This window comes from Mustela lutreola, chromosome 7, assembly GCF_030435805.1.
Source record: "Mustela lutreola isolate mMusLut2 chromosome 7, mMusLut2.pri, whole genome shotgun sequence".
Taxonomy (NCBI): domain Eukaryota; kingdom Metazoa; phylum Chordata; class Mammalia; order Carnivora; family Mustelidae; genus Mustela; species Mustela lutreola.
The window spans coordinates 58,802,998-58,875,086 of record NC_081296.1 but is presented as its reverse complement, the minus strand read 5'-3'; the positions used below and the strand labels follow the sequence as shown (position 1 = coordinate 58,875,086).

Below are 72,089 nucleotides of genomic sequence, written 5' to 3'. Positions count from 1 at the left end.
TGCAGGGAATGATCCCAATCTTTTGATACCAGTTTAGACCTGATTTAGGATCCAGGATGTGATCTGTTCTGGAGAATGTTCCATGTGCACTACAGAAGACTGTGTATTCTGTTGCTTTGGGAGGAAATGTTCTGAATATATCTGTGATGTCCATCTGGTCCAGTGTGTCATTTAAGGCCTTTATTTCCTTGTTGATCTTTTGCTTGGATGATCTGTCCATTTCATTGAGTTGAGTGTTATAATCCCCTACTGTTATTGTCAATATGTTTCTTTGATTTTGCTCTTAATTGGTTTATATAGTTGGCTGCTCCTATGTTAGGGGCATAGATATTGAAAATTGTTAGATCTTCTTGTTGGACAGACCATTTGAGTATGATATAGTGTCCTTCCTCATCTCTTATTATAGTCTTTGGCTTAAAATCTAATTGATCTGATATAAGGATTGCCACCCCAGCTTTCTTTTGATGTCCATTAGCATGATAAATTGTTTTCCACCCCCTCACTTTAAATCTGGAGGTGTCTTCGGGTCTAAAATGAGTTTCTTGTAGGCAGCATATTAATGAATTTTGTTTTTTTATCCATTCTGATACCCTGTGTCTTTTGATTGGGGCATTTAGCCCATTTACATTCAGGGTAACTATTGAGAGATACGAATTTAGTGCCATTATACTGCCTGAAAGGTGACTGCTACTGTATATTGTCTCTGTTCCTTTCTGATCTACTACTTTTAGGCTCTCTCTTTGCTTAGAGGACACTTTTCAATATTTCTTGTAGAGTTGGTTTGGCATTTGCAAATTCTTTTAGTTTTTGTTTGTCCTGGAAGCTTTTTCTCTCTCCTTCTATTTTCAATGGTAGCCTAGCTGGATATTGTATTCTTGGCTGTATGTTTTTCTTGTTTAGTTCTCTGAATATATCATGCCAGTTCTTTCTGGCCTGCCAGGTCTCTGTGGATAAGTCTGCTGCCAATCTCATATTTTTACCATTGTATGTTACAGACTTCTTTTCCCAGGCTGCTTTCAGGATTTTCTCTTTGTCGGTAAGACTTGTAAATTTTACTATTAGGTGACGGGGTGTGGACCTGTTCATATTGATTTTGAAGGGGGTTCTCTACACCTCCTTGATTTTTATATTTTTTCCCTTTGCCCTATTAGGGAAATTCTCTCCAATAATTCTCGCCAATATACCTTCTGCTCCCCTCTCTCTTTCTTCTTCTTCTGGAATCCCAATTATTCTAATGTTGTTTCATCTTATGGTGTCACTTATCTCTCGAATTCTCCCCTTGTGGTCCAGTAGCTGTTTGTCCCTCTTTTGCTCAGCTTCTTTATTCTCTGTCATTTGGTCTTCTATATTATTAATTCTTTCTTCTACCTCATTTATTCTAGCAGTAAGAGCCTCCATTTTTTATTGCACCTTATTAATAGCTTTTTTTATTTCAACTTGGTTAGATTATAGTCCTTTTATTTATCCATAAATAGCTTTTATCTCTCCAGAGAGGGTTTCTCTAATATATTTCATGCCTTTTTCGAGCCCAGCTAGAACCTTGAGAATCGTCATTCTGAACTCTAGATCTGACATATTAGCAATGTCTGCATTAATTAGGTCCCTAGCCTTCAGTACTGCCTCTTGAACTTTTTTTTTGTGAAATTTTCTACCTTGTCATTTTGTGCAGATAAGAGTATATGAAGGAGCAAATAAAATACTAAAAGGATGACAAAGACCCCAGGAAAAGACATTTTAACCAAATTAGAATAGACCCCAAATCGTTGGGGAGAGAAAGGGGATAAAAAGAGGTTCAGTGGAAAAAAAAAAAGCAATTAAAGAAAATAAAGAAAAATATAAAAAAGAAAAATATATGTATATTCAATAAACTATTTTTAAAATGTTAAAAAAGAAAAGAATAAAAGTTTAAAAAAAATTTAACCAAAGATGAAAATAAATTAAAAAGAAAATTAAATTAACTGCAAGACTAAAGAATCATGGGGCAAAAGCCATGAGTTCCATGCTTTGTTTTCTCCTCTCTGGAATTCCGCTGCTCTCCTTGGTATTGAACCTGCACTCCTTGGTAGGCAAACTTGGTCCTGGCTGGATTTTTTGTTGATCTTCTGGGGGAGGGGCCTGTTGTAGTGATTCTCAAGTGTCTTTGCCGCAGGCAGAATTGCACTACCCTTACCAGGGTCTGGGCGGAGTAATCTGCTCAGGTTTGCTTTTGGGAGCTTTAGTTCCCTGAATGCTTTCTGTAGATTTCTGGAGGATGGGAATAAAAATGGCGGCCTTCCAGTCTCTGGCCCAAAGGAGTGGAGAGCTCGGAGTCACACTCCTCAGTGCACTCTCATAGAACAGCACCCAATCACTCCCGTCTCCCTTGCCTCTAGCCGCGCTCCGAGCTCACCCAGCCTGTGACTGGTTCAAGATAACCCAGAGCTGAGAGCTCACTCCTCGGCTCTGTCTCTGTAACCAGCTTTTCCTCTCTAATACCTGCAAACTCTACGACACTCAGACACCCCCATCCTTCTGTGACCCTGTGGGACCTGGGGCCATGCTGTCCCTATGTGGGCCTCACCCCACTTTAGCTTCTGGAGAAATGTCCCTCAGCGGAACAGACTTTTAAAAGTCCCGTTTTTGTGCTCCGTTGCTCCGCCACTTCCTGGAAGCCAGCCCTCCCCCTGGTCTATCTTCCCATAGCTTTGGATTCACTTCTCCACCAGTCCTACCTTTCAGAAAGTGGTTGATTTTCTGTTGAATTGCTGTTCTTCTTCTCTTCGATCTCCCCTGGTTTCTGACTTCTTGGTAGTAGCATACAAAGAAAGGTGGCAACAGTGGAGCTATGTTTCCAAATCTATCTTTCAATTATATCATGATTAAAGAAAAATGATGTCAAGTATGCAAGCTTTTGAACAATGTTTTATGTATAGCAAACAACAAAACAGATTTATTGACTGGCATTGAAAAATGTTCTATCTAAAGCAGGTCAAGTGGTAAAATACAATAATTGAAAATAATAATTATCAAAAATGTAACCACACTAAGCTATATATGTTGGTTCTATGAATGTTTATCAGATTTTTTAAACCAATAATAGAGAATACAGTTTTTCAAGTATACATGTAACATAACTGGAAACACTAGTGATTGATTATTTAATGTCTAATTCTTTCACTAAGGAGTATACTTCCTGAAGACAGGTGGGAGTTCTATGCCAGAACTTGACACAGTATCTAGTATATATTGGGTATTTTCAGTAGGTGGTCAGTGAAAGCTAATTGAATAAATGAATTATTAGAGGCCCTTTGTGCCTGATAATGAAGATTGTTTCCAATTGCCCACCGTTGGAAACCAACTGAGATCTTTAAACACTTCTAACATACTGAATTTCAGTTTTTTCTTTTATGTAAACACAAAATCAATGGACAGAGGAAAACAGTTTGTGGTGACCTTTTATAACTTTTGGACCATGCAACAATTCCTATTTTCTTTTCTATTTCTTTAAGCATTTTCATCACCCCAAATAAACCTCATACCAGTTAACAGTCCCAATCCCCTTCTCCTCACATGTCATGGCAGCTATAAATCTTTCTGTCTCTATGGTTTTGACTATTTTGGACATTTCATATAAATGGAAGTGGCTTCTTTCATGTAGCATAATGTTTTTAATGTTTTCTCATTCCTTTTAATGGCTGTAAAATATTCCATTATTTGACTATACCACATTTTGCTTATCTATTTATCTGCTGACAAACATTTGCTTTGTCTCTACTTTTTGGGTATTGTGAATATTGTTTCTATAAACATTTGTGCACAGTTTTTGTTTGTTTGTTTGAACATCTGTTTTTAATTCTCTTGAATAGAACTGCAGGGTCATATAGTAAATTCATGTTTAATATTTTGAGAACCACTAAACTTTTCCACTGTGACTGCACCATTTTACATTCCCACCAGCAGTATGTACGGCCATCCTAATTTCTTCATATCTTCACCAACATTTGTTATTTTATTATTTTTTCATTATGGAAAATGTAATGAGTGTGAAGGAAAATCACATTTTTTAAAGAACTTATTCATTTATTTGAGAGTATCTGAGAGAGAGAACAAGTGGTAGGAGGGGCAGAAGGAGAAGCAGACTCCCTGCAGAGCAAGGAGCCCCATATGGGGCCCCATCCCAGGACCCTGGGTTCATGACCTGGGCTGAAGGCAGATGCTTAACTTATTGAGCCACCCCGGTGCCCCACATTTTGGTTTTGATTTGCCTTCCTTTAGTGACAATAATGTTGAGCATCTTTTCATGTGGTTTCTGGTTGGCCACCTATTCATTCTCTGGAGAGAAATGTCATTTCATATCTTTTGTTCATTTTAAAATTAAGTTGTTTGTGTTTTTATTATCGAGTTTTTAAAACACCTTTTTAAAAAAGATTTATTTATTTATTTTAGAGAGAGAGAGAAAGAGAGAGGGCATGAGTATGAGGAAGGACAGAGGAAAAAAGATCTTAAGCAGACTTCCTGCAGAACTGGTATGGGGTTTATTTTGGGTGATGAAAATGTTTTAAGAAATAAAAAAGATGTGTTGTATCACATTGACTGATTTGCGGATGTTGAACCAACCTTGCAGCCCTGGAATAAATCCCACTTGGTCGTGGTGAATAATCTTTTTAATGTACTGTTGACTCTTAATCTCACAAAACAAACTGAGGGTTGCCGGGGGGAGGGGGTTTGGGAGAAGGGGGTGGGATTATGGACATTGGGGAGGGTATGTGATTTGGTGAGTGCTGTGAAGTGTGTAAACCTGGTGATTCACAGACCTGTACCCCTGGGGATAAAAATATATGTTTATAAAAAATAAAAAATCAAAAAAAAAAAAAGAAATAAAAAAGAAAATAAGAATTGTTGCATTGTCCAAAAGTTATAAAAGGCCAACACAAACTAATTTCCTCTCTTCATTGATTTTGTGTTTACACAGAATTTTGTTGTTTGAAGAATTGCAATTCAATTTGTGAAATTAAGGGCATTGCTTTGTATTTAGAATTAGCATGCATAGAGCCTTCCAAACTTCCAGTTATTTCCCTGCTTTGTTCATTAATATGCAACATAAAGCAGTAATTGTACAAAGCTTACCGGGGGCCATCTTAGTGACCAGCCAACTACCCTACATAAGTAAAATACATGGTACCATCTTTTAAAAAAAACACCTACCCTCTTACATTTTCTCTAAATTAACAAGTACATTCTTAACAACCCTATAAGATATACAGATGAAAAAGAAGTTTGCTTGCCTTTCAGTAACTTATTCACTTTTCACTTTTGTTTTTGTCCAAGGGATTATTCATATTTTAAGAAGCTCTACAGGAGGCAGTAGAACATTTTATTAAAGGACCTCTGAAATTCTTAACTCTAAGGCTGAGATTTTTCACAAAGGTAGTAATGATAACTTTGGGATTAATAAAGTTGAAAAATTAGGGAAAGGGCACAAATGAGTTACTCTCTAAGGAGTTAAAAATACATTAAAAATACATACACATTTTTCATGCTTTTCTAGATTCAATGTTTATCCATTAAGATTTTTTATTTTTTAATTTTTTTAAAGATATTATTTATTTATTTGACAGAGATCACAAGTAGGCAGAGAGGCAGGCAGAGAGAGAGGAAGAAGCAGGCTCCCTGCTGAGCAGAGAACCTGATGTGGGGCTTGATCCCAGGACCCTGAGATCATGACCTGAGCCGAAGGCAGAGGCTTAACCCACTGAGCCACCCAGGTGGCCCTATTTTTTACTTTTTATTTTTTTTCCATTTTATTTTATTTCTTTTCAGTGTTCTAAAATTCATTATTTATGCACCACACCCATTGCTTCATGCACTAAGATTTTTTAAATAACAATTTCCCTAAAACTGTGAAATTCTCAACATTTATGTTTTTATAAGAGAAACTTGGACTCAGAATTTAATGGATTGCCTGAGAGATACATTAGGTAAGGCACATAGGGAGAAAGTCCAAGTTCCTTCTACTAGCTTAAGATACCTTCCTTTTCTCTCAGGTTGTAGTTTTATCTTACTTCTCTAGTAATAGAGTTTTATAGAATTTCTCATTGGATATATAATCCTTTTTACTTCTATTTCTATGTTAGCATATAATACTGTATCCTGTATGAAAAACTTAATTCTCTTAAACGGCAAGATCCTATAATCCTTTTTACTTCTATTTCTATGTTAGCATATAATACTGTATCCTGTATGAAAAACTTAATTCTCTTAAACGGCAAGATCCACTTAAGCCAAGATAGCTGGAAGTTGCTAATATCCAGTATCCATCAAAGAACAGAGATCTTTTTTTTTTTTTTTAAAGATTTTATTTATTCATTTATTTGACAGGCAGAGATCACAAGCAGGAAGAGAGACAGGCAGAGAGAGAGAGAGACAGAGAGGGAAGCAGGCTCCCTGCTGAGCAGAAAACCAGATGTGGGACTCGATCTCAGGACCTCAAAATCATGACCTGAGCTAAAGGCAGCGGCTTAATCCACTGAGCCACCCAGGTGCCCCAGAACAGAGATCTTTTAAAGCAGACCTGAGAACATCTCTGTGGGGCTGCATGATGGTGGTGTCTGTAACCTTTGTTAAAGGGACCATAGCTCCCACAGGAATAGGATGGGAGGAGAAAAACTGTATTAGCCTCTTTAAAGGTCAGAAGTTGAACAAGCCACACTCATGGCATGGGTGGGAATAGGTAATACAGATACATACAGATATTTTAAAAATTAAGGAAGAGAGTAACAGGTCATAGGGAACACGAGATAGCTTACCAAACACAAATTTTTTCTAAGACCAGATTGCTTTTTCCTCTTCTCTTCTGATGTATGCTTGAGATGACATCAACAATTGGATGGAGATAGTTTCTGTAGAAGCACTTTCCCTCAGCCTGACATATATTCACCACTAGAAGAATCCCTTGGGTGAAATTTTCCTATTCTGTATTCTGGGCAGAACAAGAATTATGAAAATAATTTCTATTGAACATCTCTTCGGGAAGTCCTTGTCAAGAATAACCTTTGCATATTGTAGAAATCAGAACAAGGAGATAAGAAAAATCATGAATAAAACAGCTATCCATTAAACATTAGTGAAGTTTTAAATTATTTTTCATTTAACATGTAAATACTAAAAAGATGTCTTCTGTGATCTTAATCTCTAACTAGATTTATGTCATCAAATTCTATTAAGGTGTTAGTTCTAGTTACAAGAGAAGTCATATCTCAACTAATGTGATCTATAACCACCATCATGGGTGGCTGCAAGATGAGTAGATCTCTGTATCTGCCTGCCAAATCTTCAAGTTAGTATAGAGGCAGTAAGTGGGTTCAGCCATGTATACTGTCCAGACAGTCTCAATACCACATCACACTCTCAAGGACAGTACACATGTTGGAAGAATTTTTGGAGAATTGATCTTATTTCTCCTTTTAAAAATTTTGGCAGAATTTACCATGGAAGCCATCATTATCTCAGAGCAGCTTCTGGGAGCAAGGAAGGCAAGTGGAATGCACATTCTGAAGTGAGAGGAGAGAGTGAGGAGTCTCCCATTGTCCAGGTCGACCTCATGGGTCAACTGGTGTTTCTATCTTCTTTATGACCTCCCTTCCAATTTGCTGATTATATTTTGAAAAATTATTTCTCCTTGAAACTCTATTTTTACTTCATATGTATTAAAGTTCTGTTATCTGAAACATAAATAATTAAATGTTACCACTTCCTGATTAATTAATTTCTTTCTCAATATGAAATGACATTTTTTAAAAGATTTATTTAATTTGAGAATGAGAGAGAGTACATGTGAGAGCATGAGTGGGGGGAGGGCAGACAGGGAGAGGGAGAAGTAGACTCCCTGCTGAACAGAGAGTCTGGGGTGGGGGTGGCCTCCATCCCAGGACTCTGAGATCTCAACCTGAGCTGAAGGCAGGCGTTTTACTGACTGAGTTACCCAGGCACTCATGAAATGGCATTCTTATCCCTGGTAATATTCTTTGTTCTGAAGTATACTTTGATATTAAAATGGTCTCTAGGGATTTATTTTGATTTGTATTCATTTGGTATATATTTTTCTATCCTTTCATTTTTTAAATTTTTTAAAAAGTAGCCTTTTTCTTTAGAGTGGTTTTAGACTTATGAAAAAATTGAGTGGAGTGTACAAAGAGTTCCCATGTATCTCCTGAGTCCTTCACATGCACAATCTCCCTCATGGTCAACTTTCAATACCACAGTGATAATCCTTTCAATCAGTGAACCAACACTGACATATGACTATCACTCAAAGTCCATTGTTTACATTAGGGTTCATTTTTCATATTGTTCATAATATATGTTATCATAAATCTATAATGACATATATTCAACATTGTAGTATCATACAGAATAATTTCACTGCCTTGAAATAATCTGTGCTCTGCCTATTTACTTTTCCCTTTTCTTAACTCTTGGAAACTACTAATTTTATAGATTGCATAGTTTTGCCTTTTCCAGAATGGCGTATAGTTGAAATCATACAAAATGTATCCTTTTCACATTGGCTCTTTTCACCTGGTAATATGCATTTCAATTTCTTCCATGTCTTTTTATAGCGAGATAGCTTATTTCCTTTTAGAACTGAATAGTATTTCATTGTCTGGTTGTACCACTGTCTATTAATTGGCCTTTTGATGGAGATCTTGGTTGATTCCACATTTGGGCAACTATAAAAAACATTGCTGTGAACCTCAATATGGAGGTTTTTGTTCCAATGCATTTGGGTGAATATTAAGAGTTGTTGGATTAAATGGTTCAGAGTTTATTTAGTTTTGCAAGCAACTGCCAAATTGTCTTCCAAAGTGGGTGTACCATTTTGCATTCCCATTAAGATTAGAGTTCATGTTGCTCCATATCCTTGCTAGAATTTGATGTCATCAGTGTTTTAGATTTAGTAATTCCTATACATTTATAGTGGTTCTTGTTTTTTCATTGTTAGTTCCTTGATGATACATAATGTTGGCAGATAAGCATATTTTCAAATGCTTATCTGCCATCTGTATATATTCTTTAGTGAGGTTTTTGATCAGATGTTTTGTCAATTATTTTATCATGTTGTTTTCTTATTGTTAAGTTTAAAGAGATCTTTGAACATACTGGAAAACGGTCCTTTATCAAATATGTCTTTTGCAAATATTTTTCCCAGCATGACTTGCCTTCTCATTCTCTTGGCATTGTCATTTGCAGAGAAAATGTTCTAAATTTCTGTGCAGTCCAGCTTGTCAGTTGTTTCTTTCATGGATTGTGCTTTTGGTGTTGTATCTAAAAGGTCATTGCCACACTAAAGATCATCTAGATTTTTTCTTATGTTATCTTTTAAGGAATTAATACTTTGCACTTCACAATAGGTCTGTGATCCATTTGAGTTAAATTTTGTGAAAAGTGTAAGGCTTTGCAGATTCTTTTGTTTGTTTGTTTGTTTTTTGGTCTGCAGATGTCCAGTTGCTCAAGACCATTTGTTGTGAAGACTTATCTTTGCTCCATTGCATTGCCTCTCCTCCTTTCAAAGATAAGTTGCCTAAATTTATGTGGGTCTATTTCTGGACTTTCTATTTTATTCCTTTGATATTTGTCAATTCTGCATTATCTTGATTACTATAGCTTTATAGAAGTCCTGAAGTTGAGTAGTGTCAGTTCTCTGATTTTGTTCTTCTCCTTCATTACATGTTTAACATATCTTTGTCTTTATATTTGAAGTGTGTTTCTGTGCTGTAGTATATAGTTCAGTCTGCATCAATGAGAAATATTCATCTGCAATTATTTTTATTTTGTGCCTTCTTTTCTGGCTTTGATATCAGGGTAAAATTGCCCTTATAGAATGAGTTGTGAACTGTTTCCTTCTTCTCCATTTGCTGGAAGACTTTTTGAAGAACTGGCCTTACATCTTCTTTAGAAATTTGGCAGAATTCACCAGTGAAGCCATCAGAGCATGGAGTTTTCCTTTGGAAAATTTAAAAAAAAATACTAACAATATCTTCATTTTTATGTCTTTTAATTTTTTTTTTTTTTTAAGTTCAGCTCCATGCTGCCCAGGGCATGGAGCTGAACATGGGCTTTGAATTTGTGGCCCTGAGATCAAGAGTCAGAGTTTTAACTAACTGAGCCACTGAGGTGCCTCAGGATTTTCTATTTCTTATTGTATATTTTTAAGCATTTGTCCATTTGATATAAGTTATCAAATTTGTTGACATTTAGTTTTTCATAGTATTCCTTTATTTTTTAAAGATTTTTTTTTATTCATTTGACAGAGAGAGAGATCACAATTAGGCAGAGAGGCAGGCAGAGAGGGGGAAGCAGGCTCCCTGCTGAGCAGAGAGCCTGATGCGGGGCTCGATTCCAGGACCCTGAGATTATGACCTGAGCCGAAGGCAGAGGCTTAACCCACTGAGCCACTCTGGTGCCCCCACAGTATTCTTTTAGAATAGGTTTTACTTTTGTGGGGTCATTAAAGATGTTTCTGCTGTGACCTTTACTGTGTCAAACAATAGGGCCTGGACACAGATTTTTCTTCACTGCTCTCTGAATAAAGTTGCCTCCTCAGGCAGGACTGCCATGCACCTCTTGTCTTAAGTGCTCACCCTGGGCTGATCCCATACCATGGAGAGAGAGCCAACAAGGTAGGTGGGAGCCACCAGTGATCAAGGCTAGCCTTGGTACTTACTAATTGGGATAAAATTTTTTTGTTCCACTACTGGATCTTGGAGGGACAGTGAGAGCTGCCTCTCCTTATGGGATGCAGCACTTGTATAGCAAAGAATTTCACAGCAGAAAGCTGGGAGAAATAGGAGAAGACTCTGGCTTAAATGTCAGATTCCCCCTGCTCTTACCAAGATTCTTGAATAAACATTTCTGAATCTGCTGTATGCATTCTGTTTTTTGTTCTTTGTTGTTGTTGTTTTTCCTAGAGACTTCAAAAAGTTTAAAGATTTTATTTTGTTTTGGGTATTTTTGTCTGAAAACTTTTTCCAGTTTTATTGTTTCCATTGAGTGAATACACAGGATTGTTTTCCTATGCTCTTTGTCTCTGTAACCACATTTGCTGCCACTACTTTGAATATCTTCCTAAATTTCAAGGTTTTCTATAATCATTAAATTTCAGTTTTGTGATTATGTAATATGATACATAAAAAGAGCAAAAACCCTACTAAAATACATATTGATACTCTTTTGTTGTTAGGGATCCACTTTTGAGCACAATTAGATTCCTTAAAAGGATAGAATATAACTTTCTATCGCTGCTGTTTTTTAACTCATATATTAATGTCATATAGAACAGAGAGGACTAAAGAGAAATTGTGAATAAATCTATTCAAGTTCACAGCTAGAGAAATTCCATTGAATTGTACTTTTATCAATGAGAATTACTAGAGATGTGACAATATCCAAACGCCATTACATTAATTCCTTATAAAATAATAACATGCATATTGTGGTTTATTATTAAACATACTTCAAATTCAAATTATTCTTTTTTTAAAAGATTTTATTTATTTATTTGACAGACAGAGATCATAAGTAGGCAGAGAGGCAGGCAGAGAGAGAAGAAGGGAAGCAGGCTCCCCACCAAGCAGAGAGCCCAATGTGGGGCTCGTTCCTAGGACTCTGGGAGTGAAGCTAATGTGACCAAATTGCTGCAAATTCATGATAAAACTTTAACAGATGAAGATTTGTTTCTTGCAGATGAGCAAGGAGTGGTTTCTTGAGATGAAATCTATTCCTGGTAAAGATATGATGAAGACTGTGGAAATGACAACAAAGGGTTTATGATATTACATAAACTTAATTGATATAGCAGCAAAGTTGGGGAGGATTGACTTCAATTTTGAAAGAAGTTTTGCTGTAGTTAAAATGCTATCAAAGAGTATTGCATGCTGCAGAGAAATTGTTTGTGGAAGAAAGAATCAACTAATGTGGTAAACTTCACTGTAATATTTTAAGAAATTGCTACAGCAACTCCAGCCTTCAGCAACCACCACCCTAATCAGTCAGCAGCCATCAATATGAAGGCAAGACCCCCCGCCAGCACCAAGATTATAACTTGCTGAAAGCTCAAATGATAGTTAGCAATGTTTTTAAAAGAGTATTTATTTATTTGACACAGAGAGAGACCACAAGTAGGCAGAGAGAGGGAAACAGGCTCTCTGCTGAGCTGAGAGCCCAGTGCAGGGCTCGATCCGAGGACCTTGAGATCATGACCCGAGCCAAAGGCAGAAGGTTAACCCACTGAGCCAGCCAGGTGTCCCTATCATTAGCAATTTTTAATAATAAAGTGTTTTTTTTTCACCTAAGGCATATACATTTTCTTTACATATAATTCGGTTGCACACTGAACAGACAATAGTATATTGTAAACACAGCTGTCATAGGCATTGGGAAACCAAAATATTCATGTGACTCACTTTATTGCAAGTTTTGCTGTATTGTGGTGGTCTAGAATGATCACCCAATATTTCCAAGGTATACTTCTATGTGTTCTATAGTGTTTTGTTTTTTAAATGTGGCCACTATGGGATGCCTGGGTGGCTCAGTGGGTTAAATGTGGCCACTAACACTTTATTTCTAAATTAATAGTTTCATGAGAAGGAACTAACTCTTGTCAGCTTTCAGGATTCCTCAGTCCCTTTCCTCACTAGGACTTCTCCACTCCCTGTAACTTCTCCCTCTCTGCCTCCGCGCAAACCCACCCAACTACATTATGGTGCGCTATTATTGACTCCCATTCTTTTCTTCACTCCTTAAATAGAGGGTGAGGTCCAATTTCTTTTCCTTACTTTGACCTAACCCATCTTTCCATAGCCCCATTATCTTTTCCTTTGTCTTTTAGCCTCATATACAATGAAGAGGAAACGGGTAATGAATTTTTGCTCTTCCCATTGCGGAGAGGAATTGGACAGGGCTGTTGAGCAGATCCCACAAAAAGAGCCCTAGCTTAGAGAAATAGAGGTAATTATGGGTGAAGTCACTGGAATAAAGCTGATCGCGAGTGACTTGTTTTTGGTGTTTATGCAGGTTCTAAGAATAGTTTAGGGAAGGTCTGTATTTCTTGTCTCGCATATTCTTACATTTTCTAGGCTCTTCTTTATTCTTCCCAGTCTCTCAAAAAATGGTCCAAGATCAGCAATATAGTGATTTCTTTATTGGAACTGGTGGAAATGAAGCAACCACACCTAAAGAAAACCCCACATAAATCTATCTGTTTGGGTGGAAAATGCTTAGGTTTTCTTAAATTAACATGGGTTATTGAGAGTGGGCTATATGTTTTAATAGTTTAATTTAGATGCAGCCTCACTGTCTTTGCAAAGCCTTCTAGAAAGGATGATGTCAAGAAATTTAACTCTGTATCAAGAGGAAATAAATGCATATACATAAATGAATCCTCTTGAATTTCTAACTCTTTCTATTTGTCCTTAATACCTATATCAAATAATAGGTTCTCAGTGGATCTTTTCCTAACAAGCTAAGTCAGAATTAATGTTTCTCTTCTCTGTGCCCCCATGGTACTGCCTTTGCACCTAGTGATTTCATTATTTACATATGTTTCTATCATTCTTCCAAGATTATGGATTTTTAAAATTTATTTATTGTCATCTTAGCACCTGCCATGTTGACTGACATACAATGGAGGCTCATGTTTCTTTCTTAAGTGACAATAAATGCAGCCATTTATTGAGGTTCTGCCTTTTGCTAGATTCTATTTTTAGGAACGTCACATAAATCATCTCACTTAATTTTCTTAACTCTGAGTGAAATTTTCTGTCTGGCTCATTTTCCAGAATGTCTGACATATTTCCCCAAACCTGATACTGTGCCTTTCACTAATTATAACAAGCTCAGCTTGTTATATTTTGTGTGAGCTTAACAGGCAAATGCATTGACTTTATTATGTTTGCAACATCTCTTTTGCTTACAAGTTCAGAAGCAGCCATAGTCAGTGTGTTCAGGTGAGAAAGATGGCCAGGAATCTTTGGAATTCATAAATAAGAAGGAATAGATGACTAAGATGTATAAATTCCAACCTAGGGACTTCTTAATACAGTTTGTGTTAGTATTAGGTAGCACCAATAAGTGCTAGAAATTTCCAGAAATTCTCAAAAGGTAATTTTATTGGGAATTTTTTCTGTTGAGGGAATAATGCTTCACAAAGAAAGTTTTGTAATGATTTCATCTTTTAAAATAAATGATAGTTTTAATAGGCTAGATTAGGTGAGACCTACCAGTGTGATTAGAGAGATTTTTAGTGCTGGTGACTTGTTTTCTTCTGATGTCTTCAGGTGGCTGTGAGACCAGTAATTGTTTTAAATTGAGGGTTTTAAAATAATCCGATTAAGTGGATTTTGTTGTTACTGGTACCAGCAAAATGACCATTTGGAGCCTTATTATTTAAATGACTCATTTTCAAATGAATTTCTCCCACAGATGGAGAATGTAGACCCTCTATCTGCATCTTGGCAGTGAGTATGGTTTGAAAATTTGTCTTAAAAAAAAAAAAATCCTTAATTGGCAAGGCACTGTTACTCTGAATTACCAGAGTGTGAAGATGTTAAAAGCTTTTTAAGAAACCACAAAACGTAAACATCTGTCTCTACATATAAATCACTTGCAATGACCTCAAGTATAAAAGCAGAAATATGTCACCTCCTTACCCCAGCGAAGCTGTGATCATACTAATTCCATATAATTTAAATGTGGTTCAATCCCTCTTTGTCTAAGCATCCTACAAGGGGATGAGAGAAGTGGAAAGTAGTTTTTCAGTGTCTGAACTTTGAATCAATTACAGAATCAAACCTCATCAGCAGAGAATGAGGAATTCATATAAAATGTTGTTATAATTATGAAAACAAAATGACATTCTTTACATGTTGGTAGCCAGCTATTATATGATATAGACTCTTAATTTGAGGTCCAACTCAGTGGTGATACAGATATGAGAAGAAAGTGAATGACCTGAGAAGCTAGAATAAAATTTATGAGACTCTCCTGGTGAAGCAAGTAGTAGTACTGATCTGACATGAATACTTTAGTCCCAGGCAGATAAATCCTTGCTAGTTGTATGACAAGCTTCCAGAAAGCATTTGGATTGTGTTCCTTTTCTACTTTTTTCACATATTTATTAGAACATTTGAGACACACAGCTGTGATGAAGAATTGGGAAGATCTTTATGACTATATATGGCAGTCATATGACCTGATATTTCCAGGATACCGTGTTAAAATGAAAAAACCATAATAATGTCCACAGGAAGCAAGTAAAAAGGAAAATAAGAGGAGGTATCCACATATCTGGGCATTTGTGTAAAATGAAACACAGGAAATGAATTACTGAACAATGAAATTGGTTACCTATAAGCATTGAGTGGCAGAAAATTAAAGAAAGATTGAGGAATTATTGAAGATTTAATTTAAAAAAGAGTCATGATAATGAAATACAACTGTGATTCTGGATTGGTCCTGGACCAGAGACTTTGCTTTCTAAAAGGATATTATTCACAAAATTGGCATATAATTAAATAAGGTCGATGGATTAGATATCTATGTCTTATTGATTTCCAAGTTTAAAAATTACATTGTTTTAGGAAATACACACTGAGGTAGAAGAGCATTATGTCTATAACATAAAGTTCAGAAATAAAATTATATACATATAATTTACATATATAAGATATATGTAATATATACATATATTATGTAATATATAATATATACATATATTACCTATGTATTGTATACATATGAATATGTATGCATATGTAATTATATCTACATACACACATATAATTTAACATATGTACATATCTATATACCTTATATATACACATATTTACACAAGTATATTTATTCTTTTGCATACCTATATTATCTTTATATATACACATAAAGATAATTAAATATTAATATTAAATATTAATATTAATATCAAATACTAATATTATATTAAATATTAAATATTGATATTATAGCAGAAACAAGTTTAACTATGACAACAAAATGAAACAAAGTGATATTTGCAAGTTGAAAATAATGATATTATGGAGAAGATTAAAAACCTGTCTTACAAGATGTGAATTATAATTTGATTAAATGGAAGTACCTATCATGCTCATGAATGAAATGATATAACATAGCAAAGACATCTAAGTTTTCCTAAATGTATATATTTTATTAAAAACTTGGCTGTTTAGGGGCACCTGGGTGGCTCAGTGGGTTAAGCCACTGCCTTCAGCTCAGGTCATGATCTCAGGGTCCTGGGATTGAGCCCCGCATCAGGCTCTCTGCTCAGCTTGGAAGCCTGTTTCCCCTTCTCTCTCTGCCTGCCTCTCTGCCTACTTGTGCTCTCTCTCTGTCAAATAAATAAATAAAATGTTTAAAAAACAAAACAAAAAAACAAAACAAAAAAAAACTTGGCTGTTTTAAAAAAAAACTGACAATAAAACATGCATAAGTAAAGGTGAATATTTTGCTAAGTGAACTTTGAGTAACAAAACAGGTGAACACATCAAGTAGATATTAAGCCATGTATGAAGTCATAGTATGAAAAATAATAAAATAATGGTAAAATAAAAGATGAATAAATGGAACTGAGTAGAAAACTCAGATCATGTATGTGTATACGCATACATTTATGTTCTAATATACACACATGTAAGTATATGTATATATGAGATTATATGTGAGCATGCATATGATATACAAATATAAATTTTTATACATGTATATACACACACACTTATGTGATAATCATCAGAAATGTGGTGAAAGGACAGATTAATTTGTAGCTGCTGCTGAGACTAGTTGTTAACTAAGAGAAGAAGAATAAAGTTGGATCCCTACCTTCCAAATATACAAAGGTGGGCTCCAGAAATATTTAAACACAATGTGAAAAATGTGAAAATATATTGAGGAATATCTGTGCAGCATATGGTTGAAGAAGAATATTTTATAATCTGATATTTTAAAATGAACAAAAAGTCAAATCTTTAATAACTTTCAGAACACAATTTTTGTTCCGTCATGGAAACTAAAGACAGAAGTAATAAAAAATTCAAAAGAAATATTTGTGGGGTGCCTGGGTGGCTCAGTGGGTTAAAAGCCTCTGCCTTCAGCTCAGGTCATGATCCCAGGGTCCTGGGATCGAGCCCTGTGTGTGTATGTGTGTGTTTGGGGGGGGGGGGTCCCTGCTCAGCAGGGAGCCTGATTCCCCCCGCCTCTGCCTGCCTCTCTGCCTACTTATGATTTCTGTCTGTCAAATAAATAAAAATTGAAAAAAAGAAAAGAAATATTTGCAATATATTAAGTTGACAAGGATTAATATCTAGATGACTGCTGCCCACTAGAATTTTCTATGATGATGAAAATGGTTAGATGAAAATGGTTTATAACCATTTTGATGTCTTATATAACCAGAAAACCATGTCTTATCCCATATAGTTTCCACTATATACATACACCTATTAAACACCTGAATCTGAGTGAGTCTTCAATTTTAATTTTATTTATTTAAGTTCATTCAAGTTAGCATTTAAACAGACATGTATGTTATTAGCTACTATACTGAACAGAAGTACAGCATGTAAATCACCAAGAAAAGCACAGAAAACTTAAAGTGGGCCAAATCTTAAAAAGTAGTTCATAGAAAAGCTTGAATAGCTAGTAAGGGTGAGGGATGCCAAATTCACTCATAATCAGAAAAAATGGCAAATTAAAGCAACAAGATATTATTTTATGTTGAAACAAAAGTTTAGAAAGGCAAATTATGTTAAATTTTGTGGTGGAGACATGCACAATAGGGACTCTGTAGTTGGAATTAGAGTCATTCTGGAAAGCTATCATTACTGCATTTAGTGAAATTGCATAGGTAAATGCTTTATTATCTGTTGCGGCCAGCGCAATGAATCGACCAGGGAAACCATGAGGGCTAAGAGGATGGTGAAAAGAAATTAAGAGACAAAGAGATGGGGGCAGGAGGGACACTGAGGATGATGTCCAACAGTGCCAATTTTATTCCACATCTTACCACCATTTATAAGGCAGACCAGAACAGAAGATGCATTACATCAGTACCTAGTCAGATGACTGCAAGTTTCTATAACAAGTTTACACTTACTACAGGCAAACCTCGTGATGCCAGGTAGTTTCAGCTAAAGCCATTAGCAAGACAATCAATCAGGGAGTGGATCATGGGAAGTACAGAACAGCAAGGACTAACTAAGAACTCAGGACTCTGGCCACATTGTTCCCTTCTGTAGGGAGAGTGTGTGGGAAGTCACGTAGGCGAGCCCACGACACATAGCACAGACTCTTTCTCGGTGCACTCAACTTTCCCGTCCTTAACCTTGTCCGGACTTTGAAGAAGACACAAGTCAGAGCCTGGTTTGGTCCTCGACTCCAACTATGCCGTGGCCTCCACAAGGAGTTGGTTTTTTTGTGTGTGTGTGTGTGTGTTTTTTTTCCCCTGGGTGTTTATCTTAGGGAAATTCTTATCCCTGCATAGAGCTGTTGGACAAATAGTAATCATGAAATCATTTATGGTAATAAGAAATTATAAGCAGTTTAGCCATCTGTCTTTTGGTGAGTAGGTTGTAAAGTGAGTTTATTTGTACTATTGAATAATAGCAATGCTTTGAAGTAATGGGCTCACTTTGTATAAAATAATATGAATTTATTCAGAGGAGAAGAATAGAATAGCATTTTTGTAAATTAAAGCACTAAATTTCATAAAATAACAGTTCCTATTTCATAAAGAAATTGGCATATTTAAAGGGAGATAAATACATTTAGAATGAAAGAATTGCAGTCAATAACTAATTTAGGAAGAAGACATGAAAATAAATGAATGACATGAAAATAAATAGACTCTAGTGTTCAATAAACTGAGACATTGTTTTATCTCTATGCTATAAAACGGTTACAAAAAAAAAAAAAGTTAGGAGAAAAATGACTGATATGTTGTCTGGTGTTCTAAATCTTTTCTTGCCTGCATGATATAAAGAAGCAATTAATTAATTAAGTCCTGTCTCAAATTTTTGGCTAATAATTTCTCTTAAAAATTACAGAGAATTAACTTATGTATCAGACAAGGTATGTTAATGATTCCTGCAATCTAATCAGTTGCTTAGTCAAGCAGTGTTATTAAGTAACTACTTCATGGAAGACACCCATTAGGGATATTCCAGTGAATGAGATGGACATGGTCCTTGACTTTATGATTTCTTTATGTCCTATGGGAAATAGAGATAGATGCAAACATTTGATTAAATAGTATATGGTCTGATGACCACTATGAAATAGCAAGCTAGGCTGCTTTGGAATCCTACGACAGAGAGTCCCAGTCAAGTTTGGAGGGTTAGGGAAGCCTTCTCTCAGAAGATGATGTTGAAGCTTTCCCTGAAAAGTGAGCAGGCTTCAGTGTAGAAACGATAGTGATAGGTGGAGGAATTTATACTCAACTTTTAAAAATAAGCTAGGGGTGCCTGGGTGGCTCAATGGGTTAAAGCCTCTGCCTTCATTTCAGGTTATGATCCCAGGGTCCTGGGATGGAGCCCTGCATTGGGCTCTCTGTTCAGCAGGGAACCTGCTTCCTCCTCTCTCTCTGCCTGCTTCTCTGCCTACTTGTGATCTATGCCTGTCAAATAAATAAATAAAATCTTAAAAAAAATAAAAAGATTAGAAATTAATAAAATAAACATCTTTATTTTAAATGATATTATTTTAGATATAAACAGTATAAATTCAGGGGAAAAAATGTTTTCACTTCAGCATTGTACTGGTGGTTTCAGCCAAAAGCAATACAACCTACCAAAAATCACTAAATATTATAAAATAAAATGTAACAAAATAAAAAGATATGCTACACTGATGAATTAGAACAATCAAAATCATAAAGTTTTTTACTTATAAATTAATCTGTAAATTCTGATCTTAATTGCTGTTCAGAATTGTTTTTGAAGAATTTGACGATTTATCCTGAAATCATCTGTAGATTTGATCAACAAGAACTAGGATATAAAGTAGAGCATTTGAGAGTGCAGATTCACCATGACATATAACAACTCTGTTTAAGATAGTGTAGAGTTGTCACTGACAAACAAAATGACCAATTAAAGTATTGACAGAGACAGAAATAGACCCAAGCTTACAATGGATTATTGATATCTGGCAAAAATGACATTTCAATCAGCAGGGAAAAGCTTTTCAGTAGATGGTATTTGGATGTCTGTTTATATCCATATAAAAATAAATTAGGTTACTATTAGATACCAATACAAAATAACTAAATGTGATAAAAGAAAAAGTTTAAAATTATAAAAAAGAGAAGACAGAATATTTGGGGCAATTAGTTGTAAAAATGTATTACATAAGAGACAAAATCAGAAACCCAAAAGGAAAAGTAATTAAATGTAACTATTTTAAATTTGTGTATTTATAAACAGCAAAAAGTGTTAATATAATCTATGAGTGAAGGTATTTTCAGTTCATATAATACATATAGTGAAAAGGCAAGCTATAGAATAAAGAGTGTTTACAAATCATACATCTGATCAACAGTTAATATTGAAAAGTAAATGAATAAAAAAACAAAAAGCAGAATCAGACCTATAAATACAGAAATCAAAGGAACGTTTGCCAGAAGGAGGGGTATTAGAGGGTTGGGCAAAATGGGTGAAGGGGAGTGGGAGGTACAGGCCTTCAGTTATGGAATGAATAAGTCACAAGGATGAAAGGTAGAGCATAGGGAATTTAGTCAATGTATTGTGATAGTGCTGTACGGTAACTGATGCCAGCTATACTTGTGGCCAGCATAGTATAATGTATAGACTTGTTGAATCACTATCTTGTACACCTGAAACTAATGTAACACTGTGTGTCAATTATATTCAAATAGATTATAATAAGAAGAGTTAATATCCAGAATCTTATAAAGAACTACAATTTAACAACAAAAACCAATAGTTTAATGAGCAAAGGACTTGAATGGACATTTATCTTAAAAAAATACACAAATAGCCCACAAGCATATAAAAAAATGCCTAACATCACTCATTGTCAGGGAAAGACAAACCAAAACCACATCTGTTAGGGTGGTCACTTTGAAAACAAAAACAAAAAGAATCCAGAAAATGACAAGTGCTGGTAGGAATATGGAGATGAGGAGGAATTGGAAACTTTGGCACTGTTAGTAGGAATGCAAATAGTGGAGCTGCTCTGGAAAACTCTGGAGGTTCCCCAAAAAAATTAAAAACAGAATTGCCATATGATACAGCAATCTAGCCTCTGGGTATATATCTAAAAGAATTGGGTGAGAAGGGGTGCCTCGTGGCTCAGTTGGTTAAGTGTGTGCCTTTGGCTCAGGTCATGGTCTCAGGGTCCTGGGATCAAGTCCCACATCGGGCTCCCTGCTCCGCCAGGAGCCTGCTTCCCCCTCTCCCTCTGCTTGCTTCTCTGCCTACTTGTGATCTCTCTTTGTGTCAAATAAATAAATAAAATCTTCAAAAAAAATGAAAGAATTGAGAACAGGTTCTTGAAGAGATACACATTTATGTTTGTTGTGGCATTATTCACAACAGCTAACAGGAGCAAGCAATCTAAATGTCCATCAGTGGATGAATGGATAAAGAAAGTGTGGCATATACCTATGATGGACTAGTATTCAGCCTTAAAAAAAAACCCTATTACATGTTATCATATGGTTAAAATTTGAAGGCATTATACTAGGTGAAATAAGCCAGTCACAAAATGACAAATGCTGCACGATTCAGTTATATAAACCTAAAGTAGTCAAACCCTTAAGATGCAGAAGGTAGAATGGTGATTGCCAGGAGCTAACAAGAGGTGGAAGGGGAAGTTTTTTGTGAATGGGGGTAGAGTATTAGTTTTGCAAGATGAAAAATTCTAGAAATCTTTTGCACAAAAATGTGCACATAGTAAACACTACTGTACACTTAAAAATGTTTAAAATGTTACATGGTTTTAACCACAATAAAAAATGAATCAGAGAAGTACAGTTTTATACAGATAAGTCATTAAAACATTAAACTGAGTAAAAAATAAATTTTAGAATAATGACATTTATATAGATTCCATTTATATCAAGTTAAAAACACACAAAATATTTTTATACACACTATATGAAAAATGAGGAAAATAATTTTTTAAAAAAATTATTTATTTGACAGAGAGAGATCACAAGTAGGCAGAGAGTCAGGCAGAGAGAGTGTGGAGGAAGCAGGCTTCCCGCCAAGCAGAAAGCCCAATGCAGGACTCGATTCCAGGACCCTAAGATCATGACCTGAGCCAAAGGCAGATGCTTAACCCACTGAGCCACCCAGGTGCCCGGAAAATAAGTTTTAAAAACATATGAAGGGGGGACACCTGGGTGGCTCTGTGGGTTAAAGCCTCTGCCTTCAGCTCGGGTCATGATCCCAGGGTCGTGGGATCGAGCCCCACATCGGGCTGTCTGCTCGGTGGAGAGCCTGCTTCCTCCTCTCTCTCTCTATGCCTACCTCTCTGCCTACTTGTGATTTCTGTCTGTCAAATAAATAAATAAAATCTTAAAAAAAAAAATATGAAGGGGGACACCTGGGTGGTTCAGTGGGTTAAAGCCTCTCTGCTTTTAGCTCAGGTCACGATCCTAGGGTCCTGGGATCAAGACCCACATCAGGCTCTCTGCTCAGCAGGGAGCCTGCTTCCCCTCCTGTCTCTCTGCCTGCCTCTCTGCCTACTTGTGGTCTCTGTCAAATAAATAAATAAAATCTTTAAAAAAAAAAACATACAAAGGAATGATACTGGAGTAGATGATAGTGATGATCTTTGCTGCAATAAAATAACTAGGTATAGATAGTTGCTTTGGAGTCTTTATTATTGCTAATAATCCATTTTTGTAGTAAAAGAATCTGAAATAAATATGGCAAAATGTTAGACATTTGATAAAGCTACATGTTATATCAATGTCTACAGTTAATTCTATGATTGAATTAATTCATAAGAAATAGATACAAATATATATGCCCATTGATCCTTAGGGACCCAGTTCCTATTCTCTTCAATGTGTTTTTTAAAATTTTTAGTCTAAAATATAGCTTGCACATGTATCTAAGAATACATCTTTAAAGCACCCTTTAGTCTATAATTAGTATATTACACATATCATCTAAGAGGCAATGATGAAAAAGTATTGGATAAAAGCCTATAGAAAGGTTCCTGAGCATTTGGGAGAGAGCAGGACATTTGAATTTGATATCAAAGAGGCCATACAATGTCTTTTTATTTTTATACCCATGAACCATAGATGAAACATTTTAATTTAATGCACTTTATAAAAGGTAGGCAGCTTGACTACTTCCTGCTTTGTTGTGATGTGATTGCCTGGAATATACAGGGGTTTCTTCATTTTCCCTTGTCCATGGGGATTAACACAATAGTAATGCTCTTACTTGATTCTTGAGATACAGGAGAACAAATATGTATACAAACATGAAAGAAGGAACAAGGTAAAATGAGCTGTGTAATATATCTATCAGGTGGAATTTCTGTTTTTTTAAGGAAAAAGTATGTGTTTCTTGTGAGTAAATGACACTTAGATCTATATACTAATAGAAACTAATCTGTTTTACCTTATTAAAAAATAATTCTTATGCATCCTAGGATCCACAAAACTGTGAGTTTATGTGTGTGTGTTTAGGAGTTTATAAGAGTTCATATAATTTTACACACACTTAGTCAACTAGAGAATTTAGTTGAAAGTCCATTAATTCTGAATTAAAAATAGATAAGTAAATTTTTTGATTCTTTTTGATTCTTCTTTATTTAGTGAAATTTAGTCTTGGGTATTTCTTGGTTTCCAACTATAGTTAGTGAGTCAGTTTTTTTTCTATTTAATTCTTTATTACATTAAAAAGTATTAACCCTAACTGAATTGAATTTTGACTAAAATAATCATTCTTCTAATAAAACCAAACATGTTTTAGAAATATAATGAAGGAATATTTGATAATTTCAATGTATATTATGAATATTTTTAAAAGCTACAAACAGAATGAATTAATATCAACTTATTCTGAGATGTACATGGATTTTGCACTGAAATCTTCATCATTGTGCTTATTGCCTAGAAGGTCTGTCTGGATCTGATGTGTTGGGTCCTCAATCTATTCATAGCTGCTTTCATTTCCTGGTTTCTCAGAGTATAAATAATGGGGTTCAGTAAGGGTGTGATAACCGAGTAAAACACAGAAAGAAATTTATCCACTGAAAAGCTACTGAATGGCCAAGCATAAATGAAGATACATGGCCCAAAGAATAGAGTGACCACAGTAATGTGAGCAGACAGTGTGGACAGTGCCTTGGAGAGTCCACCAGAGGATCGACGTCGGACAGTTACCAGAATGACAGTGTAGGAAATGAGCAGGAGTATGAAGCAGATAAAAGACAATAGTCCACTGTCAGCAATTACCAGTAACTCCAGAATATAGGTCTCAGTGCAGGCAAGTTTTAGAACTAGAGGAAGGTCACAAAAAATATTGTCCACTATATTGGGGCCACAGAAGGGCAAGGTGATAGTAAAAACCATTTGGCTCATCGTATGCACAAAACCAACAGCCCATGAGAGCAGCACAGAGCCCATGAGGACCCGGCGATTCATGATGGATGTGTAGTGAAGAGGTTTGCATATTGCAATGTATCGATCAACAGCCATGACTATGAGAAGAGTCATCTCACTGCCACCTAAAAAATGGAGAAAGAACATCTGAGCCATACAGCCCCACAAAGAAATAGTTTTATTCTCCCTGAGGAAATCTGTGACCATCTTAGGGGTTGTGATTGTGGAAATAGACATATCCAGGAAGGAGAGATTTCCAAGGAGGAAGTACATTGGTGTCGAGTACAGAAGTGAGTCAAAGGTTACGGTGATGACGATGAGAAGGTTTCCTGCCACAATCGCTGCATAGGCCAACAAAAATATGAAAAAAAAGAAAATCTCAAGTTCCCAAGTATTGGTGAGTCCTAACAAAACAAACTCAGATATTGAGCTATTCATTGTATCCATCTAGTCTATGTAGGGGTTGTCAGAAAGTCATTAAAATGTAGAGTACTGAAAAAAGTGATAATTTAAACTGTGAGAATTTTGAAGATATAGACATATAGAAAATATTTGATTCCTATAGAAAGAGAAAAGATGAACATTTCTGAAAAATACATTTAATTTATTAATTCAAGCAGCATTCACATGATCAAATTTATTTTCAGCCAGAAAGGAAAAAGATAAATTAATTCTAAAAATTTATAAACAGAGTTTATAGTCATAGAGTGCATCTCCACAGTAATTTGTTGTTTCTGTCATGAGTTTATGAATGTATGAACCATGAGTTCAATAGGCCAATGAGTAAAAGAGCCAAATGATCATTAGTCAAGTGATTCAATCTTTTGCCTCCTTCCCCCTCCCTAATTTAAAATGCTCAGATGCATGGAAGTTGATATACTTTTTGGCAAATTGCTTTCAGGTAATTTCTGCATCAGCTATGCTGTATTATCACCCTTCTCTCTCTTTTGTTTTTAAATATTTTTTTTATTTTTATTAGTCGGCGAGAGAGAGAGAGAGAGCAAGTATAAGCAGGGGCAGTGGCAGGCAGTGAGAGAGAAGGGAGCTCCCCACTCAATAAGGAGCCTCATGCGAGACTTGATCCCAGGACCTTGGGATTATGAGCTGAGCTGAAGGCAGACACTGAAACAACTGAGCCACCCAGGCATCCCTCCCCTCTCTTTTATCTTAAAGAGGTATACCAATGATTTCATTTATTTCTTATTGTCCCCAAATTATAATAAATCAACCTTCCTAGGAAGTTTCTGGACAAGACCACAATGTCTCTCAGCATCCATGTTTCTTTCTTTACTTCTTTCCCTCCCCCTCCCTTCTTTCCTTCCTCACACCTTTCCTTCCTTCTTTTATTCTTTCTTCCTTCTTTATTTCTTTTATTTTTTCTTCTTTCCTCCCCTCATCCCTTTTGTCCTCATCATGTTGCCCTCCTCTTCTTCCTCATTCTTCTGAATAGCGCTGTGTATCTAATACTTTGATTTCTGGACAAAACTTGCGACCTTCACTGTTGAGCCTTTTTACCTGTTTTCCTGAATCTATTGTTGCTGAGTTTTTGACCGGAGTTTTCTTTCTTGTCCCTTTATTTTCTATATGTATATGGTCTCTGAACAACCAACAGTTTGCCAAATAGTTTTTGTTTCCTTGGCTCCTAAATTCTTATCATCTTTGTACCTAGTACAAAGGTACTTTGTACCTCTGACACAGTATCACACTTGTGTGCAGACTGAGGACTCTTACCTTGGCTCATACATTCTTGACACTTGTACTCTGTATGTGTTTCCAAATTGACCTGATACTGTTGGCTCACTATTATCTAATTTTCATTGTGATTTAGATATTTTATTCCCAACTTTCCTCCCCCCCTTTCTTTTATTCCTTTAAAAAAACTATTAGTGATGTATACCAAACACTCAGATCTAGACTTATATAGTCATAAAAGCACATACTTGTACTATGTTCCAGTCCTGGAACACCAAACAGAATGTGGAAAATCTACTCTGAATTTCCTTTTTATTTTTTTGCTTAGATATTTCATGAAATATTCAGATGTTACTGTTTAGCTTAATGAACAGAATTAAAAAAGAAAAAACTGAGTCAAGAATGAAGAGTTAAATTCTAGTCCTGGGCTCAGCATTTACTAGAGAAACATACTCTTAACTTTTGAACAGTGATTTATTTTTCCATAAAAATGAAATGATACCTACACTACTACCTCACAGATTGTTATGAGGCCCCAAGGTAACATATACAGGATATATTTGTATATTTCATTGAATATATATAGGTCCTATGTATATGCATTCAAATAAGTCTATCTTTAGCATTATTTTATTTTTTGATATTGTAAGGATACTCAAATCAGCAAGAACCACAGAAGTATTTTACTATGGAAGACTTGGTAAAGAAAATATTTTTTTAAAGATTTTATTTATTTATTTGATAGAGAAATCACAAGTAGGCAGAGAGAGGGAAGCGGGCTCCCTGCTGAGCAGAGAGCCTGGTACAGGGCTAGAGCCCAGGACCCTGAGATCTTGACCTGAGCCAAAGACAGAGGCTTAACCCACTGAGCCACCCAGACGCCCCAAAGAAGATAATGCTAATGAAAACATTTTTCTCTATGAAATATAAATGATATGATTACCTAGTTGTCTTCATTATAAAGACTTAATATTATCCTTGGTATATATTTCATTCAGTAATTGAGTCTACATACTAGTTATGCGTAGCTTTGAAACTATGCAGTCCTTAATTTCAAAATACTAACAGGAGGAAAATCTTGAGAATTATAAAAATATTTTTTTAGTTCAATTTGTAAAATTGGAAAATTAAAAGCAAAGAATTATATTTATTAATTTAGCCTTTGTTTGAAAATTTATAAGCTCTTTCATAAAATATATCCAGCATATAGATGGATTTAATTCTGTCACAATAGGTGAAATCATTTATTATGACAACTTGACATTTCTTTTATTAAAGTGTAAAATTGCAGTTTGTTATTAATACTGATATTTAAACTTACCAGTTATACCTGAGGAGTGGTCTCTTCAAAGACATGCAGTCACTGTGAGATCCTATATATATATTGTTTATCTTTTTTACCCTCATGATGATATATGGCAATCATTTGCAGGTTAAAAAAAAAAAAAAAGACAAGAGTCATATACATAAGGTGCTGACTGGTGATCAACCCTCAAAGGGAATTATTAAAATAAACATGCTTAGTATTCCCTAGAGTTCAAAACAAGGACTTACTCTCTCATTATTTAAATGGATTGTGAATTCACCAAGTGTATCAGTCATGTGAACTTTCTCTAATAAGTGCTTTGCACTAGCTCGTGTTTTGGTTGGACCAGGATGAGCACATTTATAGAAAATGGATCTATTATAAAATAAAGACTTGAGGAAATTATAATTCTATCAATCTGATTACATCAGTCTGAATATTTATTATTGATTTGGTAATTGAATGCATTTATTCTGTGAAATTAAAATAGTGAACTGAACAAGGCATATAAGGAAATTCATGGTACAAACCAGTTCTTAACAGAGACAAATCTCCTTTTACCATGTAAAGGGAGAGAAAGAGAGGAGAGAGCTTGAGCGAGCAAGCAGGGGATTCTTTCACCATGGTAATCAGTAAATGATTAATGGTAATCAATGCATAATTCCTTAATGAATTTTTACAACCAACCATTCTGGAGACAGAGAATTTTGCTAGCCCTTTTTAATTATATATAACTTCATGATGACTCAAAAGTATAAAGAAAGATCTGTAGCAAACCTTTATAAAACAATGCAATTAAGCAAATAAAATTCTAAAGGCTAACAGCATAACAATATATGATTGCAGATGAGTTCATATGCTACAGAAATTTTTTCTGTATTTATTCTTATATATAACTTTTCCATGTTGCTCCAATTAAAATCCTCTTGAAAAGGTTACAAGAAAGTGAGAGTAGTAAATATACGATACATGTGGTGCCACATTCATTTCCAAAGCCCATAACAGACATTGTTAATAGATTTCTCAAACATTTTAATTGAACCTCAGAATTTTGTTTTTAAGACTTAGTTCCTTATACAGCCACTAACAATTAGAATTGCCATGACAAATAAACGTTTTAAACATATTTATGGATGGGGCACCTGGGTGGCTCGGTGGGTTAAGTCTTTGCCTTCAGCTCAGGTCATGATCTCAGGGTCCTGGGATTGAGCCCCGCATCAGGCTCTCTGCTCAGCTTGGAAGCCTGTTTCCCCTTCTCTCTCTGCCTGCCTCTCTGCCTACTTGTGATCTCTGTCTGTCAAATAAATAAGTAAAATCTTTAAAAAATATATTTATGGATGGGGTGGCTCAGTCAGTTAAGCATAAGTGAAGCAGATAAAGTCAATTATCATATGGTTTCACTTACTTGTGGAATATAAGGAATAACACAGAGGATATTAGGAGAAGGAAAGGAAAAGTGAAGGAGGAGAAATCGGAGGGGGAGACGAACCTTGAGAGACAGTGGACATGGAGAAACAAACAGGGTTTTAGAGGGGAGGTGGGTGGGGAGATGGGTGAGCCTGGTGGAGGGTATTAAGGAGGGCATGTATTACATGGAGCACTGAGTGTTATACGTTAACAGTGAATTTTGGAACACTAAAAGAAAGAAATAAAAAGAAAGAAAGAAAAAAGTTTAAAAAAAAAGTTTGTTTGTTTGTTTTTTTCCTAGCAAATCAAGACTGTGTAAGCCCCAGATAGGGCTTACCACTAAACACAAGATAGAAGTGGGGGGAAGCATCTGTCTTCAACTCAGGTCATGATCCCAGGGTCCTAGGATCAAGCCCCACACTGGGCTCCCCACTCATCAGGGAGTCTGCTTTTCCCTCTCCCACTACTCATTCCCCCCACTCCTGCTCTCTCTGTTAAAAAAAAAATCTTTAAAGAAATATTTATGGTGAGGAAATATATGCCATGGTTTAGTGTGGCATTTGAGGAGATGTTTGCAAGAAGAAGATTCTTTAATATAGAAATCAGAAAGATAATATTAGAGCAATATTGGTGTTCTGACTCAATTACCCAAACCAAGATATGGAAGCAACCAAAGTGTTCATCACTAGATTAATGGATAAGGAAGATATGGTACATATACAGAATGGTATATTACTCAGCCATAAAAGAGAATGAAGTCTTGCCATTTGCAGCAGAATGGATGGACTTTGAGGGTGTTAAGTGAAATGAGTCAGAGAGAGACAAATAACATAAAATTTCACTCATATGTGGCATCCCAAAACAAAACAAATGAATTTTAAAAATAAACAAAAAGCAGAATTAGACATATAAATAAAGAGAACTAATGGTTGCCAATGGGCAAAATAGGTAAAGATAAGTGGGAGATACAGGCTTATAGTGAAGGAAAGAACAAGTCATGGGAATAAGACCCACAGCATAAGGAATATACTCAGTAAAATTATAATAATATATGGTGACAGATGGAGCTACACGTCTGGTGAGCTGAGTATAATGTATAAATTTGTCAAATCACAATGTTGTACACCTGAAACTAATGTAATATGTATTTAAACTATACTCAAATTAAAAATTTCATAATCAAAAAAATATATATATTAAAATATTTTTAAAAAGTGAGACATTTAAAAATTTTTTTAAAAACATAAAAAGAGATGGTTCCCAAGATGTTCAAATAATTTAAGGTTTTCTATTTGCCTTTGGAAATCTTTACAGTTTTCATAAATTCATGTATTATTATTATTTAAATAGTTTTTCATTAAATATTATTATATTATTAAATAAATTCAGGCTTGCTATCTGAAATAGCCCATTAACAATTCCCTCTGCTTTTACTTTTGCTGTATTATATTCTCTACTTAAGAGGACAGAGATATACCAAACTGTAATATATATGGGATCCCATCTTTCCCTTTATCAAAACACATTAATGGGTTTATATTGATAATAAAAATGAATCCACTAGCCTGAAACCCTGGCCTTTTCTTTTCTATAAAATCTCAGCATAGATCTTCTCTCTTTTATTCATCAATCTCCTTCATCAAGGTCTCTCTTTAATACTCACACAAAATCGTTCTCACTTAACTCTGTCTAGGTACACTGGCCATTTGCCTGGAATGCTCTTTCCCCTGCTTAAATATCTAATTCTAGAGCTTTCTTAATGTGTTCATATAAATGTCTCCCCTTAAAATGGTCTTCTGAGTCCACCACACCTAACATAGATGTCTCCCCTTGGTTACTGTCTCTGGAACAGGGATCAGGTCTGTATCTATAACTATGTATCTGTGTTTCTTTGGGCAGCGATTGTTACCTAGTAAATATTTTTTTAATGTTTCATGAATGATGAAATTCAGCTGAAAAAGCATTGAGTGTTCATGTGATCCTGGTAGAGCAAGCTCTACGAAGTTCATGGTTTTAATCTTAAATATTTCAGTTGATATTAATTCTTAGAAAACTATTTGAGTACTCAAAGATATGTAGGAAATAATTGTTTTTAGGCATGTTTTTTATATTTTATTAAAGATAATTAGCATATCAAGGCTATATAGTGAGAAAGTATTCTTATCCTCAATCAAATCACAACCCCTCTGTGAAGACTGATATGGTTGACAAATATTGACAGATATTTGAACACCTATTATGTTACTTAATATAACTTCAGGAAAGAAAATTGATACTAAACACCATATAGTATGTTGTCTTACTAAAGTTATGTATTTTTACATACTGACATTAAAACTTTAAAAAAAAATTTAAAAAGACATATGCTTATGTATTTTAAACATTCATCAGGGTTGTTTCTCTGAATTCTTCTTTTCTTAAGATTTTATTTATTCATTTGAGAGAGAGAGAACACAAGTGGTGGAGAGATGTACGGGAGCAGCAGCAGGAGAGGGAGAAGCAGACTCCCCACTAAGCAGGGAGCCGATTGTGAGGCTCAATCCCAGGACCCTAGGATTATAACATGAGCCAAAGGTAGATGCCCATACATCTGAGCCACCCAGGCACCCCTATTTCTCTGAATTCTAAGGCAAGGAAGTAATGAATGCACACTTATTTTATATTAAATCTGTGCTATGAAATTTTCCACTAGATTTTTAATAAAAGTGAACTTAATAATCGTGTGACTTTTAAGGGAATAAAATAGATGGTATTATACTTTTATTTTAATTATTCCAATAAATATATTTAAGACTCAAAAGCCCCAAATAGCAGAGGACACAAAAAAGAATCAGACTTCACTTAGGAAGTGAGCCAGGAACCAAGATGCTGGCTGCTGAGTCTCTTAATGGCTGCTTTCATTTCCTGATTCCTCAGAGTATAAATAATTGGATTAAGGAGGGGGGTGATTATAGAGTAAAACACAGAAAGAAACTTATCTACAGAGTAACTACTGAATGGGAAAGCATAGATGAAGATAGTGGGACCAAAGAAGAGTGTGACCACAGTGATATGAGCAGATAGTGTGGACACTGCCTTGGAGGATGCCCTGGAGGAGTGCTGCCAGATGGTAACCAGCATGACAATATAGGATATGAGCAAGAAAATGAAGCAGATCAGGGAGAGGAATCCACTGTTTGCAATCACCAAGAGCTCTAGGATATAGGTATCAGTGCAGGCAAGCTTGATGACCAGGGGAAGGTCACAGAAAATGCTGTCCACAACATTGGGACCACAGAAAGGTAAGCCTGCAGTGAAAACCATCTGGCTTGTGGTATGTATGAACCCAATTGCCCACGAGAGCAGTAGAAGTACAATGAGAGCCCTGTGATTCATGATGGTCTTATAGTGCAAGGGTTTACATATGGCAACATACCTATCCATGGCCATAGCTATCAGAAGAGACATCTCTCCACCCCCAAAGAAGTGCATAAAAAACATCTGGGCCATGCAGCCCCACAAGGAGATGGTCTTGCGTTTTCTAAGGAAGTCCGCAATTACTTTGGGAGTTGCAGCAGAAGAAAGACACAAGTCAAAAAATGATAAATTTGCCAGAAAGAAATACATGGAGGAATGAAGATGGTTGTCAACTATTACAGAGATCACAATGAGGAGGTTTCCTACTATGATGGCTACATAGACAAGAAAGAAGATCACAAAAAAGAGTATTTGAATTTCTTGAGAATTGGAAAGTCCCAGCAAGATGAACTCAGAAACACTTGATCTGTTGTTTGGGAGATCCATTTATCCTTTTGCATGTTTGTCAGAGGTTGCCTAGAAGAAGAAAAAAAAAAGGTTGTCACAGGGACTCAGAAGTCAGTAAACCTGATCTTTACTTACATGCTGTCTCATATGTAGGCAAACAACCATTTTGGTAACATGACTGCTTCGCAGGTATTTTGCAGGAGATATTTCATAGGACCGCATGACAGTACAAAGTGCAGAGGGCATGGAGCCAACTAAATGAAATGTGTGTGTTGGTTATCAGGAGCAAGGTTGCTTGGACATTTGAGAAAACCTTTCCCTTCTTGTTCAGCTGCAGATCAGACTGTGGGAAACACTTAACTTATTAGAAAGATAGAAAAGAGTTTTGGAAGGCATCAGCAAAACAGATTTTTATATTTTTCAGAAAGTGCATTTACTGACACATTTTTGTGACAGTCTCAGTATGCAGCAAAATGTTTGCCATATTATAGGCACCTGGGTGGCTCAGTCAGTTAAGTATCCAGCTCTTGGTTTCAGCTCAGGTCATGATAATCATGAATGGTGGGATTGAGCCCCCTGGAGGCTTGCATTGAACCCATGCAAACATCTTCAGATTCTTTCTCCCTTTCCCTCTGCTCATCCTCTCTCAAATAAATAAAATCTTAAAAAGAGGTTTGCCATATTAAATATTGCTAAAGTCACATAATCTGCATTATGCTTCTTAAATAGAACTGATTACAAATCATGAGCATATGGTTGTTAGAAGGTTGAATATGGGTACAGTTATATTATTAACTGAGATTAAAGCCCATTACTAAGGGAAGATTAAGGTTGTTAGAATTGAATGACCAGATTGACTCTCAAAACTACAGATGCTCACTTACGAATTGCCTAACTTTTCATGTGATTAGACATGAAGTATATCCTATCTGTGCATGCATATCCAGTTGTTGCAAAATTGAATTAAATATCCATTTTTATCTGGTTATCTTTTTTTAAGTCATATGTTTTCACATATTTAAGTGAATAATATATTATGTTTTACTTACATACAAGTGAAACATTCTATTACATATGTAATAGAAACATCTAAATCACTATCACTAATACTAGTGAAGTTTACCATTATAGTCTTGTTATTATAGTCTTGTTCCACTTAACTCCCATTACTGAGGGGTAAAGAGTAAGGTGAATCATTGACCTTTGTAAACATGATTTTATAAAATTTCAAATATGTTGGATTGTTTGAAAAGAGTGCCATTTTGGATTACTTAGCTTTCTTGGACCTGTCCTTTCTCACAGTTACTTCCTTAAAGTTCTTTTAGCCTTTAACTTTATCAAGATGGAAAAAGTCATATATTATGTTACTGACTGAGATGGATTCAGCTAAACTAAGTGAACTTTTTAAAAATACACACATATCAGGGGAATAGGTCAGAGCTCAATGTATATAAATTCACTTTTTCGAGACCTTCCTGTTTGCCTGATTGTAGCTCTGTTGTTCAAGTCTTATTCCAGGCTTGTAGTTCCTCTCTAGTCCTTTCCTTGGTTTTATGAAAGCCTAGACCCAGGCCTAATGCAGATCACCAGAAAAGAAAATAGAATACATGGTTTCAGGGTACCTATTAAACTTTTTGGTACATAGTTCAAATTTTTAAAATACAGTATATTTAGATAACATAATAAGCATTTACTCATATTCTCTTTTCTATATATGGTTACTATCACTAACACACACAGTTATTGTAAGTGGCTTATAATCTCCCATTATGTTTGACACCATCTTTCAGAGTAGCATAAAAACTTGCTTCTTTCAGGGGTGGCTGGGTTGTTTAGTCAGTAAGTGTCCGCCTTCGGCACAGGTCATGATCCCAGGGACCTGGGATCGAGCCCCATGTCGGGCTCCCTGATCAGCAGGAATCGTGCTTCTCCCTCTCCCACTCCCCGTGCTTGTGTTCCCTTTCTTCCTGTGTCTCTCTCTGTCAAATAAATAAATAAAATCTTTAAAAACAAAACAAAAAACGTTCCTTATTTCACAAGGCAATAGAACTGAAAATGGAAATCTCTGTTAGTTCTCATTCACAGATGTGAATGTGTATTTGTTCTTTGTGCTTCACACCCCTGCTGTAAGACAATGATCTTACCTAAGCTACAGTTTCTGGACGTTCTGTATTTGTCTGCAGTATGCAATAAGTACATTTGCAGGTGCACATGGGTCTGGCAGAGATAGAGTCCTAGACAAGATGCTGTCTCTAAATTTTTTTCACATTAAAGTGTTTAACTACTTGGCCATTTTCAGAATGTTGCCATAGGAAAGTTGAATTTTCTCATACATTTTCTAATAATTCCTAAGAAGTTAATGAAACCATCAATGTTTTATAAGTGGTGATATTCTATGATTTTCAAAGTCATGAACCAGGTATTTTACCCTTGCATTTCTATCATTTATCTCTCCTTTAAAATAATTGCGTTTCTAAAAACAATGAAGGAACTTTCTCTTTTTGCTATATATAAGTCAAAGAATAAAATCTTTCAACCTGATAAAGATAACCAAACAATTTGAGCATACCTAAATTTCTTTTCCCTAAGAATAACTTACTTTGCTGGACTGTTATCTTAATTCCTGGTAGCCATTTATATAGTCTTTCTGATTTTTGTATTTTTTTTTTCAGTTGTGACAAAATCAGGTATATTCCAGTTTAATTTTACCCTTCCAGCCTTCTCTTCAATTATCTTTTTGGTATGTGAACATATCACTTATGGATACATTTAAGGTTATTAATGAAAATAATGAGATAGATGAAAATAATGAGAGAGATGGTATGTAAGGTAGAGTAATGGCTCAGGATTATGTAACCTACCTGTTTGCACTTGGACTTCAGAAGTAACATTGATATGAAGTGGATGCTTAATCTTCATCATTCAGTGATTTTATTTTCTGCTCTGAATTTCAAAAGACAGCTATATATCAGTGTATCGCTAGTAGAAGCACAAAGGAGAACACTCATTTGATTGTTTTTAGATTCCCCAGAGACTAGTAATAAAAAAGCAATTGGGATGTTAAAATAAATTTGTGACACTACATGAATGAGACATCATTTTTCATCCATAAAATTGATAATACTTTAAAGACAATATTCAGTATTCAGGTGGGCAGTGGAAAGGTATGACTAGAGTTGAATTATGAAAATTTTATATTATATTCATTCTTTTGTTGGAGTTTGTTTTCTACAGTAATCACTGAAAATGTATTTAGGAAAATTTAAATATTCTAGATTATTTTAATTCTAAATTGCATTAAGGCTGAAATTTTCACATTTAAACTCTAATCTGTCTAGAATTTATTGGTAAATACTACGAGGTAATTTTTTTTATCTTTGCAGTTAAATAATAATTCATTCCAGTAAGAATTTGTTAGGCTTTCTTTATAACCTTTTGAATTTGTTGATAGATCAGGTTCTTCTCCTGGTGTACTCATTTTCTGTTTTTTTCTCCCTCACAATTTTCGAGGAGGTACTACAAATTTTACTACTCATTATGTTTACAATATATTTAATGTATGGAAGGGCAAGTCTGCATTCACTCAATGCTTTATTCATTCACAGTTTTCTTGGTGAGCTTCATATGGTTTTATTCTAAATTAGATTTATTTTCTAAAGTTATAAAATTCCACCGATATTTTGATGTTACAGTATTAAACTTTATAAGAAATGTAAAAAAAATGAACAGAATTACAACATTGAGTCTTTCATCCAAAAGGATTTTATTTCCTCTAAATGTCTGCCTACTTATGATACAATAAAATTTTCTCATCTTCATTATCAACACATTTTTTGCCATTTTTTATTATAATTAATTTTGCCTATTTCCTACTTTGATGCTTTACTTAATATGATCTTTTTCTTTATCATAATTGATTTTATTGTTTGTTTTCATTTTTTACATATTTAAGTGGTAAATGGTATCATTGTGGAAATTTCATTTGCAATTTTTTTCAGTTCATTGTCTTCTTTGTTTTAGGTTACTTGTAAAATAACCTATAAATATTAATAACATATTTTTTCTAATACATTTCTTGTGTCTTATTGTATTAACTAGAATTTTAGAACAATGCTGAATAACAATGATAATAACTATGGCAGAACTTGTTAGTTTCCCAACCATGACCCTTCCTTATTTCTTAAAAAGAAAGCTTATTTTCTTGGGATCAGCTGTCAGTGCACTTCCGTGGAGTCTCCAACCCACACACAAAGTTGATCTCCCTCCCTGAGCCAGTCACAGTTTTTCATTTTCATTTTCATTTTCCTCACCAGTTTAGCAATGAGTCCAGAACATTTCCAGTAAGGAATATTTTCCTGCCAAACACATGATTGTATCGTGGTGAGACCAATGTTGGATTTTGGACCTACACATATATGAGATAATAAATTTGGCCGAGTAGCCTTCTCCCATTCTTCATTAGTATCAGACACCTGAATTCATTAAATAACATTATGCACCCTTCCCTGCAAGAAAAAGTCGCCAATACCATGAAAGTAAACAGTGTTATTAGGAAGCTACTTGGTGAAAATTCTTTGTAGGTGCTGACTCCTAGGAGAGTTTTATACTTTTCCTCTCCCTAACTCCATTTTTTCTCAAGTCTATTTGGAAAATTTTGAGTTTTTATACTAATGTTAAGTACTATAAATGCTTATAGTTTAATGCTATCAGTAAAATATTGTACAAACAGAAGGATGTTAAGTAATTACTCAAGTGACAAAATATCTGAGTTGCTAACAGAAAATGTTCAGGGAAACCAAAGATAAGCATCAGCTGGAAGCTACCACCAAATCTAAGCTGGAGGGGCAAAAGAAGATGCAGTTATGCCATCGCCCAAGGGTGTGATCATGTTTTTTGTTTTCTTCTTCTCCCTTGAGAAACTTCCATGAACATAGAGGCCTCATCCAACCAAATTTATTATCTCATATCTGCAAAGGTCTTTTTGCATGTGCATATTCACAAGTTTCCTGATAAGGGTGTTGACTTCTTTGGGAGATCATTATTCTGGTTATAACAACTACTGTGCAAAAGTCTGAAGTGTTGTGGCCCATTTCCCTAAGAGAACTAGAGCCATGGAAGTGTGGCTGAGTTTCAGAGTGAGCCACAGAAGTACTGCAGATATCTGGGCTAAGGTAGTGTGAATATGTGTATGTGTGTGTGATTGTATTCTTTGTCGTCCTTTCCTCCTACCTCATGTTAATCTAACAGTGATACTCATTTGTAAGCATCTGGAGGTCAAGTGACCCAGGGTCCTGGAAATGCAGTCTTCATGGATTAGGGTAGCCAATGATACAGAGCAAATTTGTAGAAATGAAAAGAATGGATTGAAAGGAAAATGGACATGCGATGGCACACATCCTTTTATTATTCAGTCTTTCTGGAATACAAGTGTGGTGTGTGGAATTTCTACAGACATTTTGTGACAAATTATTTTTTAAAGATTTTACTTATTTATTTGACAAAGGGAGATCACAAGTAGTCAGAGAGGCAGGCAGAGAGAGAGAGAGAGGAAAACAGGCTCCCTGCTGAGCAGAAAGCCCGATGTGAGGCTCAATCCCTGGACCCTGAGATCATAACCTGAGCTGGAGGCAGTGGATTAACCCACTGAGCCACCCAGGCACCCCTTTGTGACAAATTATTTTAAAAAAGAGCATACACACAGGAGGTTTTGGAGTCTCTGGTGATACTGTGGTACTACTATACCAACACTGTACTAAGATATTATGATTTGTTTTACACTAACCATAACACTGTAATCATGGTTGATAACTAGCAGATCAACAATGAGACAAAATGAACACAAAAACCTCATTCTTTGAAATGAAAGGGTCCTGACACATTTGTAAAGTTTTGGGGAGTTTATATAGGGCAAGTATTCTGAGACATCAGCTTAAAAGTTAAAGTATGGCATCTTGTACCTCAATCACTACCACAAAGAAGTAAGCATAATGTCTGGTAGTTCGCTCCAAGTTTTAGGAGCTGTACATTCCAACATGTGTATATTACTTATTGATTGATTGACATGAGGGTTCTAGTTTTTATGAACTTAATTCAGGAAAGCAACTTAGCAGATTTAGTACAGAGTGAAAGTAGCCTTATTACTGGGGCCGTATGTCCAGGCAAATTCTACAGTATTAAAATTACCTATGTTGGGAAACAGACCATTTATAAGGTTTTCCATATCCTAATAGGAGAATCACAGTGTAGGTTCCTAAGATTATGTAGCATGGCTATGCCATGTGTAGCAGAGAACTGTACATGAGTTGGAAATCAGCTCCTGTCATTCTGCTGTGCCCACATAGAAATGGATCATGGTAGCATAGAACTTCTACTGACTATTGAGATGGAGCTATTTTTCATATTTGTGTTCTTTTATATTAAGATGTACTAAAGAGCATCACAATTTTAAAATTGTACCCTGCTATCTTTGGGTGGCATCCTCTAGGATGTAGTGTACACTCTTATTATATAAATCACATTATATACAATTTGTTCCCAATAAGAAGAATCTTCAGGATTTTATAGGATATTCCCCATTCTTCATTCCCTGTAATACATGTGTATAATATATGCCTTCTTTTTTCACAGCTTCAGGTTCTCTAGTTCCAGAAATTCTGGGATATGTTTCCACCAGTGATGCAGTAAGATTTCTATTAACCTCAAGCTCAGTCACTTTTCAGTTTTCTTTCCCAGAGATGTAAAGGCAAGGAAAGGTGTTACCATCCTGTAAAAGGTAATTTACTTTGACTACCCAAAGAGGTAGCACTGCTACTACAAAGATAAGTAGGATCATGGAAAAAAAAATTTTATCCAAATTGAAATACTATCCTATTTCTGAGGTGAAAAAATGTATTGGATGGTATACTTACAGAGATGACATTGAAAAAGAAAAGATTAGTGAACATCAAAACATAGCAATAGCACTATACAAAGTAAAACACAAGGAGAATGAAAATAATTTTTTTCTAATATATTTTTTTAATTTTTTATTTTTTATACACATATATTTTTATCCCCAGGGGTACAGGTCTGTGAATCGCCAGGTTTACACACTTCACAGCACTCACCAAAGCACATACCCTCCCCAATGTCCATATCCCCACCCCCCTTCTCCCAACCCCCTTCCCCCCAGCAACCCTCAGTTTGTTTTGTGAGATTAAGAGTCACTTATGGTTTGTCTCCCTCCCAATCCCATCTTGTTTCATTTCTTCTTCTCCTACCCACTTAAGCCCCCATGTTGCATCTCCACTTCCTCATATCAGGGAGATCATATGATAGTTGTCTTTCTCCGCTTGACTTATTTCACTAAGCATGATACGCTCTAGTTCCATCCATGTTTTCGCAAATGCCAAGATTTCATTTCTTTTGATGGCTGCATAGTATTCCATTGTGTATATATACCACATCTTCTTGATCCATTCATCTGTTGATGGACATCTAGGTTCTTTCCCTAGTTTGGCTATTGTGGACACCACAATGAGATATCACCTCACACCAGTCAGAATGGCTAAAATCAACAAGTCAGGAAATGACAGATACTGGCGAGGATGCGGAGAAAGGGGAACCCTCCTACACTGTTGGTGGGAATGCAAGCTGGTGCAACCACTCTGGAAAACAGCATGGAGGTTCCTCAAAATGTTGAAAATAGAACTGCCCTATGACCCAGTAATTGCACTACTGGGTATTTACCCTAAAGATATGAACGTAGTGATCCAAAGGGGCACGTGCACCCTAATGTTTATAGCAGCAATGTCCACAATAAAAATAATTTTTATTATATACATCTCTTTAAAAGGTAAGTGACCAGGGCGCCTGGGTGGCTCAGAGGCCGAAGCCTCTGCCTTCGGCTCAGGTCATGGTCCCAGGGTCCTGGGATCGAGCCCCGAATCGGGCTCTCTGCTCAGCAGGGAGTCTGCTTCCCCCTCTCTCTCTGCCTGCCTCTCTGCCTACTTGTAATCTCTGTCTGTTAAATAAATAAATTTAAAAAAAAGGTAAATGACCATACACAGCAAAGGTAATAACAGTATATTGTTGAATATATTATCTCAATAGATTAACAGTAGACAGTAATATAAAACAGAACAAATACCAGGGCCAAGAGAAGGTGAATGGAAATATACTGTTGCAACTTTCTTATGATACCCAGAAAGATATATATTGATATTAGCCTGTGATACAGTAAAATGTTCAGTATGTATTTGTAACCCTAAAATAAACACTAAAAACCTCAAGAAAAAGATAGCTAAGAGGTCAAGATTAGTCATACAAAAAAATTTAACTAAATAATAAGTAGAAAAAAATATAAATAATACTCAAATATCCAAGAAAATACATAAAAAAGAAAACTGATAAAAAATGAAACAAATATAAAATAAAAACATTGTCAATTTTAACTGAAACATGTCTATTATGATATGTATAAATGAACTAATAACCTATTTAAAAGCAGAGATTATTGTATTGGATAGATGTATGTTGCATACAAGAAACCACCACTAATAATAAAGACCTATACAGATGAGAAGTGAAAGGATAGTGTAAGAAAAACTACTTTGATACGTTCCTGTTAACCAGACTGTGTTGTATCAATTTACTCTTTTATTGTAACAAATTACCACAAACTTAGTGACCTAAAATAATAAAAATTTATTATGCTACAATTCTTTAAGTCAGAAATCTGATCCAGGTCTCACTGGGGTACACTTAGTTGGCAGAATTGTATTTCTTTCTGGAGACTCTATGAAAGAATCTGTTTCCTTGTCTTTTCCAATTAAACCAAATGAAGCAGAAAATGTGAAAAAATATAAATATAAAACATCTGACAAGAATGGAAATTTTAATCCAATCCTATAATAATAATCCTATAATAATCCTATTATATGTCATTTATTTTATGGGACTTGTCATGCATTTACATACACACACACACACACACACACATACATACACACACATACATACATACACACACAAACCCAACAAGATATCATACTCTTTTTTGTACAGTCAATATTTAGTAGATGCTTATTTACATATATCAACATATTCCTTTTTGTGGTCTTAAAACATACTAATTCATAAGATCTTTGAATCTTTGAATACCCTTGTATTGGTCATCCTCCTCACTAGAATTTTCTGTCCCCATGCAATTCCATGGGTGTATCTTTCAAGTTGCCTGGATATCAGCTAACCACTGCTCTAAAAGACCTTGCTTAACCACCAAAAGCAAAGAAACTAGCATATCCCAGTCAAACTCTATCATAACACTATTTTTTATTTGCTTTAGAGCACTATCACTTTTGGATATTATGGGTTGTTTTCAGTTTAATAGTTTAAATTGTGTTTATCTACCTGACTATATCCCCAAGAGACCTGAAATCTCACCTGCCTTATTCACATAGCTAGAACAGTGCCTGAAAATTGCCAAGTACTTAATAAATGTAGTATTTGCTAAAATGACTGAATGATTCAGTGCATGAATAAGTGTTTTAATCAGTTCCAACTAAATTTTCTCCATTGTTGCTTGTCTAATTCTTCTATTTCATTCAGTAAGCCATGTGACGATTCAGTAACTTCTTCATGGAAGCTTTCACTTCCTGGTTGCGAAGGGTATAAATCACAGGGTTCATCAAAGGAAAGATGACCGTGTGAAAGAGAGAAACCACTTTGTCAGCTGGGAAGGCTCTGAATGGGCGAGTATAGATGAAGATGGCAGGTCCAAACATCAGAAACACAATGATAATGTGTGTGGTACATGTGGAAAGAGCCTTATTCTTCCCCTCAGAGGAATGTCCCTGCACACGGCAGAGGATGACTGCATAGGAGGTCAGAAGTCCCAGGAAGCACAGCAGGGTAAGCAGGCCACTGTTGGACACCATCAGGAGCTCCACCACAAAAGTGTCTGTGCAGGCCAGCTTGATGACCTGTGGCACATCACAGAAGAAGTTATCCAGCTTGTTTGGACCACAGAAGGGCAAGTGGAGAATAAGGGCTACTTGTACAATGGAATGAGTGAAGCCTCCAAGCCACAGAGCCAACAGCAAGGCATAGCAGACTCTAGGGTTCATGACCGTGGAATAGTGCAAAGGATGACAGATGGCGATGTAGCGGTCAAAGGCCATCACAACAAGAAGGAACATCTCCCCCGCCCCCAGAAAGTGCAAGAAAAAGAGCTGAGTGATGCAGCCTCTGTAGGAGATTATTTTCTTCTCAGAGAGGAAGTCCACCAGCATCCTCGGAGCCACAATGAAGGAATAGGATGCATCAAGGAAAGCCAAATTGCCCAGAAAGAAGTAGAGTGGGGCTGTGAGGCCAGGGTCTGATCTGATGGTGAGGATGATGAGGAAATTTCCGGGGAGGATGATGAGGTAGAAAACTAAGACTAACACGAAAACTAGGAGTTGAGCCTGTTGAGACTGGGTCAGACCGAGGAGGATGAATTCTGTCACCAGTGTGTTATTCTCCCTCTCCATCTCTCCTCTGTCTGCAGAATAACAAAGTATTATCTGTTATAACCACCTTTTCATCTTTTCCATAACTCTTCTCCAGGTAAATACATTTACCACATTCAACACTTGTGTAGCTGAAAAAAATGCATGTCCCATAAGTGTCTTGTGTTTTGAGTTGACCCTACTACCCTCCATTTCTTGATCCATCCCTAATGTGTTTTTTTTCATAACCACACACTCACTCTCATTTAACCATGTGCTTCTTTTTTTTTTTTTTTTTTTTTTTTTTTTTTTTTTTTTTCACGGTTGCTTGCCTTTTTATTTTTATTTTTATTTTTTTTTTTAATTTTTTATTTTTTATAAACATATATTTTTATCCCCAGGGGTACAGGTCTGTGAATCACCAGGTTTACACACTTCACAGCACTCACCAAATCACATACCCTCCCCAATGTCCATAATCCCACCCCCTTCTCCCAAACCCCCTCCCCCCGGCAACCCTCAGTTTGTTTCGTGAGATTAAGAGTCACTTATGGTTTGTCTCCCTCCCAATCCCATCTTGTTTCATTTATTCTTCTTCTACCCACTTAAGCCTCCATGTTGCATCACCACTTCCTCATATCAGGGAGATCATATGATAGTTGTCTTTCTCTGCTTGACTTATTTCGCTAAGCATGATACGCTCTAGTTCCATCCATGTTGTCGCAAATGGCAAGATTTCATTTCTTTTGATGGCTGCATAGTATTCCATTGTGTATATATACCACATCTTCTTGATCCATTCATCTGTTGATGGACATCTAGGTTCTTTCCATAGTTTGGCTATTGTGGACATTGCTGCTATAAACATTCGGGTGCATGTGTCCCTTTGGATCACTACATTTGTATCTTTAGGGTAAATACCCAATAGTGCAATTGCTGGGTCATAGGGCAGTTCTATTTTCAACATTTTGAGGAACCTCCATGCTGTTTTCCAGAGTGGCTGCACCAGCTTGCATTCCCACCAACAGTGTAGGAGGGTTCCCCTTTCTCCGCATCCTCGCCAGCATCTGTCATTTCCTGATTTGTTGATTTTAGCCATTCTGACTGGTGTGAGGTGATATCTCATTGTGGTTTTGATTTGTATTTCCCTGATGCCGAGTGATATGGAGCACTTTTTCATGTGTCTGTTCGCCATCTGGATGTCTTCTTTGCAGAAATGTCTGTTCATGTCTTCTGCCAAGCCTTTCTCAAGAAACAAGAAAGGTCTCAGGTACACAACCTAACCCTACACCTAAAGGAGCTGGAGAAAGAACAAGAAAGAAACCCTAAGCCCAGCAGGAGAAGAGAAATCATAAAGATCAGAGCAGAAATCAATGAAATAGAAACCAAAAAAACAATAGAACAAATCAACGAAACTAGGAGCTGGTTCTTTGAAAGAATTAATAAAATTGATAAACCCCTGGCCCGACTTATCAAAAAGAAAAGAGAAAGGACCCAAATAAATAAAATCATGAATGAAAGAGGAGAGATCACAACTAACACCAAAGAAATACAAACTATTATAAGAACATACTATGAGCAACTCTACGGCAATAAATTTGACAATCTGGAAGAAATGGATGCATTCCTAGAAACATATAAACTACCACAACTGAACCAGGAAGAAATAGAAAGCCTGAACAGACCCATAACCAGTAAGGAGATTGAAACACTCATCAAAAATCTCCAAACAAACAAAAGCCCAGGGCCAGACGGCTTCCCGGGGGAATTCTACCAAACATTTAAAGAAGAACTAATTCCTATTCTCCTGAAACTGTTCCAAAAAATAGAAATGGAAGGAAAACTTCCAAACTCATTTTATGAGGCCAGCATCACCTTGATCCCAAAACCAGACAAGGATCCCACCAAAAAAGAGAGCTATAGACCGATATCCTTGATGAACACAGATGCGAAAATACTCAACAAAATACTAGCCAATAGGATTCAACAGTACATTAAAAAGATTATTCACCACGACCAAGTGGGATTTATTCCAGGGCTGCAAGGTTGGTTCAACATCCGCAAATCAGTCAATGTGATACAACACATCAATAAAAGAAAGAACAAGAACCATATGATACTCTCAATAGATGCTGAAAAAGCATTTGACAAAGTACAACATCCCTTCCTGATCAAAACTCTTCAAAGTGTAGGGATAGAGGGCACATACCTCAATATCATCAAAGCCATCTATGAAAAACCCACCGCAAATATCATTCTCAATGGAGAAAAACTGAAAGCTTTTCCGCTAAGGTCAGGAACACGGCAGGGATGTCCATTATCACCACTGCTATGTAACCATGTGCTTCTATATAATTGTGTTCCTCTAGGACTCTGGGCTACTTTGCCTAAAGAATAGTGGAAATTTCCTGATGAAAACAGAACTTAATTAACCATTATTAATTTGTTAGGTGTGTTGTTTTCTCAGTTAGCTGTGGTGCACTGTCTCTAATGTTTAGATTTGTTGCTGGGGTTTTGTTTCTTCTCTTCATTCCTGCAGAGCAAAGTGCTTTTGCAAGTGCTTCTTTCCTTTAGCTCCTGTAGAATTCTTAGTTCTTGGTGGTATCTGTATGTTTTGTTTTCTAAATGTGTCTTTCACTCGCTCTTATTGCATTGTTCTGCTTTGGTGCCCTCTTGCACCTTTGTTCTAAACTGGTTTAGAGTCTCAAGCAAAAATCCTACATTCTCTTAACATAGAGGTATTCCCTTAGGTACATTCTTGGTTTGGATCCCAATCCTGAAACTGCTACATACCTTTTAAATCCTAATGAATACTAATCTAGTTTTATTTGCTCACCATGTGCCTATAACCTATTTTTCCCTCAGATCTCAGAATGATAGCCAAATGATATCCTGCCCACAAATATTTCCTTCTAAAACATATTGGAATATATAAAATATTTTATATATCTCAACTGATATAATCAAAGCATGATAGAGTTGGAATTGGTCATATAGGACATATAGTATGACATACTCTTTGGGTAGAAGAGAAAAACAAAGCAATTACAGTTAGGATTTTTAGTTTTACAATTCTCTTCTTCATTCTTCACAAGTGGTAAAGAAAAATGAGACGTGTGTATTCCTCAGTTTAATTGATTAGGACATTAGTAATCATCATCTACCCATTGATACTACTTTATTTAGGAAATTAATTAATCATAATTTTGCTTGCATAAATGTTTCCCCCTTTCTGGCTGTTATCTGGTCTAAATAAGAATTCTATTTAGAATTGTATTTGTGGTCATTTTCTAATTTGTATATTACTATAATTGTAGAAACTTGTTTTGTTTTTTTAATTTTTTTTTAAAGATTTTCATTTATTTGACAGGGAGAGAGATCACAAGTAGGCAGAGAGGCAGGCAGAGAGAAAAAGGGGAGGAAGCAGGCTCCCTGCGGAACAGAGAGCCCAATGCGGCGCCCGATCCCAGGACCCTGGGATCACGACCCGAGCCGAAGGCAGAGGCTTTAACCCAGTGAGCTACCCAGGCGCCCCGAAACTTATTTTGTAAATATATACTTATATATTGTGACACCTGTACATGTTTGACTGTTGGCATGAATGAGTTAAAAAATGAAAGATTGCTAATTGTAACACAATACTGTAATGTGACAAATAACTAAAGTTCCCTTGATTTTGAATTACATGCAATAGTTATTTTACAAAAGTACTATGAATACAATGGAATACAGTTTGGCAATATAGAGAAATGACATATTGTAACATGCTACAATGTTGACGAACTCAAAACCATTATGCTATATGAAAGGAACCAGTCACAAAGGACCACCACATATTGTTCAACTCATTTTCTGAAAATCTGTAGACAAGGCACATTAATAAAGATAGGAAGTAGAAGAGTGGTTGCCTAGGGCTATGGGTGAAATGAGGAATGACTGCTAATATGAGTTTTCTTTTTGGAGTGATTAAAATGCTCTAAAATTTATCATGGTGATACTTGCATAACTCTGTAAATAAACTTAAAATGATTGACTTATACACCTTAAATGGTAAATTTTATATTATGTTGATTATATCTCAATAAAATTTTTTGTAAAGATTTATTTGAGTGAGAGAGAAAATGCACAGAGTGGGGAGAGGCAAAGAGAGAGGGAGATAGGATCTTTAAGCAGACTCCCTATGGAGCATGGAGCTGGACACAGGTTTCTATCCCAGAAGCCCAAGATCACAACCTGAGCTGACCAGAGTTAGACACTGAAATGACTCCACCACCCTGTTGCCCCTCAATAAATCTTTTTTTTTTTTTAAGTGCCATTATTTGTGGAAGGGAAAACTGGAGAAGTAAAAAGTCCCAATTGAAATTTGACAGAAATTTTTGATAGCATTCCTAGAAAGAAGATGTAGGAAGAGAGGAAAAAGGAAAAAACAAAACAAAACAAAACAAAAAAAAGGAAAAATCAACCTTAAAAAGTCCATTAAAACAAATTTAGGCAATATGCTAGTATTTTAGGGCACACTTAATAGAAACATCAGAGCATATGTTCTGTGTGATTGTAACATTTGTAACTAGCAGCTAAATGTTATGCAAAAGGAATTTATAACACATGGGCATATATCTGTGCATAGAGATACTTATTCACATATGAATAAACTCTATAGTGAGTCTAAGGAACAAAACAAATGAGCAGGGGCGCCTGGGTGGCTCAGTGGGTTAAAGCCTCTACCTTTGGCTTGGGTCATGATCCCAGTGCCCTGGGATCAAGCCCTGCATCGGGCTCTCTGCTCAGCAGGGAGCCTGCTTCCTCCTCTCTGCCTGCCTCTCTCTGCCTACTTGTGATCTCTGTCAAATAAATAAATACAATCTTTAAAAAAAAAAATGAGCAAAGGGGGAAAAATGAGAGAGAGGCAAACCAAGAAACATATATATTTTTTAAGATTTTATTTATTTATTTGACAGAGAGAGATCACAAGTAGGCAGAGAGGCAGCCAGAGAGAGGGGAGGAAGCAGGCTCCCCACAGAGCAGAGAGCCCGATGTGGGGCTTGATCCCAGGACCCCAGGATCATGACCTGAGCTGAAGGCAGAGGCTTTAACCCACTGAGCCATCCAGGAGCCCCTAAGAAACAGATTCTTAATTATAGAGAAGAAACTAACTGATGGTTACCACTGGGGGAGTGGGTAGGTCATGTGTTAAATAGATGATGGTGATTAAGATGTGCATTTGTGATGAGCATCACCCCTTGTATGGAAGTATTGAGTCATTATATTGTACACCTGGAACTAAAACTACACTGTATATTAACTAACTGGAATTTTTTTAAAAAAGCCTAAAAACAAAAGAAATAAGAAAAAAATATATTTGCGATCCTTGAAATTATCTGAGGAGCTTTCTTCTGTCTTTCACCCAGAATGCCTCCACATTCATTTCTTATTCTGTCTCTAGAAACCTATAAAAACCTGCTCTCAGGAAAGTCAGCCAATTGCTCCTTCTAACTATTCTTAGTCTTTGTGCTTTCCAGGTGCTCACTGACAGTTATTTCATGCTTTTCTGAGTTTGACAATTCCAAGCCACAGGAAGGATTCTAAGAGTTACAGTCTTCCATCTTCCTCTGCTTTGCTTTTCCAGATCCACTTCTATTCCCTGTTAGTAACAGATGGAATTGCATACCACTTCCCCCTTTAACCCACTTTCTTTTCCCATTCTCATTTATATACCTTCTGTTCCTGTGCTTCTCAAATTGTGCTCATCACAGAGACTGAGGACAGACATGCATCAGAGGAACATTACTCTGCATAAAATCAATTCCTGGGGAAAAGAAGCCCAAAACAGTGACTCTCACAGAGACCAGCATTTTGCTCTTGTCAGGGCAAAGAAGTATTGTTAATGTGGGCCCGGATAGAGACCTGAATGTTTTCATCATCCCTAACCTTGTTATGTCAACTGGTAGAAAAACACATCTGGCATTGAAGATGTGCAGTGGAGAGGGGGTTCATATCCTCCCCTCTCTCTCAGAGTGCAGACAAAGCATCCATAAGGCCTCACTGAGGATGCCTAGATTCCAGCTGCCATCAGATCAGCTCCTGGAACCAGGTATTTGGAGTCTGATCACCTTCCTAGCATCTCCTCCTTCATCTCTCCCCATTCATTTCCTCTTGCTTCTTTTTTATTTTTCTCATTTGCCCATTCTCTTTCTACTAGTTCTATTTTACACACTCATTTTCTCAGTTATTCTTTTTACATTTGCCTTACTTTTTATTCCTTTATTTTCCAGGCAGTTTCTCTCCATCGACCTTTTGCTTTTTCTTCCTCATTGCTCTCTTTCTTGTCATTCTCTTTCTTTCTCTCATTTACCCACATTTTTGGAGTCTTAATTCATTTTCACTCTGTTTTGTGCATGTATTCTATCATTACATTCAATGCCCATCTTTCCATCAATTCTGAGATGATAGATTATTTTTCTCTGAGGTAAAAGGAACATGGCACATGCTTCCTAAGTGTTCCATTCCAATAGATTTTTCTACAGATAAGAAGCTTGACTTCCTTTCACCGATAAGACTTTGTTCCTGAACATTATCCTTTTTGAAATTTACTTAATCTCATCCACTCATTAATTACTTCACATTCTCTTCTCAAACATTTTGTCTAACTCATTCTGACAAAAATAAATTTGCGCTCTGAAGTTAATCTCCTTAAAACCACCCTGCCAACATGAATCCATTTAATAAATGTTTGAAAATGACAGGGTGGTTTCTGGGGCAACTGGGTGGCTCAGTTGGTTGAGTGACACGCTCTTGATTTTGGCTCAGGTCATGATCTCAAGGACATGGGATTGAGCCCTGAGTAGGGGTCTGGGCTCAACAGGGTGTCTACTTGAGATTCTCTCCCTCTTCCTCTGCCTCTCACCTTGGCGAGCGTTCTCTCTCTCTAAAATGACAGTGTGTCTTCTCACTCTGTATTCATACCCTTTGTAATTTTTTCCTTTTTTATTTTTAAAAAGATTTTATTTGTTTATTTGTCAGAGAGAGAGAGAGCAATTGAGCACAGGCAGGAGGAGCAGCAGGTAAAGGGAGAAACAGGCTCCTTGCTGAGCAAGGAGCCCAGTGTAGGACTTGATCCCAGGACCTTGGGATCATGACCTGAGCCGAAAGCCGACACTTAACAGACTGAGCCACCCTTTATAAATTTTTAAATTTATACCACCCTTTTTAAAATTATTAAAATACACTCTTAAACACTTCTGCAAGTTTTGAAATATTTGGATCAAGCTGAAGAACATAAAAAAATATTTAATTGATACTAAACTTGAGGATTATATAAAACTTTATTCAGTTACTCAAATTTTCACTCAGACAACTACTTATCAATTCAATAGGATAGCTAAATTAGATGATGGAAACCTCTATCATCTTTTAATATTTTGTGTTTTTTTTTAATATTTTGTGGTTTTTAGATACTATCATAAATGTTCCAGGAAGAACTCTGCTTTGGGAATTATTCTATCTTATTTAAGCTACTATTTCTCTAACTTGGGGAGCACATAACCTTAGCAAGTCATTTAGTCTTTTAAAATATGAATTTTTTTTAATCGATAAGGGAAGAATAATATATCTATTCTTTCTCCTGCATAGGGTTGATATGAAAATCAAAGGAATGGGTTAGTAGCCACATTATATCCACATAAACAACTAAGAAAGCATTCAGTGATTAGAAAAATTCTAGTGAAAAATGCTAAGTGGACCTTGTGTCAATAGAATTTTTTGTCATTGTGCTGGAGTTAATCCCAGAGATGCTGACTGCGTAAATCTTAGTTATTTTGAGGTAAAACTTGTGTTGTTTCAAGGAAGAGTGTAAATTGTTTATTTGCATTGTTTCTTAAGCATAATGAATGTAGTAAGCCTGGGGAGGTTATTTTAGGTCTTGTTTTATAATTCAGGTAGTATTTGTGAATCAAGTCTAGTTTTAAGATCCTTAACTCTGAGCCTTGTATTTGTACATGTTAGGACCACATTCAAGAGAAGAAACTCGGGCCAACTGAGTGTGGTAACCAAGAGGTTTGTAAACCTGTGAAATCAGTGAAGTGTGTTTCTGGACTCAGCCTACCCCTTCTAACTTGTGATTCCCAATTTTCTTCTCCCCCTTATCTCTGATTTACAATAGGAAAAACCTAGTCATTTGTGTGATACTCAAATGTAAATCCAGGTGGTGAATCTCCCAAGGCTGTTGGCATGTTAACGTCTTTATAATAGTACAATTAAGGATTTTAACCCCTTTAATATAATACTAAACATCAGGACCTGCAGGATGTATATTTGAGGGACAGGGTAGAAAATGCTATATGTCTGAATTTAGAACTTACCCTTTTCCTGTTTCTGCAGGATTATTCCATTCTCATGCATTTTAAGGCAGCAAATGTCTCAGACAAATAGTATGATTTTCTTTGTATTCTTCCTCTCAATTCCTTCTAAATATGAAGAATGACCAAAAATTTCACCTTCTTAGGGCTCCACTGCTACTCTCAAACAAGAGGCTGTCCTCTTCCTTCTGATGAAAAGGAGATTATCTGATCATTTCTGAACTTTTTGTCAAATATATGTTCTCATGGTGGGACATTGTAAATTCTGAAATCTGCTGTGTCATTCGTGATGCAATAGGGAATATGCTTTGGGGTTTTTCAGCTACCTTAATCATGCAGGTGTTTCCAATGGGAATTATTAGAATGTCAAGTAGAATTTGAAGAGGAAAAAGACAAGAACATCTTAAGGATTAAAAATACTCAAAACATGTGCTAGCTAAGATCCCACTGGATCATGTCAGCATTTTAAATTTGATGTTTTAACAGTGACAGTGAAATGGCACACGTTTATTAAGCATAATGAAAGTAGTAAGCCTGGGGAGATTATAAATCTTTTTATATAATTCATATACATGATGAGAAGGCAATAGTGTTTAGTAAGAGTTTACTAGTGACACTAAGTCAATATAAGTATGTTAGTATCTGCATATTCTGGGTGCAAAAACGTTAGGTAGAGAGAGAGTATATTATGCTCCAGAAAGCTTTTTCAGGAATAATTCCACTTAAATAAGAGAACTTGATGGTGTCTTATACACTAGTTTTTTTTTTTTTTTTTATGTATTTAATGATTGTATTTGAGAGAGAGAGAGTGAACAAGAGAGACAGCAGGAGTAGGGGAAGAAGGGCAGAAGGAGAGGGAGAAACAGACTCACTACAGAGCAGGGACTCCCACAATGGGCTCCATTACTGGGCTCCATTTTGGGGCTTCAGGATCATGACCTGAGCTGAAGGCAGATGCTTAACTGACTGAGCCACCCAGAAACCCTTACACATATATACTAGTTCTTTTAGAAATATGCCCTCCCAAAGAAGAATTACTCTATTCTGATCTTGGTATTTATAGTTATTCACTTTTTTGAATATGTAGTTCCTATGTTCTGCCATAGCAAATGAAGGTTTTTGTCTTTTTCAACTAAAGAATATTACTTAAAGTGTCACCTTCGCGAGGTGGGGATCCTGGTGATCGGAGCTGAAGTGATGGGGGGACTACCAGCTGGATGATCAGTAGATGACTTTATATCTTATAATCACTTCTTTTATACCTTCCACAAGATCCAATTACAAAGGGGATATAGATTTATGTGCAGGGGGAGGGCTACATGTGAGATGTGATTTACATGCAGGCAATCAAGTAAGACAAATGAACGATTATCTCTTAGCTTTAAATGACAAGAACAAGTTAAGGATTATCCACACTTAACAGATCTATCTAAAGGAGGACATGAAAACACTCCAGGGATCCTCCCATGTTTATTGTGGGCATCCACCGAGAAGACTCTTGCCTTCCATCTCCTGGAGTTTTCTTACAGGATTCAACATCACTCCAGTTACACTGGTGAGGATCTGGATGGTGTTCCAAAAATTCCCCCTTTTGTTTTTCTTTTTTTTTTTTTTTAAAGATTTTTTATTTATTTATTTGACAGAGAGAAATCACAAGTAGATGGAGAGGCAGGCAGAGAGAGAGAGAGGGAAGCAGGCTCTCTGCTGAGCAGAGAGCCCGATGCGGGACTCGATCCCAGGACTGAGATCACAACCTGAACCAAAGGCAGCGGCTTAAACCACTGAGCCACCCAGGTGCTCCCCCTTTTGTTTTTCAATTGCAACATCTTAAGAGCCAATTCCAAGCTAGATGCCTGTTTGTTCACTGGTCGTTTGAGGAGACAGTACCTTATAAGAAATATACTTAAACATATTAGCAAGGTAACTCCTGCCCCAGAAACAGAATGGATAATACTCTGAAACCAAGGTCAAGGGTCAAGGCCCTGCAGTGCCTCAGCAGTCCCTGTAGCGAGGTTCTCATAAGGAAGGCCTGGCAATTTGTTCGAAAAGTTTCAAAAATCTCCTCTGGAGCTCTTGGATGTCAAAGGATACATTGCCTCGTAAGTCTTATAAATGCTATTTGATCTTATCCCATTCATAACGAGTACTATTATATTTTCAGGGGTAATACAGAAAGATGTCACATTCCAATCACAAGTGAGTACAATTTGTTGTTATAAATTAAGGACCTGAGGGGCACCTCGGTGGCTCAGTGGGTTAAAGCCCCTGCCTTCGGCTCAGGTCATGATCTCAGGGTCCTGGGATTGGGCCCCACATTGGGCTCTCTGCTCAGCAGGGAGCCTGCTTCCCCCCCACCCACCGCCTCTCTGCCTACTTGTGATCTCTCTGCCAAATAAATAAATAAAATCCTAAAAAATAAATAAATAAATAAATAAAGGACCTGGTTATCCTAACCAAGTTACAGCCTGCTGTAGTTTTGCTACACGATTTTCTAAATTCTCATTTATTTTTAATCCTCATTTATTTTATGTAGTCCATAATTCATGGGATTGATTTTGCCATTGTTCTACATATGTATGCGTTTGAACTGATGTTTGCAAGGCAATCCGAGTTACTGCAGCTACAGGAGCTATAGCAATAAGAATAATAAGGCCAAATATTATCCATTCTATAAGTCTTATTGATCGGGTCAGAATATGAGAAACTACCTTTATCATAAGACCTTCTATTGGAGAATGTTGACATTCTCCAGTGAGATTTACAGGAAGCCCGATGTTTTTTTTTTTTTTTTTCTGGCTTTCAGAATGATAATACTATCCTTAGTGGCATTAAACGGTACAAATGAATTCATGAAAGTGTATAATTTACATGATGTACATTCAACCCTTCTAAGAGTTTCATTAAATTATAAAGGTCTAAGAGCAAAAACATAAGGTATTAGTAAACAAGCATGAATATAAAAGGACACATTGTAATCAAATGAGTAAGTGGAACTAGACTGTTGATTGTTCCTGAGAAACTGCCTTTCCAATATTCAGGAGGTTGTGCAGCAGTGGCCAATATCCAGATACCAGGTTGTTCAGGATATAATTGGTCATTATATTTAAGGCAAGGCCGTGGTGAAGATAATCCTCCTTCATGCCAAGCCATCAAACTGCGTGTGTGGTGTTCCCAATGAGTGGTGTTGCCAATCCAAAGTATCTTATGTATATTGTCACACAGTGTTATTGTCCTCTGTACAATTGTGAGAGAATCGCCCATGTGGACCCCAATCAATGAAGTAATGAGTGTGATTGTTTATTTTCATACTCAATAATTTCCCATGGGATGTGCAGCAGTCACTCCACCAAACAGGCATGTATCTCCAATGTTTATAAGATACAGATTGACATTGAGATAAAGGAGGTTTACCTTGTATAGTAATGTTCACATCTGTAAAATTAAGAGACATGGCCTCCAAAAATCCGAACAGTGTTTGTGATTGTTTTGTAGCAAAGTCTAAGCCAAGTCTGCAAGGCCAATGGAATGCAAGAAGTGCCTCCTGAACAGATAGGAAGCGTTCTATATCCTAAAGAAATGTTAAAAGGGCTACCTTCATCTTGAGGATGTTTTGGGCCCTATTGTCTCCAAGGAGAGGGCATATGTATAGAATCATTTGTGTATATTTTAGGCCCCTTTTCACTCCATTCAACCAAGCATAAGAGTGGTGGATGAGGTATCCAGGCCCAATATATATAATTTCCGCTTACTGCTGTTATACAGGTCAGAAGAGCAACTATAGCCAAAAGCAAGTTCTCAGGGGTCTGTGGGCTTCTGGAAGATCATAAAACTGCTTCTCTTTTATCTGACAGGGCCTTAATCTGACCCCATGTGGGTGGATCGTCCCTTCGCCGATATGGTCAGGGTCTCCTCTTATGCAGGGACAGCACATGCATCTTGTGAGTTACCTCCTATGTATCTTCTATTTCTGGATCTTTCTTGGACATCGGGGGTGCAGTGTTATTGGCAGGGTCATTGGTTTTCCAGGGCCTGATGAGCCGAGGAGGAAGCCATAGTGTTTCAGAGGGTCTATCACCAGAATCTGAGGAAATCAGAGCAGATTCTCTGCCTTTCCTTAATAGGAGGCCAGGAAGCCATTCATTAAAAGATTTGAGCCAAATAGGAAAGATGCTTCAAGGGATCGCTGTGACTGTGAGAAGTGTTTTTCTGCTGCTGTCTGAATGTCGCCTCGGGGTAAATTCAGAAAATTAAGAGTGAATAAAGAGAGTGCTAAAACATCCTTGGGGGTTCCTCTTTTTTGTTTTTTAATAATTGCAGTTTTAGTGTACGATGAACTCGTTCAACTATACCTTGTCCTTGTGGGTTATAAGGTATACCTGTAATATGATGAACCTGCCAATCAGAACAAAAGGCAGTAAATTTGTGGCTTGTGTAAGCTGGTGCATTATCAGTTTTTATGGAAGTAGGGACACCCATAACACTAAAACATTACAATAGAGTAGAGCGGACGGCCATAAAGGACTCAGAGGACTGAGGAACTGCTCCAAGAAATTTAGAAAATGTATCAATAACAACATGTAAATAAGGTTGACGAGGAAAGAGATCAAAATGAGTTACCTCCATTTGCCATAGTTCATTGGCCTGTGAGCCATGAGGATTGGCTCCTGAAGGATGTGGGCGGCAGTGCAAAGGTGCACAAATAGGACAGGATTGTACAATATTACGCAGCTTTCAAAGTGGAATGCGGTATCGACTGTGCAGTCAATTAGCATTAGCATGCAAAACTGAGTGTCCATCAGCAGGTGATGTGAAAATAGGACATGTTGGGATATCTGCTTGACGGTCACCTTCTACCATGGGTCCTGGGAGAGAAAATGAGTCCTAATATGGGTGACATAGAGAGGATGGGAATGTGATTGTACAAGGGACTGTAGTTTTGTGAGAAGGTATAACATGGTTTTTTGTGTTGTAGATATCTGAGCTGTTTCAGTGGTGGGAAAGAGACTAAGTACATAAGCAGAATCAAAAACGATGTTAAGTGCAGAAGACATAGGAATTAACAGAGCAGTAAGAACAAATACTTCTGTTTGTTGCACTGATGCATACTTGCTTTGAATTGAGAGGCTTAAACCAGGTCCAGGTCCTTTTCCAGTCGAGAAGCTATCAATATAATACACAGGAGCACCTGAAATTGGACTAGTTTTACAGATATTAAAAACTATAAATGATGTCTTCTTTAAGAAATCCTATAATTTACCTGCAGGGTAATGGTTTCCAATGGTTCCAGAATATCCTGCTAAAGCATTAAGGGGATGATCATTCAAGGGAAAGAGGGAAGAAAAACGTTTTATAGAGATAGGAAGAATGATAACATGAGGGTCGTATCCTGATATTTGAAGACATCTGGTTTGGCCATGTATCACGAGATCTGTATTTCAAGTAGATCCATTCTAAAGCAGAGTCTTATTGAGCTATATAACCCCATAGGTGAATGGGGAGTAGGGAACACAAGTAACAATAAGGTAATGCAGGATCATATCGATGCAAGAACACTTGATGAAGGCGTTCTTCAAGGAACTGAAGTTCCTGTTCAGCCTACAGTGTTAAGCTTCGAGAATTATCAAGGTTAGGGTCTTCTTCAAGAGCGGCAAATAGAAAAAAAAAAATGGCAAATAGATTTGTAAGTTGATGTGTGGGAATACCCAACAAACATTGGGAGTAACCAATTAATATCTTCTAATAATTTTTGAAAACCATTTAGAGTACTTAAAGTATCTTGATGAATGGAAAACTTTAGGGGTTGAACAGTGGTACATTCTGTCATATGACCTAAATAGGAGAAGGGTGGAGTAAATTGTATTTTGGGGGGACCTATTATAAGACCAGCCTGTTGCAGGTAGTGTTGTGTATTTAAAAACAATTGAAGTAAGACCTCTGGGGTTGGGGCTGCTAGTAAGATATCATCCACGTAACAAAGAATATAACATGTGCGATATAATTGTTGAATGGGCTCAAGAATCTTTCCTACAAAATACTGGCACATCCTAGGAGAGTTAGTCATGCCTTGAGGGAGAACTTTCCATTGAAATCTTTGTAAAGGTTCATGTTGATTTACTGTTGGAATTGAAAACACAATACACTCTTGTCTGAGGGGTGGATAGGAATAGTGTAAAAGCAGTCTTGTAAATCCAGAACTACTAAAGGCCATGTAGTAGGTATAAAAGAGGGAGCAGGAAGTCCTGGTTGTAATGAACCCATAGTTACCATTGCAGCATTAATATTACAGAGATCTATTAATAATCTCCATTTTCCTGACCTTTTCTTTACAACAAAAGTTGGAGAATTCCAAGGAGAAAAAGAAGGTTCAATATGTCCCTTTTCCAATTGTTCTTGAGTTAAACCTTTTAGAGCTTTCAGTTTTTCTAACTTGAGGGCCCATTGGGGGGTCCAAATAGCTCATTACTTTTCCAGGTGATTAGAATTGATGAAGGGGCTTTATCAACCCCAACGGCCCCTATATAAACCCCAGTCCAGTGCGAGTATCATTAGGGTTAAGATCTACAAGTTCAGGCACTCCTTTAAGTTTTTACCTAAGCCTTTCCCAGGAATATACCCCATGTTTTTCATCATGATTTTTACAAGTGAGGAAGTAGGTATGTGAATTTCAGCATCCCATTGTTGTAATAAATCTCATCCCCACAGATTAATAGGTATGAGGCAATGAAAGGTTGAATATGAACTTGTAATCCCTCCGGGCCTGTACAGGGCAGAGGTTGGCTGCTTTGTCTCAATTGTTGAGTAGTTACATAGCCAAGACCCTCAAGGGCATAATCAGCACACATTGTAGGCCGTTGGTGTGGCCAACATTGACAAGAAATGATAGGGATATCTGCTTTAGAATCTAAAGGCCCTTCAAATTTCATCCCTTAATAGAAAACTTCATTTGGGGTTGACTTCCTTCAAACAGTTTCTTAGAAAAATGAATCTTTTTATTAGTTCTGCCAAATCCTCCTTCCCTAAAATTTGAAGAGTGAATAGGCATAATTTAGGGGAGTAACAAAAGTTGGGGGACTCCTTCACTGGCTGAAAAGGTCCAAGGAACAGTGACAGAAACTGTAATTTGAATCTCACCATAATAATCGGAGTCTGTAACTCCAGTATGAACCGTAACTCCCTTCTTAGTTAAACTACTACATCCAAGCAGGAGACCAACCATATTTGGGGGTATAGGTTCATATAGGTTTGCTGACAATTTATAAAGACATTGAGATGGATATATAAAGCAAGCCTTAGGGAGAGGGTTATCAAGACAAGCGCTCCCCTGAGTAGTGGGGACTAAGTCCATTACTGAGAGTCACTGTTGGGTACAAACTGAATAGTTACTGGGGCTTGGAGTTGGCCCCTTAGGAAGTTTTCCTGATGAGGGTTCCCCAAAGGATTTCCATCTTTATCGGTTTAGGCTTAAATTCCTTGGCCCAGTGTTTGCTTCATCGACAGTGGGGACAAACATTAGGGTGTTGAACATTGGATTTACTCAGGCGATTGGAAGAAGAGAGGGTAACCAGACAGGGAGGGAGATGGCATTTTTTTTTTTTTAATGTGTCCTGTTTGTTCACAATTGAAACATTTTGCCTGCAATTGTTTTTGAACAGCCATGGTTTCTAACGCTATTACTCAGGCCTGATGTTTAAAGGATTCTACATTATGACAAGCTTTTAATAATCCATGACACTGCCAGATTCTCTAAAAAGCCAAATCAGGGCCTGGCAATCTTCATTAGCATTATCATATGTTAGTTGTCTTCAGAGTATTTCCTGAATTTGTTCTCCTCTTATCTGCTTTTCCAATGATTCTTTTAACCTGCCAATAAAATCAATGTATGGCTCTTTAGTCCCTTGTATTTTTTGTATAACTGGCAGTATAATCGGTACCAAATTAATTTTTTGCCAGCCTTGTAAGGCCACATCATATACATGGGGAAGGGCTGCAGGAGGGATGTTATGAGTTTGATGATTAGAAGTCATCCAAGCTCCTGTTCCCATGAGCATATTGTAAGTAACAGCTGCTACATTCCTCTCTGTTCTAAACTCCTGACTTTTTCATGTGCCTCCTCTAAAAGCCACATCTTCCATTGTAGAAATTCAGAAGAGGTTAATACCATTTTAGCTATTAGTTGAAAATCATAGGGAATCCAGGAGGCATTATTGCCCCAACTGGATAAATATTCATAACAATAAGGAGAAGTAGGCCCATACATGGAACATGCCTTTTTAAGTTCTCTTACAGTCTCCATCGGCATCCCATCATAAGTATTTGGCCCATTAGCCTGAAAAGTTACAGGGAAAACTAAGTGCAGCTCATGGGGGCAAGATGGTATAGAAAAACAGTATAGAAATAGGATTTTGTTTTTTAGTTTTTATTGGTTCTAATTGTAACATGCTTAAATTATCATCCAACCCAGTGTCATTTCCCTTATCCCCAAAGAGATCTGTGCTATTTCCTTGTCCTCATCCCTGGAGGAAATCGGAGGTGCCATGGCCAAAGGAGAAACATGGCATTTGTCCTTTTTGCCAGAAAATAATTTTTTATTTTCAGTTTGAATTTCTAGGGTTGTTTCATCATCTAACTCATATGTATGCAGAGAGGCGGCTGTTTCAGCCTTAAGACCCTCTTCCTTACATTCCCCTCTTATGAGGGAACAGGAGGCTGGCTGAGGACAAAGCAAAAGCTGACACCCCCTCTCCACCCGCTCCCCTCGGTAATGTGTGTGGCATTCCTCAGGCGCCCCTGACTGCCATAAGTGAGAAACAAATAGTTAACTTGCAGAAATCACAATCCTACAAGACAGGTAGTTTACAAATGTCCTAGAGATCTACAAACAAAGAAGTTACCTTATCAATAGCACAATTTCCAGAAGCAAATAACTCAGTTCCTCAAGCCCTAAATAAAGTTAAATTTCTTCTAAACCTAAATCTCAGTAACAAGGACACTTGATAGGAGAAATGTGAAACTTTATCTCTAGATCTCCAAGATAGTGTTGAGAATCATTCCCAAGCATATGGCCCACTGATATACATCTAAAGGGTCTCACAAGAAGATTTTTACTACTAGTAATAAATAACATTTCTCCCAACAATAGCTAGCCCCTCAAGGTCTTGGAGACCTTGCTTCCAAAATTCCTTAGAGACTAACATCACCCCCTTTGTTCTCACCTACCCAACTCCTGTGTATATAATCAGCCACTCCTCAGGATAACAGGACAGCAGCTCTTCCTGCCCACAGGTCCTGTCCCCATGCTTTAATAAACCACCATTTTGCACCAAAGATGTCTCAAGAATTCTTTCTTGGTCATCGGCTCTGGACATCAGCCCACCGAACCTCACCTAGGTTCTAGAACTTCATCACCTCTAAGAATTAAAGTTACCACTTTTACCAATGCTCATGTAACCCAAAACTCCACAGGATTTTTTTCACCTTATCCATAAGCCTTTTCTACATTATGGCATGTGTGCTCCCAAATTGTCTCTTCCAATGTTCCTTCATCAGGAAACCAAGGATTATATTTGCAAATAACATTCAAGTTCTTCATTGACGTCTGGATACTCAAGCGCCTACCCAAGATAAAGGTTGTTGTATTAATGCTAGAAAAGGCTGGGTCCACTTTGATTTTGCCCCATCATTCTCACTTAACTCCTTCTGGGAGGGTCTCAGGATCACTGCGTGACTGTTCATAGATTTCAGGTCCCTGTTTGGGCACCAGTTGTTACCTTCTCAAGGTCGGGATCCTGGTGATTGGAGCTGAAGTGTTGGGGGGACTACCAACTGATGATTAGTAGTCGCCTTTATCTCTTAAATCACTTCTTCTTGCATACCTTCCACAAGATCTGATTACAAACAGGATGTAGATTTATATGCAGGGTGTGGGCTATGTGTGAGATGTGATTTGCATGCAGGTAATCAAGTGAGACAAGTGAACTGCAACGATGATCTCTTAGCTTTAAATGACAATATCTCTTAGATTTAAATGACAAGAGCAAGTTATGGATTCTTCACAGTTATCAGATTTATCTAAAGGAGGGCTGAAAACACTCCAGGGATCCTCCCATGTTTACTCTGGGCCTTGACCCAGGAAGACATTTACCCTCCATCTCCTGGAGTTTTCTCACAGGAATCAACACCACCCCAGTTGCACTGGTGAGGATCCGGGTTGTATTCCAATAGTAAAGAAAAAATACTTAATCATACAAAAATCCATTTATTTTAGTTTCTTTGTTATACATTAAAAGAGAAGATGCAATAAATGTGACTCATTAAAATTATCAATAAACTTAACTTTTATAAAATAAATGCAATACACAGTCAAGTATACTTCCATTCAGATTTATGTCCAGTTCAGCCAGAGGTATAGTGGGAGATGATGAAAGTGGACAAAAGAGATAAAGAGCTGGAGATAATATTGTTTGCAGTTTTTTCCTATTAAATTTGTGCTGCAAACAAATAATTTTATTTCTTGAAAGGTTTGAAAGCTAGAAATATAAGATAATTGGAAAAGATAAAAGAGCAGAAGGAAAGAAGTGACAAGACATATATGAAGAAAAAAAAAAAAAAACAGGGAGAAAAGATGAAGGGACAGAAAATCCATGCCTACAGAGATGCTATACCACAAAGCCGCATGTGCAGATACCAAAACTGGGGGGGGGGGGGGGGGGAGTAGGAAACTAGAAGGTGGAGAAAGGAGAGATCTTTGGAAATACAAAGTCTTTTGTTTTTCTTTTTTTGTTGTTGTGGTTTCATCTAATTACAGACTTGCCAGGATCTCACTTCTCAGAATTTACCACAATGCTTTAGAAGTAATTACAAGTAATATGGCACTCTTAACTAATCTACAGTGGGCCTCTCCTCTCAGCTGAGAAAGCTTATTAATCTTTGGCAATTTTTAATATCAAAAGAAAGGTTGTGTGTGTGTGTGTGTGTGTGTGTGTGTGTATGTGTGTGTGTGTCCATGTATGAGAGACAAGGTGAGGGGTTGTGGGAGGAAGGAAGGGAAAAAATGAAACAAGATGGGACAAGGGAAGGAGACAAACCATAAGAAACTCTTAATTTCAATTTCAGGAAACAAACTGAGGGTTGCTGGAATAGAAGTGGCTAGGAGGGTTGGGATTGTGGGGTGATGGACAGTGGGGAGGGTATGTGCTATGGGGAGTGCTGTGCATTGTGTAAGACTGATGATTCACAGACCTATACCCCTGAAACAGATAATACAGTATATGTTAATTAAAAGAAAAAAAGGTGGGTGTGGGTGTGGGTGTCCATGTATGCATTTTAAGAGTTGTATCTCAGATGACCTGAAGTAGTTTACTACACAAGGCATCCAGCAGTGACAAAAATACAAGACTAGAATTCAGAAGACAAGATTGTCATCCTGGTTCCACTCACAATGTCTATTCTTGGGGAAAATGTCGCAGAGTCCTCAGATACTTCCCAACCAGAAACTGTGGAAAGGCATTGCTTTCTTTTACAAAAATGTTTTAAGTATATATCATGTGGAAGGCTTATTGTATGGGCGGGTCTGCTGTTCAGCAGTGGTTCTGGTATCCAAGGGCCTTGGTGTCAGGGATTTAACATGCCAGTGAAGGGAGTCAGTCAAAGAGTAAAGAAGATAGGCTTAAAAAAAAATTGTGGAATATAAGAAATAGCACAGAAGATGATAGGGGAAGGGAAGGAATAGAAGGAAATCTGAGAGGGAGACAAACCATGAGAGACTCTGGACTCTGGAAAACACATTGAGGATTGTGGAAAGGGAGGTGGGTGGGAGGATGGGGTAACTGAGTGATGGGTATTAAGGAAGGCACATATTGTGATGAGCATTGGGTGTTATAGAGAGCTAATAAATCATTGAAAACTACGTAAAAATCTAATTATTCAGGCTAATTGAATTTAAATTTTAAAAATGTCAGAAATGAAAGGATATAAGAGAGTGATATTTTGGAGAACAAATGCAGACAAGTAGGGTGTTCTTTTAGTTAGATGTTAGAAAACTCTTTTTTGAGGAAGTGACATTTAAGTTGAATAATTAGCTAAATCTAGCTCTGAGGAGGTCTGAGAGAAGGGCATAACAGGCAATGGGAAGAGCAAATACAAAGACCATGAAGGCAAAAAAGCTGGTGCATTGAGAAACGGAAAGGAGATTGTAGTGGTGACTAAATGATGGGCAAAAGGGAGGAAAGTATAAGATCATGTCTGAGAGGTAGGCAGCAGTTGCACAGGATATAGCATTTAGTCATCATTCTACCTGTGTAATTACAATAGGGCTTTTGTAATCTCAAGGCCACTCTCTCTACTGCGGAGAACAGATATGAAGGACGCAAGTTGAAAAGCAAGGAGAACAGGTTGAAGATTTTGCTGTACTATCTGCAGGAGAGTTTGGGGACTTAGCTTGGGGGAAGATGAAAGAAGGAAGTAGGTAACAGAAAAAAATAAAGAGAACTCTACTCATATTTTTAAGGTAGGGTCATTTGGATTTGCCAAAAGACATGGTATCTGAAAAGAGGAATCAGAAATAACTCAAGAATTTAGATAAGTGAATAGCATGACTAGCATTGCAATTTAGCAATATGGGAATGACTCAGACAAGATTAGTTTAATAGTAGGAAAAAAACTGTTGTTTTAAACATACATTTATTATTTGTATAAGAAATATGTTTGCATAAAAATTAAGAAAAAAAAAGAAATAGTCTTTATCCTAAATGCAAAGGGGAATTTCTGAAGTGTCTTGTCTAAGTGGTGGTATCAACAGATTCATATTTGAAAGGGTTATTCTGCCAGGGTGAAGGTCAGATTGCATATAAGAAAGCCATTTTAAAGGCTAATAATGCAGTATTCCACATTAAAAAAAAAAAATGTTGTTCAGACTATGGTGGAAACTGACAGAAGAATTCAAAAGATGTTTTGAAGGTAAAAATTTCAAAATTCAGTGGTTGATAGGATGAGAGATAAACTAGCCTGTCCAAATGAATGGTGGAGCCAGTCAATGAAAAGGGAACATAGAAATAGGACTTGGAAGGGCTCCTGGGTGGCTCAGTGGGTTAAGCCGCTGCCTTCGGCTCAGGCATGATCTCAGGGTCCTGGGATCGAGTCCCGCATCAGGCTCTCTGCTCAGCGGGGAGTCTGCTTCCTCCTCTCTCTCTCTCTCTGCCTGCCTCTCTGTCTACTTGTGATCTCTCTCTGTCAAATAAATAAATAAAAATCTTAAAAAAAGAAATAGGACTTGGAGTAGAGTGGATATCTAAAATACATGAAGATCTCATACCACTCAATAGCCAAACAAAACAAAACACAGTCTGATTTTACAATGAGTAGAGGCTCTGAATAGACATTTTTCCAAAGAAGACATACAGATGGCCAACGGGTACTTGAAAAGATGTTCGACATCATTCATCATCAAGGAATTTCCAATATACATGCCAACTTTTCAGATGTTGTGCCTCATTAGCCCACTAAGAATGGATTATTGTCTATCTCATTTCATTAAGACCCATAGGACAATTAACAGGATACAAATTATTCCTTAAAGTCAAGCTTCTTACTTGGTTTCTCGTCCATAACCACTCAGTCAGAACCTTTCTTTCCACAGCTTTGCTGTCAAAGTAAATGCTAAATACTCTGAGAATGCTGTGTAAAGAGTGTAGAAACTGTCTTTGTAAGACTGTAATAAAACAGATTCAAATCTCAAATTAAAAAAAAGAAAAAAAAGAAAAATATGTTTGCATAGGTACACATTTTTTTTTTAAAGATTTCATTTATGTATTTGACAGACAGAGATCACAAGTAGGCAGAGAGAGAGGGGGAAGCAGGCTCCCTGATGAGCAGAGAGCCTGATGTGGGGCTTGATCCCAGGACCCTGGGATCCTGACCTGAGCCAAAGGCAGACGCTTAATCCACTGAGGCACCCAGGTGCCCCGATACACATGTTTTTAAAATTAAAAAAATATGTTCAATGAGAAATCTTCCCATCACAGTCACCTATGTTACATGTTACAATAACCCATGGAACAAGTGAAGAAAAGATCGATTCCTTGTGTAAGTTTCTGAAATTGTGACTGTGTAAGTAATATTTATGTACATTCTTTTTCCCTCTTTTGAACATATATTTGAAACATATCATGTAATATCTTCTACCTTACTTTTCACTTAAAGTATATCTTGGGGAACTTTTCATGTTGAAGCTTAAAGAGTATCCTAACTCTTTATATACCTGCTCATCATTATTCAGTTCATTAATTATAACTTTGAATTTTTCCCTAATGAGGAAAATATAAGTTGTTTATAATTTTTAGGCTATCCCAATGTATTATGTAACAATTAAAGCTGAATATGTCATTTTTTGAATACATAAAGGAAAAATTAACATAAATGTAAGTAGAGGGTCAATATTAAGTGTGTACATGCATGTACCTGCTAACTTTTTCTGTAATTTACTGAGTGAATAACTTATATACAATAAAATGAACAAACCTTCAGTATACAGTTAGTTGGGTTTTTGAGCATGTATGTACCTTCTGACTATGACAAAGGGAGATAGAGTCTTTACAACACATAAGAAAGTTCCTTTAGATCTTTTTCAGACAATGACATACCACAAAATAACCACTATTCTTATTTTTTAAAAATTTTTTATATTTATTTTTTATTTTCAGCATAACAGTATTCATTATTTTTGCAACACTCCCAGTGCTCCATAAAATCCGTGCCATCTATAATACCCACCACCTGGTACCCCAACCTCCCACCCACTGCCCCTTCAAAACCCTCAGATTGGTTTTCAGAGTTCATAGTCTCTCATGGTTCACCTCCCCTTCCAATTTCCCCTAACTCCCTTCTCCTCTCTACCACCCCATGTCCTCCATGCTATTTGTTATGCTCCACAAATAAGTGAAACCATATGATAATTGACTCTCTCTGCTTGACTTATTTCACTCAGTATAATCTCTTCCAGTCCTGTCCATGTTGCTACAAAAGTTGGGTATTCGTCCTTTCTGATGGAGGCATAATACTCCATAGTGTGTATGGACCACATCTTCCTTATCCATTCGTCCATTGAAGGGCATCTTGGTTCTTTCCACAGTTAGGTGACCATGGCCATTACTGTTATAAACATTGGGGGACAGATGGCCCTTCTTTTCATGACATCTGTATCTTTGGGGTAAATACCCAGAAGTGCAATGGCAGGGTCATAGGGAAGTTCTATTTTTTAATTTCTTGAGGAATCTCCACACTGTTCTCCAAAGAGGCTACACCAACTTGCATTCCCACCAACAGTGTAAGAGGGTTCCCCTTTCTCCACATCCCCTCCAACACATGTTGTTTCCTGTCTTGCTAATTTTGGCCATTCTAATTGGTATAAGGTGATATTTCAATGTGGTTTTAATTTGAATCTCCCTGAGGGCTAGTAATGATGAACATTTTGTCATGTGTCTGATAACCATTTGTATGTCTTCATTGAAGAAGTGTCCGTCTATATATTCTGCCCATTTTTTGATATGATTGTCTGTTTTGTGTGTGTTGAGTTTAAGGAGTTCATTATAGATCCTGGATATCAACCTTTTGTCTGTACTGTCATTTGCAAATATCTTCCCCCATTCTGTGGGTTGCCTCTTTGTTTTGTTGACTGTTTCTTTTGCTGTGCAGAAGCTTTTGATTTTTATGAAGTCCCAAAAGTTAATCTTCACTTTTGTTTCCTTTGACTTTGGAGACATATCTTGAAAGTTGCTGTGGCTGATATCGAAGAGATTACTGCCTATGTTCTCCTCTAGGATTCTGATGGATTCCTGTTTCACATTGAGGTCTTTTATCCATTTTGAGTTTATCTTTGTGTACGGTGTAAGAGAATGGTCGAGTTTCATTCTTCTACATATAGCTGCCCAGTTTTCCCAGCACAATTTATTGAAGAGACTGTCTTTCAATAATCACCCTCGATGTGAATGGCCTAAATGCACCCATAAAATGGCACAAGGTTGCAGACTGGATAAAACGACAGGACCCATCCATATGTTGTCTACAAGAGACCCATTTTGAACCTAAAGATACACCCAGACTGAAAGTGAAGGGATGGAGAAGCATCTTTTATGCCAATGGGCCTCAAAAGAAGGCTGGGGTAGTGATTCTCATATCAGACAAATTAGATTTTAAACTAAAGACTATAGTCAGAGATACAGAAGGAGACTTCATCATTCTTAAAGGGACTATCCACCAAGATGATCTAACAATTATAAATATCTTTGCCTCCAATATGGGAGCAGCCCATTACATAAGAAAACTGTTAATCAAGATAAAGAGTCATATTGATATGAATACACTAATCATAGGAGATCTTAACACGCCTCTCTGAGAAATAGACAGATCATCAAAGCAGAAAATCAATAAAGAAACAAGAGCATTGAATGACACATTGGACCAGATGGACCTCATAGATATATACAGAACATTCCACCCTAAAACAAGAGAATACTCATTCTTCTCACTTCTGGAGAAGTGAACCTTCTCCAGAATAGACCACATACTGGGTCACAAATCAGGACTCAACTGATACCAAAAAACTGAGATTATTCCCTGCACATTCTCAGATCACAATGCTTTGAATCTGGAGCTCAATCACAAGGAAAAGTTCAGAAGGAAATCAAACACCTGGAAGCTAAAGACCACCTTGCTTAAGAATGCTTGGATCAACAAGGAGATCAAAGAAGAACTGAAACAATTCATGGAAACCAATGAGAATGAAGATACTTTGATCCAAAACCTATGAGATACAGCAAAGGCGGTCCTAAGAGGGTAATACATAGCGATCCAAGCATCCCTCAAAAAAATTGTAAAATCCAGAATACACCAGCTGTCTTTACACTTTATTTATTTTTTTTAAAGATTTTATTTATTTATTTGACAGAGAGAGATCACAAGTAGGCAGAGAGGCAGGCAGAGAGAGAGGAGGAAGCAGGCTCCCTGCTGAGCAGAGAGCCCGATGTGGGACTCGATCCCAGGACCCTGAGATCATGACCTGAGCCGAAGGCAGCAGCTTAACCCACTGAGCCACCCAGGTGCCCTGTCTTTACACTTTAAAGAACTGGAGAATCAACAACAAATCAAACCAACTCCACACATAAGAAGGGAAATCATCAAGATTAGACCTGAGATCAATGAGGTAGAAACCAGAGATACAGTAGAATGTACCAATGAAACTAGAAGCTGAATTTTTGAAAGAATCAATAAGATCGATAAACCATTGGCCACACTAATCCAAAAGAGAAGAGAGAAAGCTCAAATACATAAAATTATGAATGAAAAGGGAGAGATCACTACGAACACCAAGGAAGTAGAAACAATCATCAGAAGTTATTATCAACAGTTATATGCCAATAAGCTAAGCAACCTAGATGAAATGGATGCATTCCTGGAAAACTATAAACTCCCAAAATTGAACCAGGAAAAAATTGACAACCTGAATAGATCGATATCTAGTAACGAGATTGAAGTGGTGATTAAAAACCTCCCAAAAAACAAGAGCCCAGGACCTGATGGATTCCCTGGGGAATTCTACCAAACTTCTTTCAAAGAATAAATAAGACCTATTCTCCTGAAGCTGTTTCAAAAAATTGAAGCAGAAGGAAAATTTCCTGACTCTTTCTATGAAGCCAGCATTACACTATTCTTATTTTTATCAACATGGGTTAGTTTTGTATGTTTTTGAAAATAATATAAATGATACATATTCTGTGGTCCTATTTATATGAGTTGGGTTGCTGGAACATAGGGTCAGGATATTTTTAATGCTTGAGAAAAGACCCTGCTTTCTATAGTGACTATAACATTTTACACCCCTACTGTCAAGATATGAGAGAAACACATGTTTTTTATCTTCACAACAATTTATATTTTTAGTCTTCTGAACTTAGCAGTTCAAGTTAGCATGTAGTAACATCTACTTGTAGTTTTGATCTACATATCTTTGATGAGGAATGGTAGCAAGAAACTTGTCAAATGTTTGCTACTTGGATGTCATCTTCTTTGTAGTGTTTTTTAAAACCTTTTGCTGAGAGGACTCTATTGTGCACTCTCTGTCCTTTTTAGTCCAACGTAGCTTTTGCTTTGCCAGAATTTTTCTCTTAAAAACCTTGTGCATATCTAAGAAATAATTTTTGTGTATGCTTCATGCTCCAAAAGCCACATCTATAATTCTTTCTGAGACAGATGTTTTTCTGCTTTAAGTGTTCTTAGCTAATGTGGAAAAAACCTGCAAGATTCTTGGAGATTCTATTTTCCAGCCAAGATTCTACTAGGCACTGTCTCTGGTGTTTCTGAAGGCTTATCAAATGGACTTAGAGCCACGTCATTGATTTATTCCTTATTTTGAAGTTATTTATTTCATGAAGTTTTTTTTCTGTTTGTTTTTGCCAGTGGGAGAGACTGTCCTAGGACTTCCATATTTTCTGTAAAATCTTTTGAAAACTTATATAAGAATTTCTTCTTAGGATCTCTCTGTCTTCCTGTATTTTATCACACACAGGATTAAAATAATCATCTGGTGCCGTCAACATTTTGTCTACAATATTCTTGAGCCATATCTTTAAGGAAATTTATACATTTTCCATATTCCATATTTATTCTGAAGACACTTCCCCAAACAAGTTACTATGATATGCGAGGCCCTTCTCTTTTCCATCCTTCAGTGTTTCTGAAGCAATGCATGAGTGACCAGTTAGATTGCTACCCACTAGAAACTATATAGGTTACACCTTTCTAAATCCTAATAATGAAAAAAAAAAAAAAAACCTTTCTCTATGATTTTTTTTCTTCTTTACCTTTTTTCATTTATTAAACTTTAATAAAATGAGTTATTTTCGTTTGAAATTTTAAAAAAATAACAGTATCTCAATTTTAAAAATAAACTATCTCCATTTTACATGATGTAATAGTAAACAGTGTATCTCTTATATTTAGGTTAGCAAAGAAGGGATAACTAGGAAACAATGAGATTTCAATATTTTAGGCAAGCCTTAGAGGTCTTGATAGTATAACACAACCTGTGACTTACAGTCCTTTTTCCTTAATCATAAATTGCTGATATTGAAAGCAGAAGAAATCAATAGCTTGGAAAAAAGAGAGGGAGAGAAGAAATCCAAAAACATTTAAAGAGGTAACAGAGGAGGCAGGTGAGTTGTGTGGTAAGTTTGGTGTTTCACTGGCAGATTTAGTGGCTAAGTTGGAGGCAGCAGTACCAGTACAGGAAGAGATGTGAGGCTGTTTTCTGATACGTATTTCCCCTAGGCTACCCTGCTTATCAGTCCTTCTACTCCAGCCATGTCCCCAGGATTCAAGCTTGCTTGCTACTTTATACCATTCCAGAAGTTTTCTTCTCTCATCTATTTTAGGTCCTGAATCTGTATGTTATTTTGAATTTAATAATACTTCATAGTTCTACAATTAAGTTTGTTCTTATCCACAATGAAAAAATTTTAAAAATATCCCTGTGTAATAGCAGTACACTGCTTTTTTTTTTTAAACCTTTCTCTGAGAGTTCAGTGTAACTTGTTTTCAAGTAACATTTTTTTTTTTCACCAAGTATTTGTGTTTACTTTTGCCAAATGCCTGAGTGTATATCTTTAAGTAACAAGTTAAAAGAAAATTCTCACACTGGTGTGTGGGAATATACAAAGAATATTATGACAAGCCCAACCTTTGTGAAGGACCCATTTATTTTCATCTACATTCTGAATCCAATTTGGATAACAGTTTTTTCTCGCTGTCTGCTTCTCCTAGATAGGCTTTCTTCTAATTCTCTCTCTCTCTCTCTCTCTCTCTCTCTCTCTTTAATTTCTCAGAAACTGTGCACTGAGCATAGCCTCCAGGTAATATCCATCCCAGTTAGGGCACAAAGCCCAAATGACAGTACTTCCCAAATTTGTAGGATCTCTAGACAAGAGTATTCTGTAGATGTTCTTACAGTGGCCACTGGTTCATTGCTGGTTTAGCATTCTGGAATAGAGCTGAAGCTTCATACTGGACCTCAAATGTGATTTATTTATCTTCTTTAAAATACTTAATTGGTTTTGGGGTATGTGGGTGGCTCTGTCATTAAGCTTCCAACTCTCGATTTTGGCTCAGGTCATGATCTCAGGGTGAGGGAATTGAGCCCTGCATTGGACCTTATGCTCAGCAGGGAGTCTTCCTGGGATTCTGGGTCTTCTCCCTCTGCCCCTCACCCCCTAAAATAAATAAATAAAAAAATAAATAAAACTTTTAAAAATATTTTTTTTAATGTGGTATTTTTTCTGGGTTCTATACTCTAGGAGGAAGTTAGCTAGGTGTAGAAGTGGAGGAAGTTCATTCTATGTGAATGAAACAGCCTGGAAATAGTTCTAAATTAAGACACCTGGCACTTAGAGAATTTGAAAGAAAGTCACTGTGATGTAACATTATGAAAGAAAAAGTAT

At 36.6% G+C, this 72,089-nt stretch overlaps 4 protein-coding genes across 4 annotated transcripts in view; 1 reads left to right on the top strand and 3 right to left on the bottom strand.

The window, feature by feature from the left end:
- LOC131835272 (olfactory receptor 4F6-like) overlaps positions 1-3,957 on the top strand; it is a 10,235-nt gene extending 6,278 nt beyond the window's left edge. The window contains exon 2 of the mRNA XM_059179634.1: positions 3,940-3,957. Within this exon, the coding sequence (XP_059035617.1) occupies positions 3,940-3,957 (18 nt within the window). The remainder of the gene's footprint in view (positions 1-3,939) is intronic.
- A 20,185-nt stretch (positions 3,958-24,142) lies between these two features.
- LOC131835271 (olfactory receptor 4L1-like) lies at positions 24,143-25,081 on the bottom strand. Its single transcript, XM_059179633.1, has one exon. It carries the CDS (start codon positions 25,079-25,081, stop codon positions 24,143-24,145), a length of 939 nt encoding a protein of 312 aa, XP_059035616.1.
- A 6,799-nt stretch (positions 25,082-31,880) lies between these two features.
- On the bottom strand, positions 31,881-32,822 carry LOC131837142 (olfactory receptor 4K13-like). Its single transcript, XM_059183395.1, has one exon. The coding sequence runs from the start codon at positions 32,820-32,822 to the stop codon at positions 31,881-31,883; it is 942 nt and encodes a 313-aa protein (XP_059039378.1).
- Positions 32,823-42,367: 9,545 nt separating this feature from the next.
- Positions 42,368-43,294, bottom strand: LOC131835270 (olfactory receptor 4N5). The gene has a single exon (XM_059179632.1). It carries the CDS (start codon positions 43,292-43,294, stop codon positions 42,368-42,370), a length of 927 nt encoding a protein of 308 aa, XP_059035615.1.
- Between the last annotated feature and the right edge of the window lie 28,795 nt (positions 43,295-72,089).

What these genes read in the sequence shown, in the direction of transcription:
- LOC131835271 (XM_059179633.1), bottom strand. Translation starts at nt 25,081, where the DNA reads ATGGATACAATGAATAGCTCAATATCTGAGTTTGTTTTGTTAGGACTC.
- LOC131837142 (XM_059183395.1), bottom strand. Translation starts at nt 32,822, where the DNA reads ATGGATCTCCCAAACAACAGATCAAGTGTTTCTGAGTTCATCTTGCTG.
- LOC131835270 (XM_059179632.1), bottom strand. Translation starts at nt 43,294, where the DNA reads ATGGAGAGGGAGAATAACACACTGGTGACAGAATTCATCCTCCTCGGT.